The following is a 72,089-nucleotide window of genomic DNA, read 5'->3' as shown; positions in this document are numbered from 1 at the left end:
CACATGAAAAATGGCAACTTATTTTTTTTTCTAGTGCTTTGAATACAGCTGTGTGAAACCATCATCCCTTGGTAAATTTTGCAAGATGTTGAATATATTTGCTTAGTTGTCAAAATTATGACATTTCTAAGACAAAGGAGATGAAAGAACACCGAACACGGCCACAGTTGTGGATTTTTAAACTAAAGAAGAATGAATCTCAAACAAGGATAAAGAAACAGCATGATTTTTCATTAAAAAGTGAAAAACATAATATCTCTACATTCCTGCCAAATAAGAGTCTTTAAGATAGGATCATATTTAATTAGGCAAATAGTTTTTATTGTGATGCTCTCCATAGCTAATTAGGATATTACTGTAAATGATTAAGTGTATATGTTTCTGTATATTGTGTATTTTACACGTATGTGTAATTTATGTATATGTCTGAATATAAACGTGTGTATGCACACACATACAGACAATATCTCACTCAATGAGTAATAGAACCTATTAATTAGTAACAGTGGGTCTGGTTAAGGTGTGGCAGATTTTCTGACTTTTAGAACATGGACAGGGGCGCCTGGGTGGCTCAGTCAGTTAAGCGTCTGAGTCTTGATTTCCACTCAGGTAATGACCTCACAATTCATGAGCTCAAGTCCCAGATCGGGCTCCTTGCCGACAGCGCAGAGCATATTTGGGAGTCTCTCTCCCTCTGTCTCTGCTCCCCCCCCCCCACTAGCACATAGATGTGCTCTTGCTCTCTCTCAAAAATAATAAGTAAATAAATAAATAGATAGAAAGAAAGATAGATAGATAGATAGATAGAGGAAAAAAATGGGAAAATTTATAAGGATTGGACCTAAAAATATTTGCATGCCTGAGAGTTTTCTTCTATATCTACAGTAGCTAGAAGACTTGGATCATAGAGTACCCTTTTTTTTGAGAACCTGAGTCCCAGAGGAGTATAATAATGGATTTGGATAACATAGCTGGGTAATAAAATGGTGGCACTGGAACCCAGGTTTCCTGGCTCCAAGAGTAGTGTTTCCTGTATTATATTACTAAGTTGTTAGACTACCTTCCTATTTGAGACCCTATCTTTTAGAGGGAGATACAGAACATTCTTCTGATTGGTCATTATTTTTAAGCTACTAAAAATATTAAATTAAGCAGACACTGAACCCACTGCTTAGATATGATAGAGTAAACGTTTGTTATGGCACTGGTGGGGCCTATCACTGGAGAATAAATGTCAAGTCCTTTGGGTGACATCTGCAAGGACAGACTGTTCTTAAGATCCAGGGGCAATACTTTCTTTCTTTTATTTTCTTCTTTCATACTATGTAAATTCATTTACTTGAAATTTCAAAACTAGGCAAAACTTAGAGACAGAAAGATCAGTGATCGCTGTTTGCTGGTGTTGGGACAAGGATTGATTTGGAAGCTGTATGAAGGAATACCTTGGGTTGATGGAAATGTTTATTTTTATTACAGTAATAGTAAAATGCACTGTGTACATTTGTCAAAATACAATCGTTGTTTACTTAAATTTGGTGACTTTATACTATATAAATAGGCCTCAATAAAACTGATTTTAAAAGAAAATATTATTTCTAATTCCATGTATATTTCAAAGTACCATTGTGATAAAAATAATTTAAGTTCTCAGTAAAAAAAAAACAACCTTTGAAAACTTTCTTATATTTCCCTTTTAAGTAGGATATAGTGTTATTTTTGTATTTGTTGCATTATTTCATAATACTTAATGAAGGGCCCATAGTGTTTTCTCTGATAAATCTCACATATTTCTCACTCATATTCTTGGATATTTTATGTTTGGTCGTCATTGTGAATTGTAGCTTTTTCTCTTCAATAAATGATGTTGGGGAAACTGGAAATCTACCTGCAAAAGAATGAATTTGAACTCCTATCTTATATCATTCACAAAGAGTAACCCAAAATGGATTAGACTTTGAGACTTGAAACTATAAATCTCCTAGAAGAAAACATAGAGGAAATGTTCCTTGATTTTGGTCTTGGCAATAATTTTTTTTTGATATACACCAAAACCACAGGCAACAAAAGCAAAAGTAAACAAATGGGACTATATCACACTAAAATATTCAATTACAAAGATAAGTCCTGTAACTTAAAGGAAAAAGAATTAGTAAATAAGACTTTTTTTTTTAATTCATAGAGAAATCTCTATCATAAGAGAGATTTCTTATGTAAGATACAACAAACATATTCCAAGTAAAACATAGCAAAGGATAGAAAGGAATTTTTAAACATCAAAACTTGAGTGTTCCCTTTGCTTAACCTATCAATATTTAAATTAAAAAAGTCATTCCAAGCTATTATATAATCACCACAGTCAATTTTAACTTGATTAAAAAAATAGTAACATAGTGGGAAGAGAAGTAAATGGGTTTAAAAGAGATGCTGAGCTTTATATGATATCATTTCAGTAATTTGTCATTTTCAGGATGTGACTATCAAAGCAGAGCATATCAGTTTTATGCATTTTTTTTTCAGTGAGCCAGAGTAAAACATGTCTGTGATGCACGGCAGATGGTATTGTAATAGGTTGTCTAATTATTTCTATTAAGTACAATTTTTCAAAATGTAAAATATTGCCAAAGAAGAATGAAAATCAAACAATAGTATTCCAGAAACAAAACTTATAGTAGGTGAGTTAATTCAGCTTTAAAACGTGTAAAATTGTTAATTTATTAATTATGCTCACCTGACGAAAGCAAGTGATCAAAAGAATAAGGTCGAATCCACTTTAGCACAGATATTATTGCAAATTTAGGAAAAATATAATTAGAAACCCTTTAAAGCAAAGTTAAGTAAATAATTCTAAAATTATTTGAATATGAGGATTTTACTAAATCTCTATAATGGGTTATTTTAATCTATTATTAAATACTGAATTCTTATTTGCCTGAAAGCAATATAAATGTTAAAGTGGAAAAGCTTCTGGTGAATAAGGAATGCAGAAATCCAAAATTTTATACATTTTGTTATTTTAATCTTTAATCAAATCAATTTCTGCAAGACTTTACTAAAATGAAATTAAAATTATATCTTAGTTTTAAACATTTAAAAATATTTTCTAGTCTCTTTTAAACACTCGTGGAAATAAAGTTATGATTATTTTTATTCAGGATTTCTGTCCAAAGATCATAAATATTGAAAATGTATAGTATACTATGTCAGGGAGTAAAAACATAGGAAGGCCCAAATTCTAGTCTTTTGAGTGAGTATTAAAGGCATTAAAGCAAGCCAAGGAGTTGTCAATGTGAGAATCCCAACAGTACAACCTAAATTACGTGCAGTAGTCACATTAGTAAGTATTTTTCATGTACTACCTCATTTCATCTCCATTGCCTCACTCAGAAGTAGATTAAAGTATTGCCTGTATATAGAGTTTTCACTAGACTCAGGTAGATTAAATAATTCACATTACACAAATAGCAGAAAGGTATAAGAATCAGAACCCATCATAAATGTTCTTGTCAACATGTTTTGAGGAGGCGATGGTCTAGAGAAATTAGAATGAAGATGGGGAAATATTCAAATGGAAAAATTCCCATTTTAGAAATTATTTTGTGAAGTCAGATGTCTTTCGTTTTGGTTTTATTTATTTATTTGTTTAAGTAGGCTCCACACACCCAACATGGGGCTTGAACTCACAACTTTGAGATCAAGAATCACAATCTCTATGAACTGAGCCAGCCAGGCTCCCCATGAAGTCTACTCTCTGTGAACATTATTTTGAAATGCCTGCTTCTCTGAACCCAGTATTTGAAAACAACACATGTGAAAATGACAAATACTTATTGTTAAGTTTCACAAATAGTGATTTTAAAAAAGAAAGGGCAAAGGATTTCTTATTCTTTCTTCTTCATTTTTTTCTCTACTGGAAAATATACAACACTTAAATATTGTGGAAATATAGATGTTAAAACATGACAATAATTCAAATGTCTCCCAGAAGTATGTGTTTTAGCATTTAGTTATCATGCTAAGGGAGTGTACAATTTTCAATTTTCAGCCCTAGCACTAATCAAAATGAGAGGGCATTTATCCTGACGGTAGCTCCCCCTGAACACAAATAAATTCCACATATGTCTATAAAGTAAATTCAGTTAATAGAGAGATCAATAGACTAAATTGTCAGAAGCTTTTTTTGGGAAGGTGAGACTAATAAAAATGCAACTCAAAATATTGACTTCTGAATTTTAGATATTTTGTCAGCAAATTAGTCACAGATGACTGAAGAACAAACTTGCAGTGTAAAGGCCATGGACCTAGAATTTTTTTATCTTTTTTTCAAAAAATTAGAAGGAATGAAAGTTGCAAAATGATCATAGTGAAGCATTTAAAATCATAAGTGCAACATAATAGGCAGTCAATACATTTTTCTTCTTATTTCTTTCTCATTGTAATATTGATGATATAGAGCAAATACAATCTCACAAAACTGAAACTGGATTACTAAAATGTGGGTAAACCCCCAATTTGAGTAAATCTTAAATTAAAAGTCACGTCAATACACAGCTGATTCATGGCTTAGCTGTATAAATAAGCCATAAGTAATCAGAAAGGCAGAAAAGGAAGGGTTAAAGGGAATTAATGGGGTTTTGCCACTTACAAGAAAACTGAGTACATTTCCGTCTTTACTAATGAAGGTGAGCATGATTTCACATAACTGGTTAAATTATACTTAATCATAAATCAAGTGGCCATAACTAATTTTTTTCTGGGCCCTCTGTTCTGTTTCCTTGATCTGTGTATCCTTGCCCAAAACCACACGCACCACACTGTCTTAATTACTGAAGCTGTACAAAAAGGTTTGATTGCAAAAGAACAAGTCTCCACCTTTTTTTTGTGGAAAGTGTCATGCTTATACTTGGCCTTTATACTTCCCTATAAATTAGAATCTGCTTTTCAATTTCTATAAAACAAATATACCAAATTACTAAAAACAAAAAACCATTAGAACTGCCAACTGGATTGAATTGAAATCACTGACCAATTTTCAGTAAATAGACATTTTTTATTGTAAAGAATCAAACAATGCTTATGCTATACCTGAAGAAGTTTGTAGCTCTTCCTAATTATTTCCTAATTTGTCTGATTGATTTCAACATGGAAGTTTTTTGACATCTTCTCTTGAATTTATTCCTGTTTTTCTTGGATTTATATTTTTAACAGCTTTATTGAGTATATTGATTTACAAAGAACTGCACATATTTAATTTGTACAATTCTACGAGTTTGGGTATATGCAAATACCTATGATGCTATCACCACTATCAAGGTATTACGTATAGTCAACACTCCCTAAATTTTCTTTGTGTTCCTGTGTGTGAGTGTGGGTGATAAGAACACTTAACATGAGATCTACCTGATTAACAAATTTTGAAGTGCACAATATTGTATTTATATCTAGAGGTACTATGTTGTACAGCAGATATCTAGATGTATTCACCTAGCATAAAGGAAACATTATACCTTTAGAAAAACAACTCTCCATTGCTCCCATTCCCCAGCAACAATTATGGGGGAATGGATATATATATATATATATATATATATATATACGTGCGTGTATATGTATATATATAAACTAAAATAGTGAAATTCATGTTTTCTGGTTTTCAATGTCAAAATAATACTAATATTTCATTAAATTTATCTCTTGGCGTTTGCAATTGTAAATTATATTATTTTACTATTGTATTTCTATTGGATCTTCTATACATCTACTGTCTGATGTATTCAAATTTAGGACTGTTATTTACTCCTATTGGATGCACCCTATGGCTTGGTATCAACATTAACAATTTGGGGATTTGTTTTGTTTTGTTTTTTAGTTTGTACATTTATATAGCATATCTTTTCTATTCCTTTGCTTTCACAGTTTTTGTATCTTTGTATTTAAAGTGTATCTTAAAAATATATATATACACACACATGTATATGTATGTGTGTATGTGTATATGTGTATATGTATGTGTATATGTGTGTATACATATATGTGTGTATGTGTATATGTGTGTATATGTGTATATGTGTATATATATATACATTTAATTTTAGACAGAGAGAGAGAGCACAAGCAGAGTAGAGGGGAAGAGAGGCAGAACGAGAGAGAAAATCAAGCAGGCTCCATGCTCAGTGCGGTGACCGAGGTGGGGCTTGATCCCATGACCCTGGGATCATGCCCTGAGCTGAAATCAGGAGTCGACGCTCAAACAACTGAGCCACCCAGGTGCCCCAAAGTGTATCTCTCAGAAACACCATACAATCGGGCTTTAAATTGTTTTACCTTTTTGTTTATTTTTCCAGTCTGGGATCATCTTTGTTCTTAGGTACACTATTACATTAGTGTGGTATCTTGGGGGTTATATCTACCAAAATCTGTGTTATCTATTTATGGTACCATCTTTCCCCCTCTATTTCTTACTTATTGCCTTCTTTTGCATCATTTGGGCATTTTCGTATCATTTGACTTTTTTCATATATTATCTCGAGGGTTCACAATCTTTAGTTATTTTTTGTTTTTATTTCTTTAGTTGTTATTCTAGAGATTACAGTTTTTTATCACCTTCTGAGCAAGGAAAGTAACTTTCAAGTCTAACTTGTCTTCTTCGGAGTTTTTATGCTATTGTTACTGTGCAGAAAAGAGTGAACAAAGCAGGCTTAAGGCTGCTGTCTTTCGAAGGGCCTGCTTCCCAGCATCTGGAAACTTTATTCTGAACTGCTCCCTAAGTTGCTTCTCTGTGCCTACATTGTGATTTATAGCGAACATCTGCTTTCTTTCCAAGAGTCTGGGAGTTGAAAAAGGTGTGCCCCCGTGAAAAGCTTTTGATCAAAATCGTAAATTCCGAGTCTCCAAAGGACCTCTTTGAGTAAAAACACTGCACAATGCTGCTCTATTTTCTCTGCTGTAAAGATGGTACACTCTGGGGAATCTCTCATGGCGGGAAGAGAGTGTAGGGAGCCTGCACATGGATTGCTTCGGACTTTGCCTATGTCTCTTCCCCTTACTGAACCAAGAGTGTATGGTGTTACTGTGTTCCTATGTTGCTGTGTCTATAATAAATCTGAGCTGTGGGGCCACCTGTATCCTAAGTCTGAATCCTTGTAGTGAATTGCCAGAGATACAGGCAATTTGGGGCACCCTGAAACAATTGCCATATCTTTTATTTGCACATATGTCCACATATATCTTAAAGTCCGTAATGGACTTTATCATCATTTACTTAAACACCATTCTAGTTCACCGTTTTACCCTTCTTTCAAATATTTTCTATTAAGCCACTTCAGATCATTTTTCTTCTGCCAGAACTCTCTTTACTTGTTCATTAATACATAGCTGTACTCTTAGTTTTTGTTTTCCTGAAGAAGTTACTTTTTTTTAAGAAAAATATATTTGCTAGGTATAGAATTCTAGGCTAGCATATTGTTTTCCAGTACTATTGAAACAAATGATTTTTCTAATACCTTTTTAGGCTTCTCTTTTTTTTTTGTCTTTATCAGCAGTGTAATTATGAGGGACCTATATGTGGATTGCTTTATATGTGCGCTTTTTTGTGGTAGGAGAGATTTATTGAATCTATGATTTGATGTATTCTACCAGCATTTGGAAATCTTTATACCCAGTACTTTTATAAATATTTATTTAGCCCTGTTACCTCTATTCTTCTGAGCTTCCAATTATATGTATGTTAGTCCCATGCCCCATATATCTTTACACTCCTTTCTGTGCTTTTCATACTTTTTTGTTCTCTGCTTGTATTAGGATCCTTTTGTGTACCGTATAAATGTAAGTTTTATGTATTGTTAATTGCTTCCTATTAACTCACAACAGTGTCTTCTTGGGCTAAAAACTCACACTTAGGTGTCAGACATACAATGACGTCCACGGGCTCATTGTCTTCTTTGTTTCCATCTCTCATGTTACTCTCCCCCTGCCAGAATGTGAGTCTTTATTTTAACTGTTACTTTTTTTGGTTATAATCTCACAGAACTTATCTTTTTTAAGTTTATTTACTTTGAAAGAGAGCGAGCACAAGCAGGGTAGGGACAGAGAGAGGGAAGAGAGAGAACCCCAAGCAGGCTGCACATTGTCATGGCAGAGACAGATGTAGGGCTTGAACTTCTATACCATGAGTTCATGACCTGAGCTGAAATCAAGATTCAGATGCTTAAGTGACTGAGCCACTCAGGTGCCCCTCACACAATTTATTTTTAAATAAATCTCACCTTAGAAATGATTTTCCTTGATTTTGTTTTTCCTTAATAGATTATGATTACAGGCATAGCTTGGAAATCTTGCAGGTTTGGTTCCAGACCATCACAATAAAGCAGATACCCTAATAAAGCAAGTCAAATGAATTTTTTTGGTTTCCCAGTACACATGAAAGTTATGTTTACACTATCCTGTAGTCTATTAATTGCTCAATAGCATTATGTCCAAAAATCAATGTACATACTTTAATCAAAAACACTTTATCACAAAGGGTGCCTGGGTGGCTCAGTCAGTTACGCATCAAACTCTTGATTTTGGCCCAGGTCACGATCTCACGGTTCATGAGATCAAGTCCACATCAGGCTCTAGGCTTACTTAGGATTCTCTCTCTCTCACTTTCTATCTGACTCTCCCCCACTCACACTTGCTCTCTCTCTCAAAATAAATAACTTTAAAATAATACTTTATCGCTGAAAAATGCTAATCATTATCTGAGCCTTCAGTGAGTCATAATCTTTTTGCTGGTCGAGGGTCTTGCCTGGATGTTACCGGCTGCTTTGGCTGCTGACTGACCACAGTGATGGTTGCTGAAGGTTGAAGTAGCTGTAGCAATTTCCTTAAGAAAGACAGCCATGAATTTTGCCTAACGAATGACCCTTTCACTTGAACACTTGAGGCCATTGAAATTGACCTAATTTCAATATTGTTGTGTCTCAGGGAATGGAGAGCACCAAGCAGAGGGAGAGAAATGGGGGAACAGCCAGTTGGTGGAAGCCAGAACACATATTAAGTTCAGTCTTGATGTGGTTTGTGGTACCCCAAAACAAGTACAGAAGTAACACCAATGATCACTGATTGGAACTCAATATAACAAGTCTAATAATGAAGTTTGAAATATCATGAGAATTGCCAAAATGATGCCTAGAGATACAAAGTAAGCAAATGCTGTTGGAAAAAATGGCACTGAGGGATTTGCTTGACATGGGATAGCTACAAACCTTCTATTTGTAAACATGTGATATCTGCAAAGTGTAATAAAGTGAAGTGCAATAAAACAATGTATGCCTGTAATTGTGTATAATACTATAAAGTTGGTGTTTGAAATGCCTATGAATAGTTCTTTATAAACATTTCCAAAGGTTTTATATTTTTATTTTTACACAACTTTTAATTGCTTAAAATTTATTAATCTTCTTGTGTAAAAGAAAGACATTTAAGTGACTGTTATCTTCATCTTGCTGAAAATACTAAAAGTATCACATATTTCTTTTGATTGCCAAAGTTTAAAAGATTCAAATGCAGTTATAAAACCATCTGCAATGCTCTATGCTGAATTAGAAAATTAATGCTGCACACTAATTAAGTGAGCTGAGTGTTAGCATTGCTCATATGAAATACCTACATAATCAAACAGAAGTATATGAGATAATACATATTTGTTACTAAACACTAGTCTTTTTTAAATACTTTAAGATTTCTGTTGCATATCTGCATTAGACAATAAAATAATTTTATAGATAGCATTCTATAAATATGATGGCTTTGATCCTCTGATCTTCTAGTTTATAATATTCAATATCTTCCAATTTTTGATTAAATTTAAAGATATCTGAAAATAAACATTAAAATATATCATTATAATCCATTTCCTGCGTGAACATATGTTATTTATATACCTCTAACAGCAACTGCAGTCTACAATCTATTTTGGGTGTGATGTGATCAGTCTGCCCTTTCAAGTTCTTATTATTTATTGATGAGACAATTTTCAAAGTATTACACATTTTCAATCATATAAAACTTTTATCACAGAAATGTATGATACACACTTTTTGAAATGAAATGTAAAATATTTCCTCAAAAATGACTAAATAAAAAAATTTAGACTACAAAGTGCATAAAAAATTTATAATCACCATTGTGAGAATAAGAACCTTAACTATTGGCTTACCAAAATATCTACTCCATACCAAGTGAAACAAACTAAAGAAACAAAACATAGAAGAAAATATCAACATTGAAAACAAGATACTCCAACTCACTCACATGTCATGTGAGTTCAGCCCAATTATAAAATAAACCACCATGCTGACTCCCCTAGCATGACTCATCTTAGGCTATTGCTCTGTGGGGCCATCTTCCTTACTCTGCTCTGCTCTGACTCTGATATCCCACCCCATGGAAAAGTTCTCTCACCCAGCTCTCTAACTCCATGCAGTAGTCCACCCTCCTCCATGTGGGTACCATTTTCAGTTCAGTCAGCCTCTGACATTTATCGTAACCTACCCCTTACCCCTAGCCCCTCATTGGTAAATTATTTGCCATCCTTAGCCGGGCTAGTCATGTGGAAGACATTTTTACTTCACTTCATCACTGACCCCCATATCCCAAGCTGTCTCCCCAAGTGGACACAAGTGTTTTCACTCTCCTTGGGGCTTGCTTTCCTCTACTGGATAAGGTTGCCATTTGTAAATACCTTTCTTAGCCTTCTCCAGTGTGGACATAGGAATCTTGGGACCTCACGTTTCTCTACAACTAAGCACGGTCAGCTACCTTGTATGGCCTCAACTAATATGTTTAGAATTGAGTTATTCTTGATTGGATGACAGTAATATATCAATACTAATTTTCAGGTTTTGATGATCATTTTACGGTTATATAAAAGAACGCTCCATAACACAACCGTGTCCCATGTACCACTAAATGCCCCAGAAACCACCAAAATATTTGTTTTCTCTCCTTCCTAGCAGTAATCACCTAAAATCTGAAATTCCAGATTCTAATCTTATGTATTCAAACAAATTCAAACAATGAATTTCTTGTAATTGTTAATACATTCATGGATAACCAGCCACAAAGCTCCAGCTCATGTTTTTGTAGGTCTCTTCTCTCCAGAATTTTAGCCCTTCTGGTCCATCTTGCTTTATTAGTTTTAAATGTCTCTAAATAGGTAACTTTTGTGGAGAAGTTTTGGCTTTTTAAGTTCCTTTAAATGGGAATGATGGTTTCTTTTAGTTAGTCCATGCAGCCTAAAAGTGGAAGTCCCATTTTCAACAAGTTTGAACTCATTTCACCTCATTATGACTTGGCCTCTTAAGGCTTGCAACACAACACTGTTTTATGCATCATGATATGTATACATTAACTGTCAACAAAATCCTACCTTTCAGAAAGATGGAAAATTTTATAAAAGTAAAAGATAGCACACTTCCAACTTTATTTATGATGTGATACTAAAGCAGCTTTTTGGTGGGGGGTGGGGTCAATCTTGGCATAACTCACATCAAATATACATATTGCAAATAAAATAGAAATAAGTTAAGGTACATCGGTACACCTTATTGGCATTGTTTTAAAAGCTGTGTTATTTTATTTAAATTAAAAAATTGATTTACATAATTAGTATATCCCAGTTTGGCTTATCTCTCTCCTAGGCTTCCAGATTTGGCAAAGAAACAAACTAACAAATGTCGCATATGCAGACAAATTTGAATTTCATGAAATAATTGGGACATACTTATTTTTTTGAGCAGGGGAAGGGCAGAGGAAGAGGAAGGGAGAGAATTCCCCCCACTCACCGACTCCCCTCCCCTGATGCCCCATCTCTGATGTGGGATTCCATCTCACCACCATAAGATCATGACCTGAACCATTATCAAGGGTCACCAACTAAGCCACCCAGGCACCCTTAATTGGGACATACTTAAATTTTAAAACTGTATTTTGTTTAACTGAAACTTAAATGTAACTAAGTGTCCTACATTTCATTTGGCAAACCTACCCCCTCCCTACAGCCAGGAATATATGCTGTTCAGAGCAAACAAGTGGGTATTTCCCAGTCAATTTATATTTAAATAGAAAAAAATCAGAAAAAGCTGACAGTTAATCAACCTGAATAATAGAGAATAAAAATGCCACTGTGAAGAATATAGTAGGACTTCCAAGACTTTAAGGATCAATAACTTGTCAGGAAGACCCTATGGAAAAAAAGTTCAGTGTGTCCAATAAAGCAAACAGCATTATATTGATATCTAATGCCAAGTCTTACCTCATTTGCGGGTGGTTTAAATATGCTTTAGTATAAACAGGAACGAGTTCTGAAGCACACTCTAATTTGACACTCAGAGACTGAAGTGAGTGAGCGTACAGCCTAGCATGAGGATGAATGGGCAGAAGTAAAAGCACTTTCTCTAAGGTTGTAGTGTGTTAATTACCGGAAGAACTGGCATGAAATAAGTTGACTTAGTCGGTGGACAGTTCAACTGATTTGTTTTTCATCAGCTATGCTAAGTCACAAAGTTGTGGTTTCCTTGAGTCTGTTAAGTAAAGACACTGTGTATCAAACAATTTTGTACTCGAAGGACATTTAGGTTAGTCCATAAAAATTAGTTTCTCTTTATGGTGCCACACTTTGCAAGAGAAGATGTTAAAATGAAAATTCATGGAACACTCTGATCGTGAAATCTATTCTTGAGCAAACTGTTCAGGAATTTTTTCCTATATTCTCGAGAAATGAGAATTCCTTAAAGACTTTACCTCCTTGATAGCTGTTTTTTTTAGTTCATTTATTTTTATGCACTTTTCAATTTCCTATGGCATATTTTCTAATTGTTCTCCTCACTGCTATACTTCCAAATCCCAACATGCCCTGATGCATCAACAAGTGAATGCTCCTTCCAACTTACTGAGAAAATACACAAGCATGAAATTCCCATCTTCCTCTCTCTCCACTTGAAAATATATATGCAATAAAATCCTTTCCTCTCTCCCACACTTTAATGCTCTGCATAGTTTCCACAAGTGGCAAATGAATGTAGGAGAGTTATAAAGGCATAAAGTATAAGATATAAGATTTAATAAAAGTTAACATTTGGGGTAGTTAATACAAGGTATCATTATTGTATTGTGACAAGAAAGAATAGTATTTGGTATTATATTCAGATGAGAAACTATCACAGTTTAAATGACTTGCCCAAAGTCACACAGAAGAAATCAAAATTGAATTTAGGGAATTTAAAATACCTAAGTTTATGCGGCACCTGGGTGGCTCGGTCAGTTGGGCGTCCAAATTCGGCTAGGGTCATGATCTCGCGCTTCATGGGTTTGAGTCCCACATCAGGCTCTGTGGGGGATAGCTCAGAGCCTGGAGCCTGCTTCAGGGTCTGTGTCTCCCTCTCTCTCTATCCCTCCCCTGCTCACACTCTGTCTCTGTATCTCAAAAATACACATTAAAAAAATTCTTTAATAAAAAAATAAAATAAAATAAAATAAAATAATACCTAAGTTTACTCAGACGTCCCTAAACACACTAAGTATAGATTCCAGGGTCTAAATGCTAGATTTAACCAGATTGAAATCTGGGTCTTTCATAACCTCTGCATTAGAGGAGCATTGTCATGTAAATGAGCATAAAGAATAAAGAATGCTGTAGGAACAAACCTCTAAGTCCACATATCTTATATTAAGTTCTATTAAGCCACTGTGCAAAGACACGGAGTTGTTAATTAATTCAAAGATTATTTGCTCATCAAACAAACATGATTAAGCATATAAACTATGTAAGATACCTGAATAGAATGCATGCTTGCCTCTCAGGAAGGTAATGGAAGAAGAGAGAGTAAAGGAATTTACTCTTAAAGATACTTCTCTAGCCTTGATAACCTTCGGTCATGTCAAGAACCTATCCACACAACTGAAAAAAAAAAAGCTCACATTTAATAGTAGTGAGAAAACATTGTACCTATGCCTCAAGCTTTGACACACAGAATATGAAAATCAAGGTAATAATTTAACGTGCTCATGATAAAGAGCAGATCTTTCACTTCTAGGACTTCGTACTTAATGTTACCTCCACCTGGAATTCTTCTTCCTCAGATGCCCGTGTGGTTCCTTCTTTCCTTCACCTTCCAGGTTAGAGCTCTAACATCACTCTGCTAAAATCGGAGCTGTCACCCCCACAGTTTTTATCTCCCTCTTCTGAAACACTCATTTTTACTATTTATTGCATATGTACTATTTTTATTGTTATTTGTTATTGTCTGTCTCTAGCATAAAAGCTCTATAAACACAATATTTTTTTCTCTTTTTTATCCACAGCTATTCTATCGGCATCCTTGAAAAGTGTCTAGTATAAAATAGCTCCTCAATAAAGACTTAAGTTGAATGAATGCTTTGGAACAGGGCAGGGGAGGGGGGTAGATTTAGAGGACATACAAAAATAAGTCAAAGGAATTTTAAAGGAAATTTTTCATTAGTTGATTAATTAAATGTAATACTTAAAATCCCCCCAAAAAAGAGATTTACAAGCAGTCGATCTTGAAAACTGCAATGATAAGACCAACCAGGTTTTAACTGCATCCTATTCACTCCACTGATGAGGAAGGGTTTCCTGCCTTGGGGGTATAAGATGGCGGAACACAAAATACCTGACCGACAGCAGTTTATTAGTCCTATATTCTCCCATCCCAGGGGAAAGGGACACTGCCTACCACTCAGGCAACACAGAAGTTATACTTGGGAACCACGTAAACAACCAGGGACCGTGGGGGACAAGTTTTGTACCACCAAAAAAGTGACGTCTTCCCTGGTCCCCACAGGAGGTTGTGACTGGCTTGTCTGAATAATTTCATGCGCGGCCAGAGACTCGAAACCCACTTCTCAGGGCTAAGCAGAAGCTCTGCCTTGTCTCTGGTAAGGAGGGCTGTTTGGCTCTGGGACTTCATCCATAGGACCAGAGAGGTGAGGAGAGCTTGTGGTCAGGTCATTCAAGGTCCTGCGGATTTTACCAAATATCAAGGCAGCACATGTGACTGACATTAAATTTAGACCCTACACAAGCTCATATTGCAGATAATGTGTGTTTTATCTTCAAGGGAGGAAAAGTTCAGGGGTGGGATGGGATAGGAAATTTTAGTGTCCCCTGGGCTGTTGTCAACTGTGGATACTTCATGGCCAGTGGCTTACACTGAACATGTCACAGTTGACTGCTATTAACTCAGATCTGAGGATGAAGGAGGGAAGAAGGAAACAGACCTTGCCAACTAAAGGTAAAAAGAAAAATTCTGCAACCTTGTTTCTAGAGAAAAAAACTGTTATTTCCTCTACAAAGAAAAAGGCAGATTGTCTTCAGACTTGTTTTTAACACTAATGCTAGAAGGAATAAAGCAATGACTACTGAGTTTCCAGAGGTGAAAAATTAAGGCTTACCCACACATTTTAAAGCCCAAAAGATTTTTCTTTTTTTCTGATGGAGACAATGGAAAATAATTATATATGTTATTAAAATTATATATATCATTTTTGAAAATATGGCATCTTTTTTATGCTTACAAAATAAGTATTTAAAAATAATGCTCTGATGAAATCGATATTTAATTAAAATAAGCAGCTAAAAATGGGGAAAATGAGTTATTCAATGAAAGATATTGAATGAAATAAGCTAGACACAGAATAATGTACATGATTACAAAACACAAAAAATTACATAAAAGGTTTTAATATCCAGCATTAGATCACCTGACAAAGAAAAGAATCAGAAAACTAAACTTACTAAATTAAGCATTTTACCTAGGATACAGTCAATATACATATGCAAAACCTTAATTATATTTGAATAGTTAAAGCAGGTTTTAAAGTGAATATAAAATATGTGTTTATAGGTATAGTTAGATATTCACCATTGTATATGATCATTTATATGTATATGAAATATGAGCTTATATAAATATTACACACTGCCATTCCTGAAGTAAGTACATCTCAACATTAGTATCTATATCAGTTGGTATAGGATTAGGGGTCATTTTATTTTTGTAATATAGTTTTCTAAACTTCCTGCACACATTTAAATAAGAGACATTTTTTTTTAATTTCACAAAAGCAGAAAACATATTTGCATCTTTGAAGAATTCCTGCAAATATATTTAAAAACAAGTCATTTTCTTCATCTGCTCCCTTAATTTTTGTTCAAGTCCCTTCTGCTTGAATTCTTAAATCTGTTGGCGAGAGGGTTCGCTTATTATGCCCCTGACAGAAATGTTCTTGGTCGAAGATCAATATTATTCTCTTCATTATCCCTCTGCTCTTTTGATCATTGGATCCCAGAGGACAATCGATCCCCACCTCCACTTGCCCCAGTACCCAAAATATACATAACTCCAAATTCAAAAGTCTGTTTTCAAAATTCCAAGAGTTGCTGTCATTAACTAATGGTAGGTGAAGGGGGCTGGGGGTAATGAAACATTAAGAATGGAGTATTTCCAGGTAAAAAGAGCTGACTCAGGATCTCTAAGGAATAACTGCTTTTCCAAAGACTCTTTTCCTCATTTCATGTTTGCTTGCATGACTTGGTACTTAGCTCGGAGATGCCTATTTGAATGAAATGTGTTATTTTCACAGTTTGTACCTTGTGAGAAGTGCTTCTCACCATGTGAACCTCACTTCATTGCTGTGCTTGGAAGTTTTAAAAATACAATTTTTTAAATAAATAAGCACTCTCTCAAATATTCTTGAAACACTTGCTCTTTTTAATCTTCATTTTTTTTTTAATTTTTTTTTTCAACGTGTTTATTTATTTTTGGGACAGAGAGAGACAGAGCATGAACGGGGGAGGGGCAGAGAGAGAGGGAGACACAGAATCGGAAACAGGCTCCAGGCTCTGAGCCATCAGCCCAGAGCCCGATGCAGGGCTCGAACTCCCGGACCGCGAGATCGTGACCTGGCTGAAGTCGGACGCTTAACCGACTGCGCCACCCAGGCGCCCCTTAATCTTCATTTTTAATAATAATAAAAAAAAACCATATGATCCTAGCAAGACTGACATTACCTGTAAGGTTTTACTAAAGTCAACATTCTGTTTTAGCCAATAATTAATTTACTAATGCAATACGTCCCTTTGATACAGAGTATAAAAAACTTCCTTTGGCATGATTTTTTTCATAATTTATTAGCTGTCTACATACTAATTGGTAAAACAAATCAACGCAGTTCCCGGTTCAATGGCTGAAGTGCCTGTGTAAAACAGTCAAAAGCAGCCAGACAGAAAAGAAGAGAAAGAGGGACGACTTCAGATGTAAAATGTAGGATTTTTTGTGAAACTATTTACACTATTTCTAATATGTATTAGGGTCAGTTGTTAGGTCACCATTAGACAATTCTAAAGATGAACTATGAGGCACCTCTGATTCTCCTGGAAACCGCCGAGGATTCAGAACTCCCATTTCCCCAGGAAATGCTGATATTGATATTCTTTCCACAATTTAATAGGAGTAAAAGTCAGAATTATTGGTAAAGAGAAGATAAAATGAGCTATTCCATACAAAACCACTGTTCACCACATTAACATATTCTTTTCCATTTGAAAGGATAAAACTAATTATACCCATAATCCCTATTGTCCAGGCAAATACCCTTTTGTCTATAGGACTTGAAGTGCCCACCCACAATGTAGACAAACAAGATGAAATCCACCAAATGTCACCTCCACTTTACTCATCTCTGTCAATATGAAATTGAAAAAGCTCTCTGCACACTCATTAGCTTCTGACCTCTTATTTCCATCTGTCCAATTCGTGAACTCAGCTCATTAGTCTTCTCCTCTCTCCAACCTCTCCTCCCAGTTTATTCCCTGGAATGTCAGTTCACCAAGTACTGTGTACCCTCAAACACATTTCTGAATTTCCCCTTTGCATCTATTCCTTAAATAAGGCATATTTTACCCCCTCGGAATATATCATTTCCTGTAGTCTTTTCAATTGGAACGTTTTTTGTTTGTTTGTTTTGTTTTTTCACATGCCATATATCTTAAATTTGAGCAGAGAATTGGTGTTCTCCTTACTCTTCATTGTTGCTTCTGGATCATTAATTCTTCTCTGTCTTTGGAATTCTCAATATTTAGCCACATACCTGCTCTATACTTGCCCTTAGTGATCCTCAACCACAGTCTCAGGCATTATCCCCTTAGTTACAGACCTTATCAGATAACCCAGAGCACTTAACTTCCACTCCATTCCTCTCTAGGATATTTCAATGCTCTGTGGACCTCATCTTTCTCCTGAAGATCCTAACATATTCAATTCTAAAGAATTTTCCTTTATTTTTACACTATTACAGGTACACTATTATATTACACTATTATATGTGCATGTTGTCATTATCATAAGATGAACTATCTTTTGAACCAATTCAGACTTCCTACTATAACATTTCCCCAACATCAGTAAGAAGTCAAATGTATTGATCTTGCAAATCTTTCTATGTGAATTTCAAGTTATTTGAGTTCTGTATGTCTTTGTTCCCTCATCTGTTGGATGAACATAACAATATTACTTTTTGATGGATTTGATGTAAGGAATAAATTAATCCATCCAGATAAAATGCTTCAGCAATTCCTGGAAGATAGTAAATGTGCATTAAATATTAGCAATCACTATTATTAATGTTATGATAACTTTCTAATCTTCACTATCATTTTATCATTCTTTCTGTTCTTAATTTATTTAAGGATCACTTTCCTCTCATGGGCACTCGATACCACCCAAAACATCTTTTATTTTATTTACTTATTTTTTCCCCTTGGCAACTATGTTTTTCCAACAGGATGGAGTCAATTTCATTCTACTACAACATTCCTCAATCTCTGGCTCCCATCTCATTTTCAACTGGTGTGTCTGAAAAAAAAAAAGAGAAGGCATCTTTCTGCCATCAAATTTATAACTCATCCATAGTTGTAAGTATATGTATTCTTTTTCCTCCATTTCTTCACTTGTGTACTCTATTCTGTTTATTTCTCATTATTCCCATTATGTTCTCCATTAGGAAATTCAACTCTTTAGTGAGAAAGAGTCTTCTGAGTCTGTCTTTTGAATCTTTCCACTTCTTAACAGAATCATATCCATATTCATTCAGACAAACTCCAGTACAGAGATGAAGAATAAAATGTTTTAAGGGACAAGTAAGTTATTTTCTAATTGTGACAAAGCCAGATGCAGGATAGGCAGTGATAGAGCTCAATGCAAACTCAAGAAGACATATTTCATTCTTTGAACACGCTGCTACCTACCAAACATACTTGAAGGGCAAACTCAGCCAGTAAGAGGCCAATTTATCCTCATATCTCCCAAAGTAAAAACAAACAGGTAAATAAGAATAAGATAGACATGTCCCTTTGCATATCTACCACTATCTCTATAAAAATAGAACACTTGAAATTTATGCCTCCAAAATGTCTTTTTTTGGTGACACTGGGCCATTGTTATCTGTCTCTTATTTTGATATGCCCTAGACCTTGTCATTTTTTAATAATCAAAACCACTATTTACTAATTTATTCAAGTCAGAAACCTGGGAATCATACTTTACCTGTTACTTTCACTTAATTACCATGTCTAACACAAAATCTTACTAGTGGATTCTACCTTAAAAATATATCTTACTAAATCAACTTCTGGCACGACAGTGTGAGGACCTCCGTTGATCTGCTTCCCATTGAAACTAGTGAAACTTATACAAATCAGCCATATAAAGCCCCTGGAAATGTTCCTAAGGATTAAAAGCCAATAAAGAAACATATACTCAAAGAACATCTTCAAAAATTGCTTAATAAAGGTGAGAGTCTGTGATTTTGAACCAACACCACTTCCTCTTTTCTTCTCCCTCCCCCTCATCTCTGTGATGTGCCAACTCCACTCCAGCCTCCACATGGCCAAGACCACAATGATCTATCTCTTCCCAGATCTTAGAGGGATTTTTTCCTGGGAGCAATAAGGTGTCAGTGTTTCTGATCCAGCCTCCAGCTAGATGCACTAAGTCTCAGATGAGGTCATAAAATAAACTTCAATAAGCTTAGAAGAATAGAAAAATATAAAGTATTATTTCCTTTATATATGGAATCTAAGAAACAGAACAAATGAGTAAATGACAAAATAAACAACAACAAACAGAAACATATTCATAAGGCCAGAGAACAAACTGGTGGTTACTGGGCAGGAAGAGAGGGCAAGGATGGGCAAAAAAAAAGTGAAAGGGATTAAGAAATACAAGCTTCCAATTATTATTTTTTTATTTTTTAAACAATTTTGTTAATGTTTATTTTTAAGACAGAGAGAGAGAGAGAGAGAGAGAGAGAGAGAGAGAGAAGCAGAGAGAGAAGGAGACACAGAATCCAAAGTAGGCTCCAGGCTCTGAGCTGTCAGCACAGAGCCTAATGTGGGGCCCGAACCCACGAACCGCGAGATTATGACCTGAGTCGACATCGGGCACTCCACCGACTGAGCCACCCAGGTGCCCCGCTTCCAATTATTTTTAAGAGATGGGGAGGGGTAAATAAAAAAAAGAAAGAAATGGTAAACTACCAAATAGGAGAAAATATTTGGAAAAAATTATCTTTGGTAATGGTGGCACATATCTGTAAATATGCTAGAAACAATTAAATTGTACATTTTAAATTGATAAGTTCTAAGTATGCAAATTGTATCTCAATAAATTTGCTAAAAATACATATTAAATATATCTACATTTCTATCCACAGCACAATCCATGCCACTGTCCTATCTTACTTAAAACTGTAGTATCCCTGTAATATCTTCTTTTACTTATATTTTGCCTACCCCAATGATCTCACTACACAGAAGAGTGCATTTTAAATAAATTTTAATTACAATTTTTTTTAATGTTTATTCATTTTTGAGACAGAGAGACACAGGGCATGAACTGGGAGGGTCAGAGAATGAGGGAGACACAGAATCCAAAGCAGTCTCCAGGCTCCGAGTTGTCAGCACAGAGCCTGCCGAAGGGCTCAAACTCACAGACCCCGAGATCATGACCTGAACCAAAGTCAGAGGCTTAGCTGACTGAGCCACCCAGGCGCCCCTAAATAAATTTTAATTAAATCACATCACATTGATGCTTAAAACATTTCAATGGCTTCTAGTGACATCTAGAAGGGAATACAATCTTCATAAAATAATTAGAGCCATATATGATCTGACTTCAACCTAACTTTCCAATGTCATATCAAGCCATTCTTCCATTTTGCTCTTTATGTTTGAGATTACCTTCTTAATCTTTCATTATGGCATGCTTCATATCCTCCTCCTTGCCTCTTCTTCCTGGATGCCTGCTCAGTTATGTTGGTATTTTTCTGACTTCCCAGACAGGGCTCCCCTGATCACACAATTTGAATTAGCTTCTCATTTTATATTCTTGTTAGTATACTGAAAATTAATGTACTTTGTAGACATATTTTAATATTTGATATTACTTTTAAATGTCTATCCTATTAATTGATATAAGCAGCCTATTTATTTTTTTTATTTTTTTTTCAACGTTTATTTATTTTTGGGACAGAGAGAGAGACAGAGCATGAACGGGGGAGGGGCAGAGAGAGAGGGAGACACAGAATCGGAAACAGGCTCCAGGCTCTGAGCCATCAGCCCAGAGCCTGACGCGGGGCTCGAACTCACGGACTGCGAGATCGTGACCTGGCTGAAGTCGGATGCTTAACCGACTGCGCCACCCAGGCGCCCCATAAGCAGCCTATTTAGAAGGCACTTCCATATCCTCAAAAGCAGGGTGGGGGGGGGGCAGGATTGAAGGAAGGGAAAGAAAAAGAAGAGAAAAAAAGAAGAGAAGGAAAAGAAGAAAACACTGGACAAAATACTAATTCTAGACCTAGGTAAAGGAGGTAAGTAAATACATGCAAGCACACCGAACCATGCTTTCAATTTTTTAGTACATATAAATTATTTTAAAATAAGGGATGGGAGAACTGAATTCCTACTTCCATAACCCCAAGACTGTAAACTTCAATGGAAAGGAACAAAGTTACTAGAATAATGTCTGGCTTTTAATAGGCGTCTAAAATGTTTGCTTAATAAGTGTATGCACATTATTAAAATTCTATTATTTATGGATTGATGTAAAGTCAATTTCCCTCAGAATATAGAACCAGGAGATTTTTGTCCCTATTGAATTAAAGGTATGTTCCCGTAAATCAAGCAATATAAACTAAATTTGACATCATGACATCATTTTTTCTTATCAACCAAGGAGTTTAAAATGAAATGTAATCATGAAATTCAAGGTATGTATTAACTTAAGTTCATGATCAAATATTTCCTCATTATTTACCTTGTTTTATATGTATATATCATTATTATTTTGATTTTATGCTCATATAAGCAGATGAACTATGGAAAATACTATTCCAATGGTTCATGTTGTAAAATAAATTACCTAAAAACTCAGTGCCTTATAACCACTTTATTTAGCTCAAAATTGTATAGATCAGAACTTAAGGAAAGTGGGCAAGACTGCATAGGATTGTTATCTGTTGTAAATGGTTCTGCAATGTGAAGGTTTGCTTTGGCTGGACTTTCAAGATGATTTATTCTGAACTGGCAGTTCAACCAGGCTATCAAGCAGAGTGCCTATATGTGATCTCTCCAAGATCTTAAAATATTCCTTCTTCTTACACCATAGCTTAATTCCTCCAGATGAAGCTTTTTAAGAGGCTCCTAAAAGTTATTTCCCTTTTATAGCTGGATTCATGGAGAAGAGTCATTTAAGACTCTATTCCTCCAACTTGAGTCTTAAACTTAGCAGTAAACTATCTACTTTCTTTTTTAAGTCAGTTGGAAGAGGGTGCGTGGTGGTCAATGCTTCTCTCAGCTTCAGCACCTTAGACTTTTTGCCAGAGACCATTAGGCTCAGAACGAAGCACTGCCTTCCCTTTCAAGTCCAGAGTCTCTTTGCCATCATTATCACATCTTGCAAGAGATATCCACCAGGATCCTCAGTCTCCCTCCAACCTCCCCAGTAATCTTTACTACAGTGTCTTGAATGGCGTTCATGGATCTAACATCAATATGAACTGAAGTGTATTTTCTTTCATAGAAATATGGAAAAAGTCTTGGGGGCTGGGGACATTGAGGAAGTTTTAAAATCAGAGTTAACTCTCATTGGTATCGGTAGAGTCTCAGGGGTTCCCAAGTATGTTCCACTGGTGTTTGAAGAGAAAAGTACCTGGGCACGGGAAAGAGCCAGTGGGTCTTTTGAAATTCTACCTCAACCATGTATCCGGGTATTGCATAGGTCTTTTCAAGAAAGGCTTCTGCTACTAATTTTCTAAAACTGCTAACATACATAATATTCCAATAAATCAATTCAGTTTTCAATGTAACATTGATGTTACTTGTCCAGAAGTAAATAACCCTGAGGAAAGAGTTCATATTTCATTACTCTTTTGATCCTGTTTAGAGATTTTAATGCTTAGCTGTGCATCTGGTGTTGCAAAGGGAAATGCTGTTGAGATACACTGTTTGGCTAAGTCATTTAACCCAACACTTCAGGTTGGCATTTTGCACAGCTAATACTTTAAAGCTGATATTTCACAAAAATATCTTTTAAAAAAGATGTCCTCTCCATTATATACTTTTTGTAAAGGTTAAGTGCACCGTGTTTCACTTTTAAGGTGATTCTTGAATTGATAACAAAGTTACTCCCTTGTTTTAGAGATGTCAACCATAATACATGGTTCATTAAAAAATGACCCCCTGGTCTTTCTTGCTCTTAATGTCTTCCTTTTGGTATTTGAAATAAAAACCTGTGCTTGACTCCCTCACCTGAAAAATTTATTGTCATTGACTTTTCTATGTAAGAATTAAGCAGTATAATTCATCTCTTTGTACACCACCTAAAATGATTTATTTTTCTGTATAAGTTAAACCAATTGCTGGTTGAGGTTAGATATGCATGCTTCTTCTAGTTGTTGTAGTTGTTTTTTATATATGCATGCTTCTAAATATCTGCCTTTGACCAACCACAGAAGATAACTCAGTGCAGAACATAATGTACTGTTCACCTCCGATAATGTGAAAATATGTATGTTAGCTAATTGTTGGTAGTTCAGATGACATTAGATTATAAATAATGGTTTATTTATTTTGTAAGGTGCAATCAAATGAAATGTTATACAATTATGTGAATAGTATATAGATTTACTGTGACATTCCCTGTTCTTAAATCATTGAGTAGATGTCTCCAATTACACAGAAAAATTCAAACACACATACACACACAGAGACACATACACATGGACACACACACACTGGTTTAAATAAATGACTTTGAGAACTTTAGAATTCAATCTTAATATGCATACAACACATTGACTTCGGAGTTTTTCAATAATTCCAGCTGAGTGAAAGATTATGTCTCCTTTAGGTCCTGAAAATGAATGCAAATTAATGCATTCACTAAAGCAAATTGGTATTGAAGTTTTATTTTATTTTCCTCTTCTGCACCTGACAATACAAAAAACAAAACAAAACAAAAAAAAACAAACCAAAACTCTCTTTTGAACCCTGCATCGGTGTGTTTATGGTATGTGATTTTAATATTGCTGTTTTTTCTCTTTTGATCACTGATTGATCCGATTATGATCGGTTGGATTTATGTACCTTTGAACAAGTATAGATGACAGAAATGATTCCTTACAGACTTTGTCACTATGTACATAGTGAATGTGAACTTTGGTTAGTGTCACATTCTTTTTTTTTTTTTAATTTTTTTTCAACGTTTTTTATTTATTTTTGGGACAGAGAGAGACAGAGCATGAACAGGGGAGGGGCAGAGAGAGGGAGACACAGAATCGGAAACAGGCTCCAGGCTCTGAGCCATCAGCCCAGAGCCCGACGCGGGGCTCGAACTCACGGACCGCGAGATCGTGACCTGGCTGAAGTCGGACGCTTAACCTACTGCGCCACCCAGGCGCCCCTAGTGTCACATTCTTAAAGGGTACTTCCTAATCAGTGAAAACATCAGTGCGAACTGCATCGCCTTCCGTGAGAGCCTAAGAAACCAAGACTCCTACCCAATAACTCCTTTATCAAGTGTTTCTCCTTCCTAATCCTTGCTTAGTCTTCCTCTGTTCAAAATACTTGATACTGCAAGAAATCTCCCATTTCTCCACATCAAAGAATATAGGGAGTTTCTGAGCAAATATTGATAAAATTTCTTCTCTAAAGTATTTTATTCTCTAAAGTGTTTATTAACAATAAATATGTGTCTCTTTTTTCTTTTGAAACCAGAACAACAGCAGTTTTTAAAAATCTGTGTTTTCTACCGTGTAGACAGGTCTGCCATCACTCTTTTGGCTTTTGTTATACCCAGCCATGTTCTCCCCCACTCAAAACTGCAACTTTCTCTCCAATTCCAAGTGCAGGGTGCAAAATAATGGACTCTATACTTTGTACTCTCTCAAGCAGCATTTGCATGGTTAAATGCAATTCTGAAAAAGTGAGGATAAAAAATACAGTATGTTTAATATTTAAGAATATTGGAAGTCTTTATGTTTTATATACCATCACACGGAGGAAGGGGAATATTAATGTTGGCTTCACATATACTTTTCAAATGGACAATATACATCGGAAATAACCTTTCAATTATCAGCCACAGTCAGCTCCATGAAGAACCCTGACTATTTGGCTGGGTTTGAAGCAGTTCTGAAAAAAACCCTTCCTAACCAAACAGCTGGAAATTTATTGCTTTTTCACTTTTCTTAAATGACTTTCACACCAAGTCTCATCTCATCCTAGTAACCACAGTGGGATTTTATATTTTATTTTATTTTTTTTGCTTCAAGTAAGCTTAGATATCTTAAAATTGTAAACAGTTATTTAATTACTCAATTTTATCCTGTCTTTCGACAAATTTCTTGATAGTAATAAGCAATAACATATGATAAATAATTTTACAAGAAATAAAATCCAGTATAATGACTCCAAAACAACATTGACCAGCCAACATTATTCCTCAGAACAAAAGCTCATATTTGAAATAAATGCACTTATGAAAAAATGATAATTAAAAAAAATATGCCTAGAGAAATCTCCACATGAAAACCAGTTCTGCATCAAATCGGTCATGGAATCTTCCCTGCTAAGTTGTTGTGGCTCTTGCAACAGAACGAAACTCAGAGACAATCTTTTGGATAAGAAAAATTAGATTAATGGATGGTTTTCATAAAAACAACATATCCTTAAAAACTGAGGCAAATCCCCAGATACTCTGAATTATTAGATGTTGATCAAACATCGGCACATGTAACCAAAATTTTGATATCCTAACGGTGGTATAATGACAAAAATTCTAGACCGGGAGCTAGGAAAGCTGATTCTGCCACTAATGGGACAGCAGGGCTCAATTTCTTCTGCCTATCAGATATCTGTCATTTCTAACTTTCTGTGAAATTCTGCATTTACATGTACATAAGTATAGCCAGAGAAATGAACAGGGATTCTAAATGCACATTTGTTTTTGTGAGCTATTGCTTTTGCGTGTGGATGCTTGTCAACATAGAAACAATTCCTGCCACTTACTATTCTTCCTACACAAAGGAACAAGAGCCGGTACACCAATTAGGCTCTAAAAAAAAAAAAAAAAATTCACGCTTATCTTGACTTCTAATTTTAGTTACTTTTAGGATCGAAACTGGTGATCTCAAATGTAGTAAATGAAATATTTTACCATAGCCGACCAAAACACGTTTCCCACCATGTATTGTTTATCTAATCTCTACCCCAAGTAGATTTTCTGAAATCATCAGAGGTGAAACAATAAATGGCTAAAGTGTGCAATACACATCTCAGTGTTGGTTATAATAACAAAAAGGAATTAGTCTTCCTATTAGAAAATGATTAAAGGGGCGCCTGGGTTGGCTCAGTCGGTTGGACGTCGGACTTCGGCTCAGGGCATGATCTCGCGGTCTGTGAGTTCCAGCCCCGCGTCAGGCTCTGTGCTGACAGCTCAGAGCCTGGAGCCTGTTTTCGGATTCTGTGTCTCCCTCTCTCTCTCTCTGACCTTCCCCCGTTCATGCTCTGGCTCTCTCTGTCTCAAAAATGAATAAATGTTAAAAAAAAAAATTAAAAAAAAGAAAATGGTTAAAAAGATTATGATTTTTCCATATCATGAAATAATTCATAGGCATTAAATCACGGTTTTGAATCATATTTACTGGTTGGGAAGTGATGACAGTATGTTGTTAAAGAAATAAAGAATTCAAATTTTAGAGATAACAATGCCAATGGTGCAGGTGTGTGTGCATGTAAATACTCTGGACTTTGTAACAGTAGTGTATGTTTTTTTACAATTTTCCTAAACTCTTCTGCATGCTTCTTTCTGCATGATGCTTCAGTGTGGAGTTAGCTGAGCATTAGGGGGTGAGGTTGGAGGAAAATATAGCAAAGAACCTAGTTATTAGAAGGCAGAGGTGAAGTGAGAAATGTGAAGCAGGGGTCCCTAGCAGGATGTGACAAAGGAGAAACCATGATACATTTCTGCAACTTGTGAACAATCTCTTAGGGATATCAGCTATGCTAAAGAAGGATATGACAAAAACTGAAATTCTGCATTTACTCAAGTTTGGGGACTCAGATAACATCAGTTACATATGATTGAAATGAGAGCTGGAGAACCTGGACTCGTGTGCATTGCATGAAAATCATGGAGCAGTTTTGACACCTTACTAGCTCAAAAGCAAAATGCTTGAAACATAATATAGCATTTTATCTATTGTCTCATTATAGCAATCTAATTTATGAAAGCTAGAATGTCCTCTTGTTTTCATTTCATGGCTTCCATTTATTTTCTACTGACTAAATGACAAGGTTTTGTCCCTAAATCATGATAAGTAACTATAAAACTTCAGTTTTCCCCTGATTTTACTGGTCATTTCTATTAAAAAAAAAAGTTAACAGTAATTATTCAAGTAGACCTGGTCTAATCCTGGACTATATTTAATATGTTTAAAGCAAGTTAATATAAAAATACATTATGATATTTTTGATGTTCAGTTTTTGTTTTTAAACTTTTTTATTTTTTTTTTTTTAATTTTTTTTCAACATTTTTTATTTATTTTTGGGACAGAGAGAGACAGAGCATGAACGGGGGAGGGGCAGAGAGAGAGGGAGACACAGAATCGGAAACAGGCTCCAGGCTCTGAGCCATCAGCCCAGAGCCTGACGCGGGGCTCGAACTCACGGACCGCGAGATCGTGACCTGGCTGAAGTCGGACGCTTAACCGACTGCGCCACCCAGGCGCCCCAAAACTTTTTTAAAAAGTTTATTTAATTTTTGAGAGAGAGACAGTGTGAGCAGAGAAGGGGCAAAGAGAGAGAAAAAGAGAGGGAATCCCAAGCAGGCTCCACACTGTCAGCATGGAGCCAGATGTGGGGCTTGAACCCATGAAACTGTGAGATCATGACCTGAGCTAAAACCAAGAGTCGTATGCTTAACCGACTGAGGATTCAGGCACCCCTTGTGATGCCCAGTTTTGAAGGCTGACACATCTCAGTAAGGTCACCATAGAGTAGGACATAGGCTTTCAACCAGGAAATCCAGAATCTTAAAGTTTCCTTCATCTAGTGATGGTCAGGTTCTAGAGAATGTGTTTCTGCTACTGAAAATCACATGAACTTGAACTGTTTCATAGCAAATTTATTCATAAGCCTGGGTCAAGAATCACTTTGTTACGTACTTACACACCCCTCTGTTAGCTCTATTCAGGAAGTAAATTCATACGTCAGCTGATTGCTTTAAACATGAAGCAAACACAACTGCAGATTTTCAATCATGATTTTAAAACACGAAACAAAAGAAAAACACTGCAATAGTCATTTGCCATTAGAAAAAACTTAGCATTTGAATTTTGCTGCATAAAGAATAAACCATTTTCTTTCTTCACTCTTTTCATAGAATCTATGAGCTTGCAACCTTCAGAAAGCCATGATTAAATATTACGGCACCTCATTTATTTTATTTTATTTCCTAATTTCTTTTATTCCCGAATTTTTGCATATACTCTCTGTCCCAATTTTAATCAACAGTTCTTAGAGTTTCTTGAATAAACTTTAGGCCTCTTGTGTTACTTTCAGTTAGATTCAATTTTCTCCTGACTGACCTACTGCATTCACCTTTCACTCTTTTTAGATGCCATGCAGATGCCCTCTTGCCTTTCAACATCTGTAACATTTTTTCTCCAACCTCTCTATCTGTTTCTTGGCATCATGATATATTTGGACTTAGAATGAGGTACATGAGTAATTTTTCAGCAAGTTAGAGATCTTGAATATGTTTTTTATTTATTTTGCAAAACACACTTATTGCTTTATTGGCAGACATAGGAAAGTTCCTACAAAATAACGGTTGTCTACCTCCTATGCCTTTATGAGGCATATTTATCCTAAAATATTAATATCTATGACATAGTCTGACTTCATTTTTTACTATTTGACAGCTGATGGCCTCCCGGCCCCACCTCGCCTCTCTCCTTGCTGTGGTCTGAATGTTTGTGTTCCCTGAAATTCATTATGATGAAATTTTTAACCCCAAAGATGATGGCTTTAGGATGTGCTGCCATTAAGACATGCTAAAGTCATGAGAGTGGAGCCCTCAGGGATGGGATTAGTGCCATATAAAAGAAACCCCACTCAGCAACCTAGCTACTTCCATAATACAGGCAGACCCAGTGAGAAGCCGCCGCCTAAGAACCAGTAAGCAGGCACTCACCTGACCATGTGAGCACCTTATCTGGAACTTCCAGCCTCTGGAACTGTGGGAAGTAAGTTCCTGTTGTTTATAACCCACCCGGTCTGTGGCGCTTTGTCACAGCAGCTCAAATGAACCAAGACACCCTTCTACCTCAGGTCTGGGTGAGCTGATAAGAAAGCCCATGAGCTCCCTGTTTTGCCTCTGAAAAGAAATTCAAACCTGACAACGCCTGGCTGACTAGTGGGAACTTCTCCCAGGTGTACTCTCTCGCCAAACTCATTCTCTGGCTCACTCAGCTGGGACCATCTTGAACCTGCCATGCTCTCCCCAGGTTTCCCTTGTAGGAGTAACAAATTATCTTGCCGCATGGAGTCTCATCAGACTCAACATTCAACTTGTTAATTGGGAAGGAGCCTACCTCCGTGGGTGACTACAAAATACTTAAAAAGCTGTGCCATTTCCCTGTGTTTAAATGGCAATGCTAAATCACAAAAGTAGAAAGTCCCAAGTACCTGGAAAAATAGAAGTCGTTCTTCTAGCAAGGTTACCCAAGAAGTGCTATGAATTCACCTAAAACAGATCTCATTGTCCAGATTTCCTGTCATTTTAGCACTTGAGATATAAATTTAAAAGAATGGCCATGTACACATGTTTGGTGTGAACTTTTGAAGTGAGCCAAGAAAAGTATGTAGATATATTCTTCTACGTGAAACAAATCCACATTTAGATTTGTAATAGTAACCACATGAATGAACTACACATTCTATCACCTACTCCCTGTTTTACAGAAAAAGAAGACTCATAAATGGATTTAAATAAATCTATAACTGAATTACCAAAAGAGTTCAAATAATTGACTAGGTAGGTTACTGTCAGAAATTATTGAGGTTTTCAAAAAGTTATTGAGAAAGATAAAATTTAATTTATCAGATATACAAAAGCCTAGAAATTTCTAAATTTTGTGTTTTTTTTTAATTTCTAAATCTTGGATGTGAAATTATACATCTGCATAGTTTTATATGAGAATTCATTAAAATAGGATCCATAGTGAAATATTTTTCTTATTTTTGTTGTGATTAGATGTATAAATTTGTATAATTGATATAAATCTTTCATGTGTTAGTTTCTTCATTTAAAAGGTATTAAAATCTATAGGACAGTTTTATGTTGAAAATAAATTAAAATAATATAGTCATTTTTTATGACTTGTCATGTGAAGATCTACATAATTAATACTTCTTCTAACCGATTTCCCCCCTTCCATATTGACTAAAACTATTCTGTTCTGTTTTAAATAAACTTGTAAATGGATTTTGATCTACTTTTAATTTTCCATTTAAAATTACATCTGGGGTGGGGGACACCTTGGTGGCTCAGTTGGTTAAGTGTCCGACTCTTGCTTTGGGCTCAGGTCATGATCTCATGGTTTGTGAGTTCGAGCCCACATCAGGCTCCATGCTGACAGTGAGAAGCCTGCTTGAGATTCTCTCTTCTTCTCTCTCTGCCCCTTCCCTGCTTTTGCTCTCTGTCTCTCCCTCTCCTTCAAAATAAATAAATAAAAACTTTAAAAATTTAAAATTACATCTGGGAAATATGTTAACCAATTAGAATTTAAATAAAAACTTGAAAAAATTAAATAGGTAAAATTACATCTGGGACATTGACTTTTATATCAAAATTTGTTTCACAGATTCTACCTTTACAATAATTCATACAGTTTTAAAATTTGATAGTCAAATTGGTGCCTGGTGTAATTCTGTGATGGAATTGCAATTTACTCATTGGCTGTGCAGGGAACAGGTTTGTGTATTGATTCTAGATCCGTATTTACACAGGTTAAAAAAAATCACATTACACACTTGTTTAAAGTCCTAAAATAAAACTCACACCAAGCAAAGAATGAATACTATTTTTAACAAAAAGAGAAAGAAAAATATAGAATCAATAAGATAAATGCTATACTTCCCTATCATTACTTTTTGTTGTACTTTGGAAGATGACTCTCCATCCAATAGAATTCTTTGTTGTGTCACCAATTAGTTTATTTTCCGAAACCTTCAATGACTTTGACTCCGTTCTAGGGCCTCCAGCCAACAGTAACAAACAAACAAACAAAAAATGTTTAACCTGTTACTTTTTCACCGTTGAGTTAGGGAATTGTTTCTTTAGCTCCTTTATTTTATCTGTATCAGATTTAAAAAAAAATGTTAAGATCAAGCTGTCTGGGTAGTTGAATTTTAGACCTGCACCTGGTACTCACTAGCTTTATTGCTCAGAAGCTTCAGATTGTTGTCACTTGCATAAAGAATGCCAAACCAGATTTTTATCTAGAGACTCCCTCATCTTTAAAATTCTATGTATAGAGTCTTCATTATTTCTCCTCTACTCATGCATGTCAGATTATAATCTTTCTCTAAGGGGTAGAAAGAAGGAAGTAGAAACTATATGCAGCATTTTTTTTTCTGTTAAATCTTGCACTTTCTCTAAAGAAAGACATTGGGAAATGTTATCTTTTCTCTCATTTATGAATTGACCATGTTAGCTAAAACTTGTTGTATTCTAAATCCTCATATACAATGTGTCTTTGCTTTTTTTAATGATTAGCAACAACTTTAAACAGAAATCTTATTCAGGTTCAAAGATGTTAATGATTTACCAGAGAAGGGAGTATTTTGTTAAGAAATTTTCAAAGAGCATATTTTTAGAATCAGTTGGTGTCGCCACACCATCTCACTGCGTTTCTTCTTGTTGATTATATGTGAGACAATGTAACATAATTCATAAAAGTGATTAAGATATTCTCATACTCTTATGGATAAGGTAAATATGTTTTGTCTGGTTGCTTGTTTTTTGTTTGTTTGGTTGGTTGTTTGTTTTTCAGCTCTAGAGCAGATAATCTATGAGTTAAAACACTGGTTTTGTTGCATAGAACATCCAGGCCTTCAGAAGAGCCACCGGTTTACCCAGAGGGGTTAAAAAAAATAAACCTTTATGTTTAGAGAATTGAAAACAGTCAGTATTAATAGTCAAGTTTGGATCTTTGAAAATTGAGAAAGGTTGGAGATCCTGAAAGTGATGAGGACCCGAAAGTGAGTGCCAGTGGGAGGTGACACCTCAAAGGGGAAAAGGAGGCACTTGGTGTAGTGATTGTACAGTTTTCATGAGGTTCCATGTGTCTGAGCTTTGCAGAGCCAGTGTGGCGATGATCATCTCGAAATGGATCATCCAGATCAGGGCAAGAAGGCACCACACTTCTAATACTACATATGTAAAAGTAGATTCTCCACCGTTTTCCTAGGGCTACATAAGCCTCTGGTTCTGGTATTTCACAATGGATAGAGACAGAGATCCTGTCAATGACAAATACTAGATTATTGCCAATATTGGTAAGGATTTCAAATAATTTAGAGGGCGTCAGGGTGCCTCAGTCATTAAGCATCTGACTTCACTCAGCTCATGATCTCATGGTTTGTGAGTTTGAGTCCCACATTGGCTAAGCACAAGTTTTGCTTTGGGTGAGCTGGAGCCCAGCTTCGGGTGGGTCCTGCTTCTCTGATGCCCTCCATCTCTCTCTCTCTCTCAAAACTTAATTAATTAAGAAAAAATTAGAATGATTTAAAATATTTTTTACCATGTGGCATTTACTGACATCCAATTGCCCTGTAGTAATTTATAGATTTTACACACACACACACACATACAGCATCACTTCCTCTGTTCCAGGAAGTGTAATAAACATGAAGGATACAACATTCAAGAGGACAGAATTCATGAATCTCTATTCCATTGACAGAGATGGGGAAGGGGGATAAATTCAAATATAAAATAACCTCAGAAAGTGATAAATGTCATGAGAAAAATAAAACAAAGTCCTTTGACAAGTTATTCACTAGAGAAGATGAACAGGCCCTCAGAGGAGGTGCATGTAACCTGTGACCTGAATGATAAAAAGGGGTCAGCTTTAGGGATATCTAGTAATAAGGAAGAAAAACAAGTGAATAAGGTCGGAGTGGGATCCTGTTCACATTTTAAGAATTGAATATATACTAAAATGGCCCCAGGAATATTACCTCCCATCAGATTTCTCTTTCATTATAAGCTGCCTTAGGTTTCCTGGTTGGGTACAACTGATTTTAGACTTTTCACATGGGATTATAGTACCTCTCATTCCCTTTTTGCCTCAGGAGAGAGGGGCATATATCTTCAGGATTCCCTAGTAGCTTAAATCTGCAGGAGTTCATAAGGCATCAGGAAAAACGTCCACATTCTAGAAAATATCAGTAAAAAATCAGTAAAAATACATTTAAAAGAATGATATATTTAGTTAAAGAAGGGACAAATCTTTTCAAGATACATTTATGGTTAGCCACGTACCAAATGTAATAGTACCATTAAACTTAAGTAAAATTCTTGAAACAACAACAAAATAAAAAAAAGAAAACTTTCATCCATTAAGCACCTTCCTTTCCATTACCTAAAATCTAAGCCACAGGAAAGAAGGGTAAAAATCACCATGAAACATAGCTTATTTGAATAGAGCCAGTGGAACAAGAGGCACCAAATTTTTCATTAATTATCAAAGTGTGTTACCAAGTAATGCTGAATTAATTGCTCCGCTCTTATTTTGGATATTTAATCACCTTTCTAAGGAAAACAACTGGCAAAACATTTATCAATGTACCTTGAACATCCCTGTTTATGCATTTTTCTCATTTAGCTTCTCTAGATTATAAACATACCTATTTGCATTAAAATATCCCAAGAATTAGCTTTCCGTGCAAATAAGAACACGCTAGGAAATACACCATGATTCCCATATGTGAGCACTATTCTCTGATTTACTTATCCATGTTTTCTCTAGTGCTGACTCCTCGGAATCACTAGATCATCAGGGTAGAGATTTCTCTCACATTAGTAAATGTAAAACTGATGTTTCTCTTAAGTAAAAGAATTTGTGAAATTTGCCAGCAGTCTCATCTCAAGTGTGCAACCCAGTGAAATATTTTTTTTTTATTTTTAATTGTGATAAAATAAATATAGCAAAAAAGTGACCATCTTAACCATTTTTAAGCATATGATTCAGTAATGTTAAAGACGTTTAAATTGTTGCACAGCCAGTCTCCAGAATATTTTCAACTTGCAAATCAAAACTTTATATTCATTAAACAACTCCTTCCTCTGGCCCCTGGCAACCATTGTTCTTTCTGTCTCTATGAATCTGACAGTTCTAAGTACTTCATATAAGTGAAATCAAACAGGGCGTGTCTTTCTGTGACTGGTATATTTCAGTTAGCATTTTTTCTGATGGTTCATACATGCTGTAGCATGTGTCAGATTTTGGTTTTTTTAAAGCTAAATAATATTCCGTTGTATGTATATACTACATTTTACTTATCCATTTGTGCACTGATGGACACCTGGGTGTCCACCATCTTTTGTCTATTGTGAATAATGCTGCTATAAACATATAAACTCACGTCTCTTCAAGACCCTGCTTTCAATTCTTTTGGGTGTATACCCGAAAGTGAAATTACTAGGTTACATGATACTACTATTTTTAATTTTTTGAGGAACTACCATGCTGTTCTCCATTTTTATCCCTACCAAAAGTGCACAAGATTCCTTTTTCTACACATTTTTGACAACATTCGTTATTTCTATTGTTATCTGTAGTCATCCTAATGGATGCGATGTGATATCTCATTGTGATTTTGATTTGTATTTCACTAATTATTAGTGATGTTGAGTATTTTTCATGTACTTATTGGTCATTTGTATGTCTTGTTAGGAGAAATGTTTATTCAGAAATGTTTATTCAAATCTTTTGCTCATTATTTAATTGGGTTGTTTTGTGTTGCTGACTTTTATATACTATGGACACTAACCCCTTATCGTGTTATTAGATTTATAACCTTAACAGGTAAATGATTCACAAATACTCTCTTTCAATGGGTTGCCTATTCAACCTGTTAGTTGTATTCTTAATGCACAGAAGTTTTAAATTTTGATGTAGTCTACTTTATCAATTTTTTCTTGCCTGTGCTTTTGCTGTCATAGCCAAGAAATCATTATAAAGCCTTTCCCTGTTCTTTGTTTCCTATGAGTTTTATAGTTTTAGATCTTATGTTTAGTTTTTTTTAAATTTTAATTCCAATATAGTTAGCGTGCAATATTATATTAGTTTCTGGTGTGTAATATAGTGATTCAACAATTCCATACATCACCCAGGGCTCATTATAAGTGCACTCCTTAATCCCCATCACCCATTTCACTCATCATCCCACCCATCTCCCCTCTGATCTTCTCTATACTTACAAGTCTGTTGCTTGGTTTCTCTCTCTCTCTCTCTCTCTCTCGATATATATATATATATATACATATATATATATCTTTTTTTAAATGTTTATTTATTTACTTATTTTGAGAGAAAGAGAGCATGAGCAGGGAAAGGGCAGAGACAGAGAGAGAATCTCAAGCAGGCTCTGTGCTGACAGCACAGAGATTGACATGCAGCTCAATCTCCCGAACAGTGAGATCATGACCTGAGCCAAAATCAAGAGTTGGACACTCAGCCAGCTGAGCAACCCAGGCACTCCCACCTCTTCTTTATCTACTCATCTGTTGGACACTTGGGCTGCTTTCATAATTTCACTATTATGAATAATGCTACTATAAACATAGGGGAGCAAGTATCCCTTTGAATTAGTGTTTTGTATTTTTGGGGTAAATACCCAGAAGTGCAATTACTGCATAGAATAATACTATTTTTAACTTTCTGAGAAACCTCCATAATGTTTTCCAGAGTGGCTGCACCAGTTTGCATTCAGACCAATAGTGTATAAGTGTTCCTATTTCTCCACATCCTCATCAATACTTGTTGTTTCTTATGTTTTTTTTTTTATTTTAGCCATTGTAATAGGTGTGAAGTGATATATAATCAGTTTCAACAAAACTGATAAACTTCTAGCTAGACTCATCAAAAAGAGACAGAGAAAGAGAGAGAGAGAGAGAGAGAGAGAGGACTCAAATAAAATCACAAATGAAAGAGGAGAAATAACAACCAACACCACAGAAATACAAACAATTGTAAGAGAATACTCTGACAAACTATATGTCAACAAATTAGACAACCTGGAAGAAATAGATAAATTCCTAAAAACATATAACCTATAAAAACTGAAGCAGGAAGAAATAGAAAATTCAAACAGACATGATGAGCAAGGAGACTAAATAAATAATTTAAAAACTTCTAACAAACAAAAGTGCAGGACCAGCTGGCTTCTCAGGTGAATTCTACCAAACATTTAAAGAAGAGTTAATACCTATTCTCCTCAAACTATTCCAAAAAATAGAAGAGAGAAAACTTCCAAATTCATTCTATGAAGCATGCATTAGCCTGATACTAAAATCATATAAAGACACCACAAAAAAGAGAAATACAGGCCAATGTAGCTGATAAACATAGGTGTAAAACTGCTTGAAAAATACTAGCAAACTAAATCCAACAATACATTTAAAGAAATTATTCACTATGATCAAGTGGGATTTATTCCTGAATTGCAAAGGTGGTTTGATATTCACTAAGCAAACCATATTATATATAACATCAATAAGAGAAAGGATAAAAGACGTATGATGATTTCAATAAATGCAGAGAAAGCATTTGACAAATTAAAGCATCCATTTGTTATAAAATCCCTCAACAAATTAGTTTTACAGGGAACATACCTCAACCTAATAAAGGGCATGTATGAAAAACGCACAGCAAACATCATACTCAACTTTCCCCTAAGGTCAGAAACTAAAAAAGGATGTCCACTGTCCTACTTTTATTCAACATAATACTGGCAGTCCTAGCTATGACCATCAAACAACAAAAAAGAATAAAAGGCGTCCAAATTGGTTAGGAAGAAGTAAAACTTTCACTATTTGCACATGATATGACACTATCATGTGCAAACCTGATAGACTCCACCAAAAAGAAATTACCAGAAATGTTGAGATTTTTGATACACTTTTAATTTATTTTGTATATAATGTAAGGTAAGGGTCCAACTTCATTTTTTTTTTTTTTTGCATGTGAAGATCCAGTTTACCCAACGCTATTTGTTGAAGTTTTTTTCTCCATTGAGTAGTCTCAGCACTCTCGTTCAAAATCACTTGACCATATATGCAGGTGAAATACTTTACATATAAATTATATTTTGGTCTCAGGTAACGTGTATTACCCTGATTAATGTGTTCAAATAATGCCAAAATCTAAATAATGAAAAGTGAGGCTTACAACTTTAAAAAAAATATTAGGCAAATCTGAACATCTTAAAGTGATACTTTTTTTCCCCACAATACATTTTTTCTAGTGTTTCTGAAGCTTAAAGTCAATGTCATGTCTTAAAGATTAATTGAAAGACTGAATCCATTGAAAATGGGAATCATGTACCTGAATGACCGAAGAAATATTACCTCTGTAAAATATTTGTTGGGGGTAACCAAATAAAAATAAAACGAAATATTACTTTCCATGTCTCCATCACAAGTGGTTCTGACACACTACTAGGGTATCCTGAGGATACCGAAGGCTGCTGTCTCAGCTGCCTGCTGTGTAGAGGCACGTGTCTTCACTACCAGTAACCGAGTACAGGCTCAACCCGCACATCTTTCAGAAAAGCACTATCCTTGCCCCACTCCATTTCAGCATATTAGCCAATTATCTGACACCCCCTCATCTAACGTACAAACACACTTACGATAAAATAAGAATACACAGGTGGGATTCAGGGTGGAGCTGGTAGAATCTGAGTCATCTGCAAGCGTGCAAGAGGCGGTGTTTTGAGAGGAAACCACAGTGAACGGCAGAGAGGCAGGCTCCATGTGGCATCCATCTGAAGGGAATGTTGAAACTACCAAATTCACTGGGGCGCCTGGGTGGCGCAGTCGGTTAAGCGTCCGACTTCAGCCAGGTCACGATCTCGCGGTCCGGGAGTTCGAGCCCCGCGTCAGGCTCTGGGCTGATGGCTCAGAGCCTGGAGCCTGTTTCCGATTCTGTGTCTCCCTCTCTCTCTGACCCTCCCCCGTTCATGCTCTGTCTCTCTCTGTCCCAAAAATAAATAAACGTTGAAAAAAAAAAAAAAGAAACTACCAAATTCAGGAAATATATAAAGCCCTGTGTTGGGGGAGGCCATCAGGAAGACAAGGTCACCAGTTGTCCCTCAGGTTGGACCCAGGAAATTGAAGGTTCCTCACTCCTTCCCTGGTTCTTGGAATGAGCATTCCACTTGCCTTCTGGGCTCCAAAGATACAGCCTTGAGATAGTAATGCGATGATGAGACTATCTGGACAATGTCTGTGACTGAACCTAGTTAAAGGCCTCTATGTAAACTTTTAAGATTATGGCAGGTAGATTTGGAGAGCTACTTGTCTTGTGGTCACCCAAGTAAGGTCCCTTCCTTATTAAAACTGCCCCCTATCAATCTAAAGTGGTCTGCCTCTTTCTTCAGTCTCCCCTGCTGGTTTCAGATTACATCCAGAAAGCTCCCAAGGTTGTGAAGCAACACCCTGGCATCCCACACTAGAACAGGGAAATGAAAAAAACTAAAATTTATCCAGTGTATCAGACAGTGTTAAAGGATGCCTAGGACCTTGCTATACTTGTGAAGTAAACCAGGAATGATTAATGGACTGGAACATAGTTTTAGGAAAGTGAAAATTAGGGAGAGAGAGGAAGAGAGAGAGAGAGAGAGAGAGAGAAGGGAGAGAGAGAATGAGAATAAGAAATGGAAGGTATACATTCCTTTACTTGTAGTAACACACACACACACACACACATAGCACACACTGTTAGATAATAAGTGATAAGAAAAACTTAAAGCAACAAAGACCTAAATAACAGGGTGAGAAGAAAAGTTACCTTTTTAGGTAGGATGGTGGACAGGAAAGGGCTCACTGAGGAGATAATATTTGACATAAGATCTGAAAAGAGGAGATGCATCCAGCCATGTGCTTAGCTGTGTACTGGAGACAAGCGTTCCAGGTAAAGAAAATGACAAAGGGCAAAAACTCTGAAGCGGGCCATGTCTTGTTTAACCCAGGAAGAGTATGAAGGCCAATGTGGCCGGAACTAAAGGAGCAAGGTGGGGAATAGGAGACGAGTTTGGAGAGGTAACGAACACTCAGTCATAGAGAGCCTCTTTGAATATTTATGCTTGAGTGATGTAGGACACCGTTGTTGTTTCTGAGGGGAAAAGTAGGATAACAATCTATTTGAAATGTGTTACTCAGGCTGCATTGTTGAGAACAGGCTTAGTGGATCTGGCCAGTCATTTAACTATGGCTCCATAGTCCACGGTTGCATGCAGTTTGCTGTGGAGTTATAATGTCACAGACATTTTCAGAGATAGAGTCAACTTTCACTAATTTATTATGTGAGGCAAACAGAGAGAATAGGAACGAGAGTATGTCTGCAACTGTCTTCACGGATGACAAAAAAAGTCAGTCCAATATAAAATTCGGTTCAAAGGAAACATATGATCACCTCACAAGTCATATTTTTACCTAAAGCTTAGCATAATCTACACGTTAAAATGAGATTGAAAATGGTTGAATTCTAATTCACTTTCAGGGGAGATTTTCTATCATTAAGCACTTTGCCGGCAATAAGATTTTGAATAAAAAGAGAAAAATTCAATTCATTTAAAAAAAAACATCAGAGGGTATAAAAATTCATAAACATGTGCAAAAAGACTTCTCTATCCTACCATCTGGGAAATTATAAAGATCATTTTACACAAATTCTATTGCAGGTGGTTGAGCTGAAAACTCTTGACATTCTGATGGTTATAAGAGCAATAAATGGTATATTCACAGGGCTTAGAAAATATGCAGAAATATAAGCATGCCGTTTATTTATAGTCATACTGTAATTTGCTTTAGTGTACAATTATATGAAAACAGATGTTAGAGATTAGTATGTGCTGAAAGAACAAACTTCATCGCATGACAATAATATACCCTTTATTAAAAATAAGAGTTCTGAAATAATAATATATACAATTGCTATGAATTAATATGGTCCTTTTAATATTAAGCTGTTAATATTCATTGGTTTATAGTTGTTTTCACATTTCTTATTGATTTCCTTTCTGCTTGCACTAAGCCATCTGTTATAAACTTAGATTTATTTAGAAAAACACCTTCTGCTTGGTTAGAGACAATCAGAATTTAGGCTGTAATGGCGTTTCATACCTCTTTTTGATCCCTGTAGAGAAGGAAGTCTCAAGTTGACCTTCATGTACCTATTTAAGGAAGGCTATTATTGAACTGCTGTACTTGATAAGGTGATCTAACTCCACAGGAATAGTAAAAATGAAGAAGAGGGTAATCATATTTGAAAAAGGGTAGGCTTATTCAACCAACAGAAAATAGAGAGGAGCAAAGCGATATTAGGGATGATGTTCTCATTTAGGATAAGACGAAAAGAGGTTTAAAAATTGACACTGGTTCAAATTACCCCAGAATAAATTTTTTATATTAATTTACTTGTAAACAAAGACAAAACTCCACAATTTCTACCTTACGTTCTTTGTGGTAACTGGTCACATATTGAGCAAGTGACTAATTTATATCACGTTTGAGATTTCTATTAGAATACACAGGCATATATTGTTCATTTATAATATTTAAACTACTACTATAAAATATACATCAGTTGGTATTAGTATGAGTTACAATGACAAATTTTGATTAAGAAACAAAAGTTAGGGGCATCTGGCTGGGTCAGTTGGTGGAGCAGGCATCTGTTGATTTCAGGGGTTGTGAATTCAAGCCCCATGTTGCGTGTTGAGATTACTTAAAAATAAAATCTTAAAAAAAAAAAAGAAATAAAGGGAAGTGTAATGTTTTTCCTTCCACAATCTCCATTTAATTATATGCATTTGATTTCCAAACAGAGTGCCAAGACCATAGAAAAACTTATAATTGAAATGATAGACTTAACAGAGAACACTAGAGATCTTCCAGAAGTTTAAAAAATCTTAAATTAGAATGCTAAAGCTAGTTAGTTCAAATGCAGAGTGTTCCAATCTTCTCAAGAAACCGTTTCCTTCATACCTGTGGCCAATAATAACCCACAAGATATAAGCTTTCATCCTTAACTAACCTATCTCTTAAAATTACCTATATTCATTGAATAAATGCCAACTAAGGTAACAGTTTTGTGTTAGATTGAGATAACGACAAAAAGTAATGAATATTTCCTTCCTTCCAAGAAATATTCTCCAGGAAACCTGCAAGTGTTTTTGCATCCTCTTCGAGGTAAGTACAACATAGCATGATAGTAAAAAGGAAAAGTAGGTTAAGAAGTGTTTTGTTTTGTTTCTTTTCTCTTTTGGTGGGGTTTAGCAATTGATTGTTGGCAACTTGACTAGAGAATTGTCGCTGAATTGCTGGACTTAACCTTAGATTATATTAAGTGGAGCAGGTTGAGATAACCAAGACATTGAAAGAAATGAGATAAAAATGAGACTGTCCCAGTTAGGAATAATGAGTTAATTGGCAGAAATCTTAAAATCCTAAAGGGACCAAAAGTTCTCATTGCAATGCTAAGGCAAATAGTTTGGGGGGAAAAAACCTTTTGCATAAATTCTCATTCAACTAGTTAAGAGTTTAAAGAGAAATGTTCATCGGAGCTCCTGGGTGGCTCAGCTGGTTAAGCATTGGACTTCCACTCAGGTCATGATCTCAAGGTTCCTGGGCCACATCGGGCTCTGTCCTGACAGCTCGGAACCTGGAGCCTGCTTAGGATTCTGTGTCTCCCTCTCTCTCCCTCTGCCCCTCCCCTGCAAGTGCTCTGTCTCTCTCTCAAAAATAAATAAACAAGCATTAAAAAAAAAAAAAAAAAGAGGGGCGCCTGGGTGGCGCAGTTGGTTGAGCGTCCGACTTCAGCCAGGTCACGATCTCGCGGTCCGTGAGTTCGAGCCCCGTGTCAGGCTCTGGGCTGATGGCTCAGAGCTTGGAGCCTGTTTCCGATTCTGTGTCTCCCTCTCTCTCTGCCCCTCCCCGGTTCATGCTCTGTCTCTCTCTGTCCCAAAAATAAAATAAAATGTTGAAAAAAAATTAAAAAAAAAAAAAAGAAATTGTTCCTTGTTATTTTTCTAATACATACGCATATAATATAAACAGATAAACTAATTTCAGAAGAATTTTTATTTTAGTGACATTTATATTTAAGTATTACAAATGCATTTATTTAATATGGTGGCTTTTATTGATTATTGCAGGTCTGATTACTCCTAGACTTCATCCAGCCTGCACTATTCTGAAATCATTTTAATGGTCAGATCCATAAGTTGTTAATAAGTAGGCCCTCAGTCATCACCTTATCCCACATTCAATAATACCTATTAATTAAAAAAAATGCAAAACTTGGGAATAAAGGGGGAAAATGATTGCACTTCCCTTCAAAATCATGCTAGAACATCACCTAACAAAATCACCTCAGAGTTAATTGTCTAGAAGAACCTAATTTTGTTTGACTTGTATTTGCTATTGATTGGAAACCAAACTCTAGTGGTTAATTTGTAGACAATCAATCATGTGAAAATGATTCCTCATCTGGCGAAGTTATTTCCAAAGGTTACGATTTAATTCTCTTTGAGGATACAGACAGTTTTGTATGTCAGTGAGCAATCTTATTCTGTCATCCTTTGCTCTTTATTTATATCTTTTTTGAACCGAGGTTTTTGCCATTCTGATTCCATGCTTAACAGGTTTAGTAGAATTTAGCCATATAGTAAGTATTCATATAAAAATCATATTTTGAACATTTTGAGAATTTAGTTTTTTTATACCTGGGACAGTCCAAGGGGAGCACTTACCTTCTGGTGGGCCCTATGATCACAAGTTATAACTATTTTACTTTACCCATCATTCATATATAGATATATATAGATATATATTAGTTTTCTATTGCTACATAAAAATTACCACAATCTTAACAGTTCAAAATAATACAAATTTATTATCCCACAGTTTCCATGGGTCAGGAGTCTGGCATGTCATGGCTGAGTTCTGTGCTTAGGGTCTCATATGGTTGAAACTGAGGTATCATCTGGGCTTCTGTTTCATCTGAAGTTCAAGATCCTCTTCCACGCTCTTTTAGAGGGTTGGTATAATTCAGTTCCTTACAGATGTAGAACTGAGGCCCCTGTTTTCTGTTTGTATATAAACAAGGATTGGTTTGGGGTCCCAGTGGGTACCCACTATTCTTGCCATGTGACCTTCTCTATAATACAGCATCTGTTCCTTCAAGGTCAGCAAGAGAGTATTTCTGTTGCTTTCAAACTTAGACTTGCTCTTTCTCCTACCTGTAGACCATGTGATTAGGTAAAAACTACCCTAATAATCTACCTTTGATTAACCTAAAGCCAATTGATTAGTAACCTTAATTATATTGGCAAAAATTCCTTTCAAACTATAATTTACCACAGGAGTGATATATCACATTTCTGCTCACATTCAAGATAAATATGTGAATTGATGGATGGGTTAAATCAATGTGGGAAATCCTCTCACAATTTATCTGCATATAAAATAATCACATTAAATAAATCACTTTAAATATCTTACAATTTTATTTGTCAAAATATCTCAGTAAATGTTAAAAAAAAAAGACGGTGTAGTTTAAAGATAGACAAATAGATCAGTGTAACAGAACAGAGTCCAGAAATATACTCACATACGTATGGACAACAGATTTTGACAAAGATAAAAAAGGAATTCAGTAGACAAAGTGTAATCTTTTACCAAATGGTACTAGAACAGTTGATATTCATATGTGAGACAAACTTCAATCTATACCTTCCACCACACACAATTACTTAATTTAAAATGGATTACAGACTTAATTGCAAAATTTAAAACTAGTTAATTTCCTTAAGAAAACATAGGAGAAATCTTTGTGACCTCAGTTAGGCAAAGATTTCTTCAATAAGGCACCAAAAAATGATCTACAGGAGAATACACTGGAGTTCTCTAGCAATGTATCTCTCGCCTATTTTGTATTCTATCCTGTAAATTCTAGTTGTCTTTGTCTTCCTAGACCATCACTTCCTCAAATCGGGGAGTCCATTGTGCTCCGCCTGAGTTTCCCCTCCCTGTACTGTAACCTATTTTCTCTCGAGGCAGTTATTAGCCAGGACAATCACAGGATTCACCTCATTTGTTTCCCATCTTCAGGGGTCATTCTCTGATGCCCATTGTCTTGTAAACTGTTGTTCCATATATTTCCATTTGTTGCTTCTCTGTTACTCAATTTCCTACTTTAGACTCTTGAGTCTCTCTGCCTCCCTTTCTCTTGTTCTTTCCATCTTCCATTCATCGTCATGCCCTGCAGTAGCCTTTGCTATGATTTTGAATTCTGGTACCATTGATCTTTAGGTGCCTCAGTCTCATGAGCTACAAAATAGTGATAATAATAGTATTTAATAGGATTGAGTGTGGCGAGGACTGAGATAAAAAGTTTAAAGCTCTTGTTCTCATAATGGCTTTTCTCATCTTGAATTTTTACCCTCTTTATTACCTTCACCTAAGATTAATGATGCCACTTCAATCGCAGAGATATGGTGGCTGCTATTTCAGGTCAGCCATAGTTACCAAATTGTTAAACACCTTTTACATTTTCCAATGATGTTTATTACAATGTATAGACATAGGGACAAATGAAAACTCAGAAAAGCCCAACTTAGTGATCTGTGATCATCTATGTGAGAGAAACTCATATTTGCACTTATGGTATAGGAAACGGAGATATTAAAAAAAACAGACATGATAAAAATAATTTAATGGAGATTCTATGGGATTTTATGTTCTCTGGGTAATGGCAAGGGAAAAATAAATGAGAGGGTGAATCATCATAAAATGGGAAGAAAGAGAAACTATCTGATTTGACATGGATTGGGGAGATACCAATCAAATGATACAATTTAGAGATAAGTGAGAGATTTAAGTGGATATATCAATTAAACAAATTTATGAGTCTGCAGCTCAGAACATAGGTCTCCACTGGGAAAAAAAGTGAGATTATTCAATATATAAAGATATTTAAATTCATGATGTGATAACACAGAAGACTGATTATCAAAGACTCATAAAAATCATCATTTTTAGCCATCAGCAAAGACAAAGATTCTATTGATTGGATTAAATACATTCCATGTGAAATAACCCAGATCTTTCAGACATGGATTCAGAAAAGGAAAAATCATCACTCCCCCTTTACTATATGCATTGTGGTTGAGGATTAATGAACAAGGTATAAACAATGTGTGTGGAAACACTCCCAAAGAAGTCATTTGCTTTTGGGGCTCCTCAGCTTTGCATATAAAAGATGTTTACATTCCTACCTCCTATTCTCCAGGCAGCTATTCTCCAAAAGAATCCATAAAGTCTCAAGTGTATACAAGTAGCAACCTAGGCATACAGGCAGATCCTAATAAAAAGCCATTTCTTTCTCAGTAGAGAATACCACCCTTGTCCTTCCACTAGTAAACATCGCAGTGTATTTATAAGGAAGTAGAACCCTAGATCGATCTTTCACACCTTAGCACTGAGAAAGATAGTAGTGATATTATCAATTTCTTGAGGCCAATTTCACTTTTTATTTTTTTTTTTCCTGGCCAATAATTTGTATATCATTGGTGGATTTCAAATCAGTCTGTCTAATATTTTCTCATTTGGTGGGGGGGGGGGTATAGAGGGTACCATATAAATAGGTTTCGTTCTATTTAATTCTATTAATGGATATGCAAATTCTTCATTACATCATGCTGCCATGACATTAGAGATTTAAAATTACACTATCATATTTTGTTCATTCCCAGTAGAAATTACCTGTTCCCATGCTTTCAGTGACTAGGATAGCTATCCGAAGCCACTAGTCAGTAAAATTGCAGATTCTATCTGGTTTATGGGTATGTGCATGTCCAGGATATCATAATATAAGCTTTTACAGATATAGTTTCCCAGATATTATATGACATTACCCATTTCTCCCCACATAAGAACAAAATGGCATTGATCCTTTATGTGCCCAGTCCCAGTTGAATCATAGGAGAAGGAGTTTCTTTTTTCATCTTTGGAATCTGAGATATTAGGGAGTGACAATCATGCCTTACTCCTCTGGGGCATCATCATAGTTGATGTTATCCATAGCGTCCCCTAATACATACCACCTTATCCTAGGTCATTAACCTTACTGACTATAGATCTTTAAATATACCAGAACCCGTACTGTCCTTTTAATGAGTTTGGTGTTTCATCAGTTTAATAACATGACTAGCCAACTCACAAATTATTCATCATTCCCAAATGACTGCTGATGCCATTCTCCTCAAATAGAGGGTCCATTAAATCCCAGAATCATAAGTCAACTAAAATTCCCATATCGCATCCTGCCTAACGTGTCCAGTTGTCATGAAGTCACCACATGTTGTTACCAGGGGGTGTTTTGGCATGAGACGGAAGAACTGTGTAGCCCATTAAACTCTCCACTGGGCAGAGTCTAACTCTGAAAACAGCTCAGGATGGGTTGTCATAAATGCCACATCTGCACCTCAAAATAGAGTTATTTGTGATGTGTGACTGCCATATAAACCTGCATCCCCTTCTCCTGAGGTTACCCTGTTTCCATGCCAGTTTTCTTAAAGGTACTTAATCTCCATTCACATTTTAGCATATTCAATGAGGCAAGTCAAGTGCTGACCTTCTGGAAGGGTGGTAGCAATTGGCTTCCTATCACATTGAGGCAGCTGCCTTTATTTGTCATCTCATTTCAAATTAATACCATGTGCAGAAGCTAAACAGCATAATTCAAGTGTAATAATCATCTCAAGATGTATTTTAATGTTTATTTATTTTTGAGAGAGAAAGAGAGACAGAGCGTGAGCAGGTGAGGGGCAGAGAGAGAGGGAGACACAGAATCCGAAGCAGGCTCTAGGCTCTGACCTGTCAGCCCAGAGCCCGACACGGGGCTCGAACCCACAATCCGTGAGCTCATGACCAGAGCCAAAGTCGGACGCTCAACCAACTGAGCCACCCAGGCGCCTCTCAAGATATATTTTAAAATAAACAATGGAGTAAATATATAGTCCACAAATCATGCACCCGATGTTACTTCTAACTGGTTGAATCTCAGGTGTGCATTGTTATCTTTTCTCCCCAGATAACCCAGATCAAGTTTTTAGGCAGAACCCATAAATCAGCATAAGTCAGTTTTCATTCTTTGTATGAAACAGGTCAGATGACTTTTCCCATATTTGCCATTAGTTAATACTGGATCTTAGATAGCTGAGTATTATTCTCTTGCTCTGAGATACCCTTATGGGAATAAAATTACTGCATCTTTCCCTGGAATTACAAAACAAATATTAGGTGCCCTTCCCATTTGCTATAAACTTCATTTGTCTTGTATTACCTGTTTTAACATATCCTTCCTTCCTTGATTGGGTGCTCTGTTCATAATTCTTACGTATAGACAGACAAAGCATCAATATCTGTCTCATAGGCCCTGTCTTTATCCTGTTTCCAGGAAGAAGTCTTAGGACCTGATCGGTCAAAAGTTATAAGACTGTCCTTGCCACTTGGTAATGAGGGCATAATCATAATTATGTCGAAATTAGCTACCAGGGCCAAAATGTTACCCACTCTAGAGTTCATTTAGAAATTTTCGCTGAAAAATTTATCTAATAGATATTGTATCTTATGTATCAATATCATTCTCTGTCTGGCCATAGGCAAATGCAGCTGTTGTCTTAGGGTCACCAAGTCAAGTAGATGAAAAGAAAAATTTTGCAAGGTTGGAGAGATAAAAAGTTGCATAATTGTGTTATGTATTCAGTGAAACCTCTACTCAGAGGGTATTAAGGAACATGACATATCTTGCTTAAAATATTTTCCTGCTTACAGCCATACAGTTGTAAAGTGTGTATGTTGATCAGAAGAAACTGGCAGTCCAAATTGATAGCCTGTTTGCTATGGCAAACTTCAATTGTATTTTCTACGGTTGCTTCTGAAACTGAACACATGAAAAGCAAAAACAAAAACAACTCTAAATTCTAAACAATACCCATGTTTAGCTCCCTGTGGCTACTGGCAGGAGTCCAGAAATTCCAGCAAAGTGCAGGCCTCTGAGTAATAAGAATATTATCTAGAGCCATCTTAAGGAGATTTCTTTCCTGTTGGTACCAGCAAAAAAGCGGAGTCTCTTACCACATTAGTGGTTTTACTTGATTTGAGGTTTTACTTCGCACAGCCTGATCATACCTATGCATGCTCATTTCATGAACTCAGGATACTAATTCTAGGGATCTGATTAAGGTATCTCTGATGATTTCCAATCTGTTCTCAGCATCTCTTCTCGGCAGGCAAAAAAAAAAATTTTTTTTTCAAGGATTTCTACATGAATTACCTTGAATCTTTCTGTAAATTCCCAAGGAGACATCCATAACTGAGTAACTTAAACAGCAGTGGAGTTTGTCATCTAGTTAGCTAGAATTTCTCTGTCTCATTATACTCTAAGGCCATTGGCTATAGCACAAGGTCTGCAAATGTCCAAGTGGTATTCTCTGTGTGGGAGCGTAATTCCACCTGTGTCTGTTAAATGACTTGCTCCCAGCTTCACCTAGTGTGAACTGTTTCTTCTCCTTCCCCACTAGGGTTTTATACTGTCTCTCAAGTATATTGCAACCAATTTCCAAAACCGCCATTCAACCCTAAGTTCTAGAACACTAACTGTGGACCAAACAGCATAATGGGCTTCGCTGAAAGGGAAACATAGGGTTTAGACCGTACTGAGATGGGGAAAGGGAGATCCCTCAAGGGCTCTATCATAGGACTCTGCAGGCAGTGAAGAAACCAGGTCTGCATGAACTCATAATGAGACTTTCCTGATCATGGTTCTGGATCTATCAACTCCACTTGATCTGTGAACATTGCTACACTGCTCTCTCTATGGAATGTCTCCAACATTACCTGAGACATGATAGTTAAAAGTTCTCAAAATTATCTGATATATTTCTGTGGCAGTGAACAGTTGTTACTCTTTCAACACCCAGTAACAAATTGGAAATTGTCTCTCAAGCTATAGAATTGGCTGTGAATGGCAATTTTAGAGCTCCAAATGCAAGAAATTTTGGATGGATAGTGGTATTTAATTTCTACCAAAGGGTTCAGTCTGTATGAGTTCTGGTTGCAAGCACATTTAAAACCTTGTGAACCATTTAGAATGTACCAGTGAGAATTCGTAAATAACTGACTTTTGTTAATCTTTTTATATGTCTACTTAGAGCCAATTCCAATTTGGAGTTCATTTTGGTGACTTTAAGTATAGAAGCCATCAAAGCTCCTAAGTGGGAAGTGGGGTTCATTAGAACCCCACTAGTCTAGCTGGACATTGGAATATTATGGTTAGAAAACTATGAATGTGCCTAATGTTTTCAAGGATACCCATGATTGAATTGGCAAACATACTAAAAATTTCACAAATTGGGCTGAACCTTGCTTGATATTTAGCTGGATTCTTCATGCAGGCTCTTTTTTGCTAAATGTATAACTCCAGTCCTTAACTTGTCTTACCCTTCTTTCCATAAGTCAGCAATCTTGGTATTACCAATGCAGGGCACTAACTTATAATTAATGATTTTCAAATCCAAATATCTACAACACTAGATTAAGACTGTACTAGTGAATTCAAATATCTTTGAGTCTAGACCATGAAAGTATAATGCATATCATTCACATATTTATAGCCATGACACCTTTTGCTGGTTCTAGGCTCCATTGAAGCCTTCCTCGATTCTTCCAACAAAATTTTATTCAGATATTTCTGGATGGAAAATGGTGTCAAGATATAAAATTAACTGATTAGTATCTTTTTCAACTTTTTTTAAAAAAATTGAAGAGGTGAAAGACATTGTCATCTTGTTTAGTCAAGAATTAAAACCATGAAGTTCAATAACTAATGCAGTCTGGTGTAAAGAAAAAATAAGATTTTTAGAATCTGACACAGGTGGGTTTCTATCTTCTCTTTACCATTTAGAAACTGTGATATGCAATATTGAGAAACTTAATTGAACTATTTTTACTTGCAAACTATTTTCATCACATTTTTCTTTTAAAATTTTTTAATGTTTATTTTTGAGACAGAGAGAGACAGAGCATGAACGGGGGAGGGTCAGAGAGAGGGAGACACAGAATCTGAAACAGGCTCCAGGCTCTGAGCTGTCAGCACAGAGCCTGACACGGGGCTTGAACTCACGGACCGCGAGATCACGACCTGAGCCAAAGTCGGACGCTCAACTGACTGAGCCACCCAGGCAACCCTCATCACATTTTTTCAACTGAAAAATGCAAATGCTAATATATCTTACATTGCAAGACTACTCTAAGAATTAGAGAACATTTCTGGAAAGTGTGTTTCCCAATACAGTAGTCACCCCCAAAAGATTAGTGTTATTAGTGTCCTAGTGTCATAGTGTCATAGTGTCATCTATTGATATAGATGAAGGTAATACTTATATGAGATAAAATAGCATAGAATATTAAGAAAGAATTATTTGGTGGATTGGGTTAACCAGTCAGTTCTGTTGATACACAAATCATAAAAAGACAAGATCAATTGGATGTCTTAATCGAATAGATAGTGATTATGTTAGTATCTAAAATAATAGAGTTAGGGGTATCTGGTAGCCCAGTCAGTTAAGAGTCTGACTTCAGATCAGGTCATGATCTCACAATTTGTGGGTTCGAGCCCCGTGTCAGGTTCTGTGCTGACAGCTCAGAGCCTGGAGCCTGTTTCAGATTCTGTGTCTTCCTCTCTTTCTGCCCCTCCCTCACCCATGCTCTGTCCCTCTGTCTCAAAAGTAAACATTTAAAAAAACAAAAATAAAAATAAAATAACAGAGTTAAATACCAATATTTCGTGCCTTATATTTTAAGCCAAACAGAAGTATTTTCCTCAGTGATTTTCTTTGGTACCTAACTTGATTATAAATTCATAGCATTTTAATATTTTATTATGACCCTGTATAAAGGAGTATTTTGAAATATATATATTTCTCCAAACTCATAGCTTCTAGTCTTCTTCCTAGAATGAAGTCTCATTGTATCTGTATAATAGTATTTTAAATTACTGATTTGAGAAAGAATCACAAGGATTGTGCAAGGGAGAATCTTTGTAAGAAAAATAATTAGATTTCCACCTGTTTTTTAATTTACATGCAAAATGTAAGTTTCACAATTAGTTCCAAATGGGGAGATTCACTCTGGAGAGTCTGTCTCTTGACCTCCTTCCTCCCACAAAAACCCATCTTCTTACCCCTATCCAGGCAGGTGTAAGAGGCAACAACAATGTAGACAAGAATGTTGGTACCAGAGATTCAAGTCGGTCCCCTATGAAATATGAAATACGTTACAACATAGACATCCTCTTATTAGCAAGAGTAATTAACCATAATCTTTTGCTCATACCCCATTTCCTCTGGCAACTGTGGCATGCTTTGCTGACACTGCAGTAAACTTCCCGCTCACTAGTAGCAAATTTTGATCTCTATGTTTCTGTAGATAACAAGACTCTGCACATAAGGATCAGCGATTACAACATTTTACATTCCTTTTGTGCCAGGGGCTTTATTGTGCTCTTGCTTCTTTTTATTCCTCTCGATCACCTGTAGCAGCTTCTGCCCATTTAGATTAATTCTTTAGGCCAGGGAATCTGTTCTGCACTACTGACTTAGTGTGCTTTAATAAAAACATGCTGATGGCAAACTGATATTTCTGAGATTACCTTGATCACAGAATTAAGATTTATTTTCAATAATATGTTTTTATTTCACAATTATTAGCAGGGGATTTATACTTGAATTTATATCATAATTAAAAAAAATTTTTTTTAATGTTTTTATTTACTTTTGAGACAGCGAGAGGCAGAGCATGAGCAAGGGAGGGGCAGAGAGAGAGGGAGACACAGACTCCGAAGCAGGCTCCAGGCTCTGAGCTGTCAGCACAGAGCCTGATGCGGGGCTCGAACTCACAGACCCTGAGATCATGACCTGAGCCAAACAAAGTCGGACGCTTAACCGACTGAGCCACCCAGGCGCCCCATCATAATTTTTAACTGTTAAAGGTTATGTTTTAAAATGATAGCAAATGCATTATGAACACAAAACCCTGCTGAAATATCTAATGTCATGGAAAGTTATCTTAAATGAAAATATAACAGGGGGCACCTGGGTGGCGCAGTCGGTTAAGCGTCCGACTTCAGCCAGGTCACGATCTTGCGGTCTGTGAGTTCGAGCCCCGCGTCAGGCTCTGGGCTGATGGCTCAGAGCCTGGAGTCTGTTTCCGATTCTGTGTCTCCCTCTCTCTCTGCCCCTCCCCGGTTCATGCTCTGTCTCTCTCTGTCCCAAAAATAAATAAACGTTGAAGAAAAAAAAAGAAAATATAACAGGATTTTGTCTAAACATACTAATATTTTGTAAAGGGAACTTTTGTGTTTGTATCACATTTTTGAATCCGTCTTCAGTAGAGAATTAAATATGAATACATGAAAATATGAAAGATCGCACACATTTAAAACTATAATTCTCCTTTTTCACAAAGCTAATAATTTTGCAGGTGTATAAAACTAAAAGCAAAGGGGTAAAGGAAGAAAACAGATTTGGGAGACATACAATTTATCATTTAAAAAATCAAATTGAAGAAGAAAAGTACTGGGTAACACAAAACAGAAAACGTGAATTTATATCACTAGACCTGATTTCTTCCAAATACCTTTCTATCTCTTTCACTAAGGAAATAAATAATCTGTCACTCGACTTAGAATGTGGAAAGACTGATGTAGAATTTTATGTAAATAAGGAGTCAGACTTCTACAGGTTTAGAGAAGAGCGGTTTAAATTCAAGTTGTGGAAAATTCCACAGGCTGTGTAAGCTCTCCAATTGGAGGACTCCGGAGAAGCATGTCTGAGTCTGAGAGCCAAAAGTAAGTACCGTTTCAGTCTCTGCCTCCCCACGGAATAGTGGAACACCATCAGCCAGAAGGAAAGGCAGCTGCCACATGGTCACGTGGCGGTCCCAAGTGCCTGGAGAAGGGGATCAGGGCCCCTTCTGTTATCAGACCAAAGGACAAAAAAAAAAAAAATTACAGTCCTTTCTCGGGTGGAAAAAATATCCTCAGAAAACTGAGGATTTAGGGTAGGGACAGAGAGACAGATTCAGATTATCTGAAGAAACGGTTATGAGCCTGGTCCATTACACTAACTTCTTTTACAAATACGCTAAAAACACACAGTGTAGTCTCTGCCTTTATGAACCTTGTATTTGAGAGAGAAGGTAAATCCACATGAAACAGGTCTTCAATTTCTAAAATGGACAATAGGAGAAAATTATACATACATACATTCATATATATAATATATGAAATATAAATGTAATCCGCCTGTAGCTTAAATGCTTCTTGGTGTTCAGATTTCACCTACTTGAAGCTCAGATTTCACCTGCTTGAAGCATATTGACAATGCTTTAGAAAAAGAAAACTTTATGTCCCGATTTTTTTGGAGAAAATTACTAATCAGAAAGTGCAAAATGTGTAATGACATACTTTGCTTTTATTATTGAGCAATTAAACCAAACACATTCCTGTTAATCAATCAGGTGAGCACGAAGGAGGTGCTCTCAGCAAGATCCTCTTTTCAGTCCTTCATCAGTTACGTAAATGGGAGGCTACTCGGATTGCAGCACTCTGTGTGTGCAGAAAAGGGCTCTCCCACTGTGCTTTTGTGTGGCTTCCCTTCCAAAGGATGAAAAAAAGAAATATTACCCTCTATGCTATAATATTGCTCTCGGTGTTTGGCGCTGTGCAGGCTTTCAGATTCCTGAACTAGAAAGGGATGTTTTATTAAGAACAGAAAATAAACACTGGCTTTCAATGTTGTCTAAAGTGAAATGTGGGATTATTGACTTAAGGAGAAAAAGAATGATTCAATGTTAATGGCCAAACTATGACTCAGAAATTAGATCAAATACTATTTTCAAATACTAACGACATCAAACAAAACTTGCACTGTGATATAAAACAATATAACTATTGTTATAACAAATGAAAAAGAACAATTTCTCCTTGTTAAGCTTTTGTTCTACATTAGTATTTCCCAAAATAACAGTATTAGAGGTACTGATTTCAGAGCATTGCAAAAGTCCTCACAGAAAGAAAGAGTGGAAGGTAGAGGTAGGAAGGGAGAAAGGCAAAAAGAGAAAAAAAGAAAAAGAGAGAGAAAAGGAAAGAAGTAACTAATTGAGAAACAGAAATATTAATATTGTAGAGTCACACAATGTAGGCTATGAAATTAGAGTTTTCTATCAAATACGACAAAATTTACATTACCTTCGATACTAATGTAAAGGAGTATGCTTGAGGCTCAAATATTTTTGTATACATATATATTTTATTTTTGCTTTGGTTACTGCCTAGTAAACTTTTAGGAGGCCCGTGATTTCATCTCTCTAGGTTCATCATACTCTGCTCTGGAGTTTCGACACTGGTAAATATGCACAGAACACTCATTGCCGTTTTACTGCTAAGAATCTCACTCCAGACAAAGCAAAACTATTCTCCCTTAATGTGTTTTGCAACATATTGTCTGTGCCCAAACCCCCTCCATGTTATAGCCTTTTAACATGGAGGGCCTAAACTTTTGGAAAAAAATTGTCAAGTGTTCACATGCCTCTTTTTTAAATTCTGTATCTCATACTTTTACCTGTACCCTGTTTAAATGGAAAAAGAAAAATACGAGAACAAAAAGTTTACCATATGTCTTAGTCTGTCAAGGCCGCTATAACAAGATAGCCCAAGTTGGGTAGCTTGTAAATGATAGACATTTATTTCTCACAGTTTGGAGGCTATAAGTCCAAGATCAGGGTATCAGTATGGTTCCGTGAGAACCCTAGATTGCAGACTCCTGTACCCTCACATGGAGTAAGGGGAGCAGGAGCTCTCTGGGCCCTCTTTTTTTTTTTTTGAATTTTTTTTTCAACGTTTATTTATTTTTGGGACAGAGAGAGAGAGAGAGAGAGAGAGCATGAACGGGGGAGGGGCAGAGAGAGAGGGAGACACAGAATCGGAAATAGGCTCCAGGCTCTGAGCCATCAGCCCAGAGCCTGATGCGGGGCTCGAACTCCCGGACCGCGAGATCGTGACCTGGCTGAAGTCAAACGCTTAACCGACTGCGCCACCCAGGCACCCCAAGGGCCCTCTTTTATAAGAGCACTAATTCCCTTTTTGAGGGCTCTGCCCTCATAACCTCTCAAAGACCCCACCTTCTAATTTTTAGAATGCTGTCATCATATCTACATCATCTATCTTAGAGCATCTTTGTCCTGTAGAGTAGATGCCTGCGAACTAGTTTGACAATTGGTTCCAAAATTTCTTGCTTTATCAAATCTGAAATTGACCCCTAAGATTCTTTACCAATTACTTCTACCATCTCACACCACCCTACATTCTCTCATATGTCTAATCCTAAAAAGTTTGTTCCAGCCCCTCAAAAACAAATACAACATCTCTCCCTTTCTTTCTTTCTTTTTCTTTTTCTTTCTTTTCTTTCTTTCTTTCTTTCTTTCTTTCTTTCTTTCCTTGCTCTTTCTCTCTTTCTTTGTATTTTCCCTTTCTTTCTTTCTCTCTCTCTCTCTCTCTCTCTCCCTCTCTCTCTCCTCTCTCCTCTCCCCTGCATGCATTATTATATGCCAGTAACTCAGACTGCTCTTACATTCTAATACTTAGAACAATACCTAGTATGGAGTAGGCTTTCAATAAATCTTTATGACAGGAATGAATGACTGTATGAGTGAACAAATGAATGTCAAACATGAAATTGGGGCCTGTTATAACACAGGCTATCCACTGTGGCAACTTTTGGATCAGAATAGGAAGAGAAAAATATAGTCAGTAGTCTTAGGAAAATTGGAGATGTGAATAGGATGAATCTGCTGATCATGAAGGCACTTTCATATTTTGAAATCTGGAAATGTAACTAGATGGTCTTATCTGAGAACCCTACACTTAATTTGAAAAGACTGGAGGCAGGTGTACTATAAGGTATAGTGTCTGGGAGGAATCATACTAGGATGATAGGATTAGATAGGAAGGGAGGATGAGAGAGGTAAGTTGGTGTTTGCTTGTCCATTTGTGTATTTTTCAATCTCTGATGCTACAACATTAAAAGTCAGATGCTACAGAATATGGGCCATTTATCTCATAATAAAGACTTTACTCCTGGGTTTTCAATGGCTGGTCTTAAAACATCACTGGTCCTGAATACAGTGTAAGCCATGATTCTTACATTAATTGCCATCTCCTATCCTTGACCATTAAACATGCCAAACATTCAGACTCCTGAAATTTTTTACCTGATGATCAAAAGTGATGATTACTTTGGATGATACTTTTGCTGTTATCACAGTGTGTGAACTAAAGTAGACGCTCAAAACATATGAATACCCTTTTCCTAGTGGATATAAATTAATCTTCACTTGCCTCAAAATTTACCACTATTTGTATAGTCTCTACAATAGGATAAAATAAAGTAGAACAAAAAGAAATTTAAATATTGTACAGTAACATTTTTGACTTAATCTTATAGCCTCCCTATGGCTTCTGAATACACAAGATTGAAAGAAGTCTAAAATATGAATTTTTAAAATATTCTTTGAGATAACCTGAAAGAAACAACAAATAGCGATAGCTGACTTTACCAATGCAGGGCTATAAAGATCACCTTCTTTTATCCTATCCATTGTATGCAGAATAAAGAACACATTTATTATGTAAAGGTCTGGCTTCGTGAATGGATGGACTAGGTGATATGAGTTGAGGGATTCTGTGCCAGGTCAATGCCTACCAAATATTGTGTTCAAGTCCTGATGCCATCCATGGGATCCTCTAAGTTCCCTTCCATGAGAGTCTCCCATAAAACATAAATACTCATAGGAATTTTTATAATAATAATAATACTTATTGCTTGTAGTGCAAACAATGATGACTGACGACATGGCTAACACCTTTATAATGTTTACTATGTGCTAGGCACTGTCGTAAGCACTTTGCATATATGAATTCACTTAATCATGGCAATAAATAGGAGGAGATACTATTAAATTCCCAATTTTACAGACACAAAAGCTGGAATACCGAGATGTTAAGTTGTCCAAGGTCACACACCTAATATTAAAAAAGCCAGCAGGGGCGCCTGTGTGGCGCAGTCGGTTAAGCGTCCGACTTCAGCCAGGTCATGATCTTGCGGTCTGTAAGTTCGAGCCCCGCGTCAGGCTCTGGGCTGATGGCTCGGAGCCTGGAGCCTGTTTCCGATTCTGTGTCTCCCTCTCTCTCTGCCCCTCCCCCGTTCATGCTCTGTCTCTCTCTGTCCCCAAAATAAATAAACGTTGAAAAAAAAATTAAAAAAAAAAAGCCAGCACATATTATATAAAATCTCTCTGTGGTGTCAGGGACCACTCAGAATTACATTTCCCCCAAGGAAAGGAACACAATGGACTACACTATAAATATATAAGGTGTCTAGGTGACGAAGTATATATACATGAAGATGGGAGATAGGAAGTAAAAATAAAAATGGTGTATCACTGATGAGAAGAACTAAAATAACTCAAGAAAGGAAGAAAGTTTTAATGACGTTTCAGCTACTCTAGGGTTTTTAACTACAGCTTTAATTTTAAATGTTTTTTTTTCTTTTTTTGGATTGCATTTATAGAAAATGCTGTTTGTTGAAAATCTCCTTCTACTCATCAACCAAAAATGAAATGTCAGTGCCTTTATTCTTCCTTATTTATATTTAAAACTCAAATCTCCAATTTCCAATAAGGTGTTTATTATGTATGTTGATCAAAATGCCTGCTAATGAGTAAATACACTTCTTACTTAACAAGTAAGCAAATATTGTTGCTGTCGTTTCTGAGGAGTTTGCTAATTTGTGTCAGGAATCCCCCTGACAAGCTTTCATTCTCTGCCCTGCTAAAGTATATTCAACTACAAAATCTCTCCAAAACACCAGTCAGTATTTCCTGGATGGTTCTTCCCAGCAGCACCCATTGAGAAGTGATTCTAAGAGGAAATTCAGGCCAAGGTCAAACTGGCTGTTCTTCTAAAATCAGTTTTTACCTTGGGCTCCTCATTTGGAAGAGATTTACAATGACTTACCCCTCATAAATTCATTCATTTTCTTTCCATTTTTATGGTCAAATCAGATGGCAATATAAAAAGGGTCAAAGACATTTTAGAAATTGACTGATGCGTTTCAAATAATAATAGCTAATACACATAGAGCAGTTAACCACATTTCAGGTATTAACTTTATTATAAAAGGTAGGTACTATTATTATTGCCTCTTTTGTGAATGAAGAGCCTGGACTAAAAAAGTTAAGACACTCAGGCACATTGCCTGGTTGGTCAGTAGCAGAGCTTGAGTTCTAACCCAGATAGTCTGAGGCCGAATCCACATCCCTCACTTCTTCTACACTATGGAGATGAATAATTGTGTACAATTATTTAAAAGGGATCAAAAGAACTATGTCAAGGTCTTTGGAAATTAAAGAATTTAGTAATGCTTTGCAATAAGTCACCATTTCAACCCTCTTGGTATTGGTAAATATGTCATATCAGGATAAAATAATAATGCAAAGTGTGGAAAACAACTGGATAAAAAACTGAACACACATCAAGTTTTGTTGTTGTTCCTAGTAACTACCAGTATTTATAACCACCACTGCAACCAAATATAGACTATATCCACAATGCCACAGTTTCTTTATGACCCCTTCCAGTCAATATCCGCGTCTCATACGAAACCATTGCTTTATTTTCTAGTACTAACAGATTAGTTTTACCTGTTTTTGAATTTCGTATAAAAATATACCATATAGTACTTATTGTCTTGTGTCTGGCTTCTTTTACCTAATATAATATTTTTGAGTTTCATCTATGTTTCTTGTATGTTAGTATTTCTTCCTTTTTTTCCCCTATTTTTTTCTTCTCTTTTTTCTTTTTCCTTTCTTTTCATTGCTGAGTAGTATCCCATTACATGAATATACTACATTCTGTTTTCCTAGTTCTTGAGTATGGGCATGCAAGCTTGGCCAATCATACCTTCCCTCCTATGACATAAAATTCTCTTGAGCTAACACAAAGATACTGTCAAAATAGAGCAATTATTCACAGAGGCAGCACTGAGAGAGTCCAGGGGTAGCAAGAATCCAGTGATAGTGACAGTGGTTGGAGTGGATCCTGAACACAAAATTTCAGTTGTGTGATCTTAACTACAATTCTTGCTAACAAGTTTTCATTAGTCCTGGTCCATTTTTCTAGACCACTCCAGTTATCCGTGACTTCTCAGAGCTTCTTGCTATCCTTCCAGTTAAAATTAAGTTTCTGCTTAATTATCAGTACTGCTTTCTATTGCTTGCCACCAAGAACCTTTATTGGCCAACTCATTTCCTTCAGGACCTCAAGATTACCATCTGAGGTAACAAAAGTTTAAAAGCTCTGATCATAGCAATAGAAGTAGTTATTGACAGAGTGGCTAAATTGCCTTGTCCCTGTATCAATGATTGCTCTTAATTCTGAAAGGTATCAAAGTCCAGGATCATGAATTTTCTTATGTATTTATTTACGCATTCATTCATTCATTGAAAAAATAAATAAGAACAAAACTGATACAGAAAAATGTTCACTGCATGTTTTAGGATAAATGCTAATGTACATAGGCTCATAGTATGTAAAAGACACGTGTGAACATTTTTGTACATATACCGAGGTGCTGCATTACAAAATTGAAACAGTATTTGTATAGAATATATATTTTTTTAAGTTTATTTATTTATTTTGAGAGAGAGGAGGAGGAGAGTGGGGAAGGAGCAGAGAGAGAGGGGGAGAGAGAGAATCTCAAAAGGTTCTGCCCTGACAGCGTGGACATGAGACAGAATCTCAAGCAGAATCTGCACTGTTAGTGCAGAGCCTGATGTGGGGCTTGAACCCACGAATGGCGAGATCATGACCTGAACCAAATACTAGACTCAGATGCTTAACAACTGAGTCACCCAAACACACTGAGATAATTTTTTAAAAAATCATATTATTAGCGATTTTTTTTCATATTAAATATAAATTGCTTTAAACTAAGGAAAAAATAAATTTTATAAAACTAAGTCAATGCCACAATCCAATTGCAATTTTGTTCTCTGTCTGGAGTAAAGAAGAAGCTTCAGGGGCACCTGAGTGTCTCAGTTGGTTAAGCATCCGATTTTGGCTCAGGTCATGATCTCGCAGTTCGTGAGTTTGAGCCCTGCATCAGGCTCTGTGCTGACAGCTCAGGGCCTGGAGCCTGCTTTGGATTCTGACTCCCTCTCTGTTTGCCCTTCCTCTGCTTGTGCTCTGTCTCTATCTCCCAAAAATAAATGAATGTTGAAAGAAGAAGGAGAAGAAGAAGAAGAAGAAGAAAGAAGAAAAAGAAGCAGCTTCAGAGAGAAGGAAATGTTGTCATTCTTCCTGGAACCTGGAAGAAGGTACAGTGAAGATACATGTTTTCAGGGAACAGCATGTGGCTGGAGTACTAGAGGAGTTGAAAAAAGTGGAAAAACCGAAGATTGGGAAAGAAAATTAGCACATTATACCTTAGAAAGATCACTGTCTAATCTTCTATTCCAATCATCCAAAATGAAATTTCAGCTTGGTTCAAAGCTGCTTTAAAAAATCTTGAATGATGACTATATTGATCTTGCTTTTAACAAAGCAAGGGCAGCTTTTGACAGATAATAGTTTCTAGAGAGAATTTTCTTGATTTCAATGAGTTTTATTTTGACAGTTAACTTCTATTAATGACAATTGGTATTGAATACATGTTTCTTTTGAAATAAATTTATTGAACTGTAAAAAGTCATTGATGTAAGTTATTAATGTAAGAACAATGTTGAATAACAGACTAGGTGGGTCTGATACAGAGATTGGGTAAAGTAACAAAGGCATTGTGATATTAGTTGAGGTTTGGGAAGTTTAACATAAAGTAATCGAACAGTTTGAGGTTTTGAATTGAAGACTTACTTTCCCAAACGTATCTATGCAATTCAGTTCCTTTAAGTGAGCTCATATATTTTAAATAAGTTTTTAGTTTTTTCCTTCATAATCATAATTATGATTGAAGGTGTGTGGCGTAGTGGAAAGAGAAGCAGCCATGGACTCAAGGTTTCTATTCTCTCCGAGTATTTCTGGATATTTATCAAGCTTACTTCTGCCATCCGCCATAAGACCGCCAGTAAGTCCCTCAACAGCTTAGAATTTCTTCCTCCCTTCAGACGTTCCTTTTTCTTCAAAAGGATCCCCTTACAAGCATATTGATAAATGAAGTCACCGGATCTATCATTAATTTCAAGTCCATGCTCTGATTTTAACACAGATCCTGTGATGGAGGAGATGGAGGGGTCAGAAACAAGAATAAAGGGCTTTTCTTCTCCATTTCCTCCATTCCTTCTCACCTGAACAGTTCGCTATTTATACATTTCAAAGATTCTATTCGATGGAAGCACCCTGGAATTAAATTTGAAAGCTTCGAATTGGATTTTTCCAAAAATCTTAGCCAATTAAAAAAAAAAGAAAGAAAATGATATATTCAATTGATTCCATGTCCTTGTTCATACTATTTCCAACTATTTGAAGAAAATATATCTGCTTTATGGGTAAAATTAAAATAATGTATTATAAAATTTGAATGATCGCAACCCATGTACTGTTAAAATGTGTGGTTTACTTCTTTAGACAAGAAGGTGCTACAGATCGTCATATAGCTGTTTCTCTTGTGGATATCACAATTTATTCCTGGGAAAGCATTGCAGAGCTGCTGCCTAATTAAATAAACTTTTCAGTACAATCAGAGACAGATGCGTATAGTTCTTACCAAAAGGTTATTTGTTTTTCTCGATATTTCATATAACACACACACACACACACACACACACACACACACAATCACATTCAAAAGTCTCACCATCAGAAAGATGGAGCAATTGAAACACATTCAGATTCATTTTACAGTTTTTTTTTTAATAAAATGTAGTTTGGCATATCTGCAGAATAAATCTATTTAAACTCAATAGGGCACTTATCTCTTTCTTTCCCTGAGGCGATACTGTAGGATACTGAGTAGAGTAGCATACAGCAATTACAGTCACATTAGAACGACAAAATTTAGCTTCTAAAAGGGTTAGAGGACGCGGGTATGAAAGAGAAAAAGATTTTAAAACTCAGAGACACACAATGCAAAGCCATTAACCATTCATTCCCGCACACAGGAGAATTTAAAGATGCATTAAAGAATCTGGGTGTAGATTTTGCTATCATTTACGGCAGGTGTTTAGGGAAAGGGTAAGATTTTGATTTTGATGTAACAATCACACGAATAATAAGACTTTTCAGATATGGAAATGCATCTTTTATGTAATGTAACTGTTTAATAAAGGCTTCAAATGTTTTTTAATAGACTTTGTTTAAAAACATTTTTTTAATGTTTATTTATTTCTGAAAGACAGATAGACAGAGTGCAAGCGGGAGGGGGCAGAGAGACAGGAACACACCGAATTTGAAGCAGGCTCCAGTCTCTGAGCTGTCAGCACAGAGCCTGATGTGGGGCTTGAACTCACAAACCGTGAAATCATGACCTGAATGGAAGTTGTACACGTAACCCGCTGAGCTACCCAGGCTCCCCTAGACTTTATTTTTAAGTCGTTTCAAAATTACAGACAAAATCAGAAAATGGTACAAAGAACTCACATATATTCCTTCACTGAGTTTCCCTGTAATCACTATCTTACATTAGGATGGAATGTTTGTTGCATTTAGTAACCAATATTGATACAGTACTGCTACAGACTTTACTCAGATTTCCTTAGTTTTTATCTAAAGTCTTTTTTTCTGTTCCGGACTACAACATTACATTTACTTGTTATGTTTCCGTGAGTTTTTCATGCCTGCGAGTTTCTCAGAATTTATTTCTGCCTGTGATTTTATAGGACTTTGCAGGATTCCCTCTATTGAAATTTCTTTGATGTTTTTCTCATAATCAAACTGAGGTTATGATTTATTGGGGAGAAGACTATAGCTGTTAACGTGTCATTTTTTCACATCGTATCAAGGGTACATTACATACTATCAGTATGAGTTATCATTGTTGATGTTGACCTTGATTACTTGGTTGGGATAGTGTTTGCCAGGTTTCTCCACTCTACTGCAAAGTCACCTTTTCCTCCCATATCTCCATATTGTACTCTTTGAAAAAAGAGTCACCACACACAGCTCACACTTAAAGAGTGTGAAGTAGTCACATAAATTACATGGAATTATCCTATAAGAGAGGATCATGTTTTCCAGTTATTTGTTTACAAAAAGTATTTATTTATATCATATGAAATTCTTACACTTTGGGTTATAACCCAAGAGTACTTTATTGTGTAAATTGTTCCAGTTTTCGCAATTGGGAGTTCCAATTGGCTCCTGGATATAATCCCATGCATGTAGGTATTTTATTATTATTATTTTTGAACGTTTCTGTTATTTCTGGCAACGCAAGATGCTCCAAGTTCATTTTGTATAGTTTTATGCTCCATATGTCCATTCTATATTTCTAAAATCAGACGTTTCTCCAAGAAGCTCTGACTCCTTTTTTGCTTTGTTTTGTTTTTTAGATAATCGTACTCAAAACCGAGATATGTGCATTGGTGTCCACACTGCGACGGGAGTGTTGGTATTTCCAAGCTCTTTTAGCTTAAGTAGCAAGAAAATATACACTACTCCATATGTATATACACAGAACTATAATTTATATTCAAATATGTATATATGTATCTATTAAGCTGTAAGTTTATACTGTCTCCACCTATAATTCATTACCTATGAATCGTTCTAGCCTCCTCCCCTTCCTTATCTGCAAACTGTGAGAAACCTGGCTCACAACCTACCATCCATTACGCAGTTGCTCATTTCCAGTATGTACACACAGCAGTATCAGAATTAACCTGCGGATCCAATAAACCATGTTTTCAACCGTAGTACAATGCTTATCTGCCATCCTTTGCCTTTAATCTCACCGTGTGCACTCATTTCCAAAGTTTCTCTAAGGCTGCATCTTTCCGTCCATCCCCTTTAGTGAAAGTGTTTCATGCATTTGTGATACAGTTGGCTTGTTTTGTCACATTCTGCACTCCATCCGGTGATCTCCCATCTCTTAAATGATTTTTAACAAATTTACACATAGTAGGGCATATCTTGTAAAGTCCTATGGGTTTTGATATATGCATATCATGTATCCACCATCCCAGTATCGTATAATAAAGTTCCATCACCTAGAAATCCCCTGTGCTTCACGTCGTCACCCTCCTTCCCTTCTCCAGAGCCTCCAGCGACCATAATTTTTTAGTGTCTCGATAGTTTTGCCTTTTCAGAATGTGATATGATGGGAATCATACAGTACATAGACTTTTAAGACTGGCTTTTAAATTTTGAAATATGTATTTAGGTACATCTGTGTCTTCATGGCTTGGTAGTTCATATTTTTCATCATTGAATAATATGCTGTAGAATAGATATATCACACTGTATTTCTTCATTCTCCTGTTGATGAATATTCTTGTTGCTTTTAATTATGGTGTTTAAGAGTAACGATTCTGTACACATTCTTGTACAGGTGTTGTGTGAATATAAGTTTTCAAATTATTTAAGTGAATACCTGGGAATATAATTACAAGACTTACGATAAGACTTTCTTTACTTTTGTAAAAAATTACATACTGTATTCCAAAGTGGCTGGGCCATTTTGCATTCCCGCCAACACTGAGCTAATTTTCTCCAGCAACTGGTATTGTTAGTATGATAGGCAGAATAATTGTTCTCAGTCTATGTGAGAGAAGGCTCTTATAAAATCTTTTACAGTAAAGAGTAGGCCTTTGTTAAGGAAAACATTCTGACTGTATTTCACAAAGGTTACTGTTTCCATCTTTGTGCCTCTGATTTTTCTTGGTTCTTTACCTTGAAAACCTGGTGGGGTTCCTGTAAGTAAACTCATGAGAGTGTGAGGGCTCCCTAAGACAGACTGGGGACTCTAGAAATTTCTCACTTTCTTGTTAGTCCACAATCCTCATCACTGAAGTATTCCTGTCAGTATATGACTTCAGTGGCTGTTGGTCCACAGCAGCTGATCTCAGCTCTGACTTTTTCTTTTTCTATTTATTTATTTATTTATTTATTTATTTATTTTGTCTGTGTCTGTCTCTCCAGAGTCCTAGGCAGTGGTTTGCATCGACTTCAGTTCTCTAATGGGTGGAGAAAGATTGTTAAAGCCTGAGTTTGTTCAGCTTTTATTTAGTAAAGATGGAGATGACTGCTTCCAACCTCCTTAACATGTAGAAGCTGGAACTGAAGTTGGTTTCCAGTGATATTTTTTGTGTGAATTTAGGATGCATTTGCTAATCATCTGTGGTCACTCTGGTACGTTGAATTATTTTTTTTTTTCTCACAGAATCTCATATCTTCTACTAAATCTTGCCGCTGTTACAAACACGTGAAGTCATGAATCTTCCCGCACATCTTCAATTCATTTTCAGTGTAAAGTGCCAGGAGTTATGCACTCAGTCACTTGATACTCTTGTGCCTCAGTTCCCTAATCTCTAAAAGGTAATCACTACAGGGTATCTCTAGAATGCTGTGCTAGATTGTCCACAAATTCCCATTGTTAATATTCTAGGTAAAGTTGTGTATAAAAATAAAGTTTTGAATATGGAATCACAATTTGAAGCAATGGCTCTCAAAGGAGTTAATAAAAGCAGCATCAGCTTTATCTGGGAACTTTCTAGAAATGCAAGTACTTAAGGCCCACCCAAGACATAAGAAATTAGAGAGTGCAGGTGGGACCCAGGATCTGTGTTTCAACAAGCCGTTCAGGTGATTTGGACACAATCTACATTTGAGAACCATTGCTTTAGGATAGTGTGTGCTTTTACACAATCTCATTCTGAATATTTGCTAAGTTAAATAATCATAATTAATTTATATGTATTGTTTCTATCTGTTTAAGCTTTTATGTATTTGTTTTCAAAACAACATTTTTAAGTGTACTTATAAATAGGACCTCTTGTATACGAGTACCTCCTAATAGTGTAATTTAGTTTTTTGACAAGTCTGGGATTATAGATATGTGATCACTTAGTATGTCTACAGATTCAGCTGGGAGCAATGTCATTATAAACGGAAGTGAAGCTGTAATGTTACAGGGTTTCATGAGCAGGATTTTTAAAATAAATTTGTAGTAAATGCTTAGAATTTGAACTTCCACATTGACACAAGTGAATGCAAATGAGAATAAATTACCAGCTATGACTACTTTATGCTACGAGATTTTATAATGTGAACAAAACTGAAACTTTGTCCCTAATAGGCTTAAGGGCTTTGCTCACTCTTTCTTTCTTTCTTTCATTCTTTTTCTTTCTTTCTTTCTTTCTTTCTTTCTTTCTTTCTTTCTTTCTTTCTTTTTCTTTCTTTCTTTCTTTCTTTCATTCATTCTTTCTTTTTTTCTTTCTTTCTTTCTTTCTTTCTTTCTTTCTTTCTTTCTTTCATTCTGTAAGGTAAACATTTGGATGATATTTTCTTTGACCACAAATCATCCCATATTTTCCCTTTCTGTACCTACTTGCTTTGAATATGCATAATATGTGATATACATCAACATTTATGGCAAGACTATATTATTTTCTCAGGTGATCAAGCTTTAAAAGCATACCACAAATGCTTTCTGTAGACTAAACCGGGTGAGGCTCAGTATAAGATAAATGGTTTGTAATCTGTGAACAAATAGTTTTTTTGATGAGATTAGAAGTGTTCTCTACAAATTTAGGTAGATGTTGAAAAAGATGAAGAAGACGGGATTTTCCACAAAACTTACCACTATATCTCCCTCAGAACACAACCATTTGTAGGGGCACCTGGATGTCTCAATAGGTTAAACATCTGACTTCAACTCAGGTCATGATGTCACAGTTCATGGGTTTGAGCCCTGTGTCAAGGGCTCTGTGCTGACAGCTCGGAACTTGGAGCTTGCTTCAGATTCTGTGTCTCTCTCTCTGCCTTTCCCTGCTTGTGCTCTCTCTCTGTCTCTCTCTCAAAAGTAAAATAAACGTTAAATTTTTTTAAAAAAAGAAAACAACTATTTGTAAAATATATTTTATTTTTTTATATATGAAATTTATTGACAAATTGGTTTCCATACAACACCAAAAGGTGCCCTCCTCAATACCCATCACCCACCCTCCCCTCCCTCCCACCCCCCATCAACCCTCAGTTTGTTCTCAGTTTTTTTTTTTTTAATTTTTTTTAATGTTTATTATTTTTGAGAGAGAGAGACAGAGAGCAATCAGGGAAGGGGCAGAGAGCAAGGGAGACACAGAATCCGAAGCAGGCTCCAGGCTCTGAGCTGTCAGCACAGAGCCCGACGCGGGGCTCGAACTCACAGACCGCGAGATCATGACCTGAGCCGACGTCGGACGCTCAACCGACTGAGCCACCCAGGCGCCCCTGTTCTCAGTTTTTAAGAGTCTCTTATGCTTTGGCTCTCTCCCACTCTAACCTCTTTTTTTTTTCCTTCCCCTCCCCCATGGGTTCCTGTTCAGTTTCTCAGGATCCACATAAGAGTGAAACCATATGGTATCTGTCTTTCTCTGTATAGCTTATTTCACTTAGCATCACACTCTCCAGTTCCATCCACGTTGCTACAAAAGGCCATATTTCATTTTTTCTCATTGCCACGTAATATTCCATTGTGTATATAAACCACAATTTCTTTATCCATTCATCAGTTGATGGACATTTAGGCTCTTTCCATAATTTGGCTATTGTTGAGAGTGCTGCTATGAACATTGGGGTGCAAGTATCCCTATGCATCAGTACTCCTGTATCCCTTGGATAAATCCTAGCAGTGCTATTGCTGGGTCATAGGGTAGGTCTATTTTTAATTTTCTGAGGAACCTCCACACTGCTTTCCAGAGCGGCTGCACCAATTTGCATTCCCACCAACAGTGCAAGAGGATTCCCGTTTCTCCACATCCTCTCCAGCATCTATAGTCTCCTGATTTGTTCATTTTGGCCACTCTGACTGGCGTGAGGTGATACCTGAGTGTGGTTTTGATTTGTATTTCCCTGATAAGGAGCGACGCTGAACATCTTTTCATGTGCCTGTTGGCCGTCCGGATGTCTTCTTAGAGAAGTGTCTATTCATGTTTTCTGCCCATTTCTTCACTGGGTTATTTGTTTTTCAGGTGTGGAGTTTGGTGAGCTCTTTATAGATTTTGGATACTAGCCCTTTGTCCGATATGTCATTTGCAAATATCTTTTCCCATTCCATTGGTTGCCTTTTAGTTTTGTTGGTTGTTTCCTTTGCTGTGCAGAAGCTTTTTATCTTCATAAGGTCCCAGGAATTCACTTTTGCTTTTAATTCCCTTGCCTTTGGGGATGTGTCGAGTAAGAGATTGCTACGGCTGAGGTCAGAGAGGTCTTTTCCTGCTTTCTCCTCTAAGGTTTTGATGGTTTCCTGTCTCACATTTAGGTCCTTTATCCATTTTGAGTTTATTTTTGGGAATGGTGTGAGAAAGTGGTCTAGTTTCAACCTTCTGCATGTTGCTGTCCAGTTCTCCCAGCACCATTTATTAAAGAGGCTGTCTTTTTTCCATTGGATGTTCTTTCCTGCTTTGTCAAAGATGAGTTGGCCATACGTTTGTGGGTCTAGTTCTGGGGTTTCTATTCTATTCCATTGGTCTATGTGTCTGTTTTTGTGCCAATACCATGCTGTCTTGATGATTACAGCTTTGTAGTAGAGGCTAAAGTCTGGGATTGTTATGCCTCCTGCTTTGGTCTTCTTCAAAATTCCTTTGGCTATTCGGGGCTTTTGTGGTTCCATATGAATTTTAGGATTACTTGTTCTAGTTTCAAGAAGAATGCTGGTGCAATTTTGATTGGGATTGCATTGAATGTGTAGATAGCTTTGGGTAGTATTGACATTTTGACAATATTTATTGTTCCAATCCATGAGCAGGGAATGTCTTTCCATTTCTTTAAATCTTCTTCAATTACCTTCATAAGCTTTCTATAGTTTTCAGCATACAGATCCTTTACATCTTTGGTTAGATTTATTCCTAGGTATTTTATGCTTCTTGGTGCAATTGTGAATAGGATCAGTTTATTTGTCTTTCTGTTGCTTCATTGTTAGTGCATAGGAATGCAACTGATTTCTGTACATTGATTTTGTATCCTACAACTTTGCTGAATTCATTTATCAGTTCTAGCAGACTTTTGGTGGAGTCTATCGGATTTTCCATGTATAATATCATGTCATCTGCAAAAAGCGAAAGCTTGACTTCATCTTTGCCAATTTTGATGCCTTTGATTTCCTTTTGTCTGATTGCTGATGCTAGAACTTCCAGCACTATGTTAAACAACAGCGGTGAGAGTGGGCATCCCTGTCGTGTTCCTGATCTCAGGGAAAAAGCTCTCAGTTTTTCCCCGTTGAGGATGATGTTATCTGTGGGCTTTTCATAAATGGCTTTTATGATCTTTAAGTATGTTCCTTCTATCCCGACTTTCTCAAGGGTTTTTCTTAAGAAAGGGTGCTGAATTTTGTCACAGGCCTTTTCTGCATCGATTGACAGGATCATATGGTTCTTCTCTTTTTTTTTGTTAATGTGATGTATCACGTTGATTGATTTGCGAATGTTGAACCAGCCCTGCATCCCAGGAATGAATCCCACTTGATCATGGTGAATAATTCTTTTTATATGCCGTTGAATTCGATTTGCTAGTATCTTATTGAGAATTTTTGCATCCATATTCATCAGGGATATTGGCCTGTAGTTCTCTTTTTTTACTGGGTCTCTGTCTGGTTTAGGAATCAAAGTAATACTGGCTTCATAGAATGAGTCTGGAAGGTTTCCTTCCCTTTCTATTTCTTGGAATAGCTTGAAAAGGATAGGTTTATCTCTGCTTTAAACGTCTGGTAGAACTCCCCTGGGAAGCCATCTGGTCCTGGACTCTTATTTGTTGGGAGATTTTTGATAACCGATTCAATTTCTTTGCTGGTTATGGGTCTGTTCAAGCTTTCTATTTCCTCCTGATTGAGTTTTGGAAGAGTGTGGGTGTTCAGGAATTTGTCCATTTCTTCCAGGTTGTCCAGTTTGTTGGCATATAATTTTTCATAGTATTCCCTGATAATTGTTTGTATCTCTGAGGGATTGGTTGTAATAATTCCATTTTCATTCATGATTTTATCTATTTGGGTCATCTCCCTTTTCTTTTTGAGAAGCCTGGCTAGAGGTTTGTCAATTTTGTTTATTTTTTCAAAAAACCAACTCTTGGTTTCGTTGATCTGCTCTACAGTTTTTTTAGATTCTATATTGTTTATTTCTGCTCTGATCTTTATTATTTCTCTTCTTCTGCTGGGTTTAGGCTGCCTTTGCTGTTCTGCTTCTATTTCCTTTAGGTGTGTTGTTAGATTTTGTATTTGGGATTTTTCTTGTTTCTTGAGATAGGCCTGGATTGCAATGTATTTTCCTCTCAGGACTGCCTTCGCTGCATCCCAAAGCGTTTGGATTGTTGTATTTTCATTTTCGTTTGTTTCCATATATTTTTTAATTTCTTCTCTAATTGCCTGGTTGACCCACTCATTCGTTAGTAGGGTGTTCTTTAACCTCCATGCTTTTGGAGGTTTTCCGGACTTTTTTCTGTGGTTGATTTCAAGCTTCATAGCATTGTGGTCTGAAAGTATGCATGGTATAATTTTAATTCTTGTAAAATTATGAAGGGCTGTTTTGTGACCCACTATATGGTCTATCTTGGAGAATGTTCCATGTGCACTCGAGAAGAAAGTATATTCTGTTGTTTTGGGATGCAGAGTTCTAAATATATCTGTCAAGTCCATCTGATCCAATGTATCATTCAGGGCCCTTGTTTCTTTATTGACCATGTGTCTAGATGATCTATCCATTTCTGTAAGTGGGGTGTTAAAGTCCCCTGCAATTACCACATTCTTATCGATAAGGTTGCTTATGTTTATGAGTAATTGTTTTATATATTTGGGGGCTCCGGTATTCGGTGCATAGACATTTATAATTGTTAGCTCTTCCTGATGGATAGACCCTGTAACTATTATATAATGTCCT

General features: G+C 36.2%; 1 long non-coding RNA gene across 1 annotated transcript; it reads right to left on the bottom strand.

Annotated features, from left to right (window-relative positions):
* Positions 1-45,004: 45,004 nt before the first annotated feature.
* LOC122491339 lies at positions 45,005-52,237 on the bottom strand. The gene is made up of 2 exons (XR_006299337.1): positions 52,162-52,237; positions 45,005-45,245 (listed from the first exon to the last, which is right to left on the bottom strand). It is a non-coding gene; the product is annotated as an uncharacterized LOC122491339 (long non-coding RNA).
* Between the last annotated feature and the right edge of the window lie 19,852 nt (positions 52,238-72,089).

This window comes from Prionailurus bengalensis, chromosome C2 (assembly GCF_016509475.1).
Source record: "Prionailurus bengalensis isolate Pbe53 chromosome C2, Fcat_Pben_1.1_paternal_pri, whole genome shotgun sequence".
NCBI classification, from domain to species: domain Eukaryota; kingdom Metazoa; phylum Chordata; class Mammalia; order Carnivora; family Felidae; genus Prionailurus; species Prionailurus bengalensis.
Note: the sequence above shows the minus strand (reverse complement) of the source record. Positions and strands in the feature narration are given on the sequence as shown.